General features: G+C 53.1%; 1 protein-coding gene across 2 annotated transcripts; it reads left to right on the forward strand.

Annotated features, from left to right (window-relative positions):
* The first annotated feature begins 14,596 nt into the window (after window positions 1-14,596).
* On the forward strand, window positions 14,597-59,955 carry BICD2 (BICD cargo adaptor 2). Of its 2 annotated transcripts, XM_027616232.2 has the most exons (8): window positions 14,597-14,951; window positions 44,464-44,676; window positions 50,817-50,969; window positions 52,299-52,733; window positions 53,303-54,310; window positions 54,426-54,577; window positions 55,891-56,101; window positions 57,851-59,955. In XM_027616232.2, exons 1-8 carry the CDS (start codon window positions 14,712-14,714, stop codon window positions 57,854-57,856), a joined length of 2,418 nt encoding a protein of 805 aa, XP_027472033.1. In that variant the 5' UTR covers window positions 14,597-14,711; the 3' UTR covers window positions 57,857-59,955. The 2 variants fall into 2 exon arrangements, with proteins under 2 accessions (XP_027472033.1, XP_027472032.1); XM_027616231.2 differs by having other exon boundaries at window positions 55,891-59,955.
* Window positions 59,956-60,948: the final 993 nt, after the last annotated feature.

Genomic DNA, 60,948 nt, shown 5'->3' on the forward strand with positions numbered 1-60,948 from the left:
AGTCTCAGTACATGTAAAATAACTTTAATCATGCAAAGTGTGTTCTCTGACCACAACAGAACTACATTAGAGATAAATATTAGAAAGATATCTGGAAAATCACCAAATACTTGGAAACTAAACAACGCACTTCTAAAAACAACCTGTGGGTCAAGGAAGAAATGATAAAGGAAAGTATAAAATATTGTGTCTTCCCCTACTTGTGCTCTCCCTCTCTCTCTTTCTCTCTCTCATAAATAAAATCTTAAAAAAAGAATCCCAACAGGGGTTTTTGTAGAAATTAACAAGATGATTCTAAAGGTCAAGGAAATACAAGGGACCTAGAATAACCAAAACAACTTTGAAAACTAGTAAGAGAAAGGGAAGAGTTTGACTCAGGTCATGATCCCACAGTCCTGAAATCGAGTCCAACATTGGGCTCCTTGCTCAGCAGGGAGGCTGCTTCTCCCTCTGCCTGCCCCTCCCCCTGCTTGTGTGCTCTCTCTCGCTCTAACGAACAAATAAATAAAATCTTTAAAAAAAAAATAAGTGGCAGTGGGGTGATGATAAGTGGGAGGGCAGACTCCCCTCCTCACCTCACCAACCCATGACTGTAACATTCTAACCCTGTACCTCAGTTTCCTCATCTGAAAAATGGGGATAATAGGTAGCCCATAGGCTTTTGTAAGGATTAAATAAGATAAATGCTAGTAGTTTAAAGATAACCTAGAACAAAGTAGATGCCCAACAAATGATAGCTAATTATAATGAAAACAGTACAAAGGTGTCGGGTGTGTGGCCCATCACATGGAGTCAGGGCATGGGGGAGTTAGGAGCCCATTGTTAAACTTGCAGGAACACTGCAGCCTGTTGTTACACTTAGCCTCCATTAAATGTTCAATTATATCCAGTTACAACCTAATAGATTATATTAAATGCACAAGACTCATCACTTTCTAATTACTTTGTATATTAAGATTTCGTGATTTTTGCACTCTAAATATGACCCCCACAGCCAATTTCAGGCTACTGATGGCAACTATACTAAAGAGCCTTGGAAAGAGATGAGCAGTAGCAACCGTTACACAGCTTCCCCACACAATAAATAAGCACAAATAACCTCGAGAGCACAGTAATACTAAAAAGTAGCAAAGTAATTAGTAGTATTTAGAGTGCAAAAATCACAAAATCCTACAAACCAGGGCTTTCCTTTCTAACAGGAGAGCACGTTGTTAAATATCTACCAGCATACCACCTGCTGTCTAAATTTTTTAATTTTTAAAAAAGTTTTTTGAGGTAAACTTAATATAAAAAAGTTGTACATATTTAATATGTACATTTTGATGAGTTTGGACATAGGCACACACCTGGGATATGATCACTGCAAACAAGGTAATAAACATATCCATCACCTCCAAAAGATTTCTTGTCCTCTTGCTTTTTGGGGGGGATTAGTATTTTTTTTTTAACTTTTTAAAATTTAAATTCAATTAATTAACATATATTATTAGTTTCAGAGGTAGAGTTCAGTGATTTATCAGTCTTATATAACACCCAGTATACATTACACCACGCACCCTCCTTAATGTCCATCACCCGGTTACCCCATGCCGCACCTCTTTCCCCTCCAGCAATCCTCAGTTTGTTTCCTATGATTAAGAGACTCTTGTGGTTTGTTCCGTCTCTGGGTTCGTCTTGTTTTATTTTTCCCTCCCTTCCCCTATGATCCTGTTTTGTTTCTCAAATTCCTCATATCAATGAGATCATATAATTGTCTTTCTCTGATTGACCTATTTCAATTAGCATAATACCCTCTAGTTCCATCCACATCGTTGCAAATGGCAAGATTTAGTTTTTTTGATGGCTGCTTTATATTCCATTGTGTGTGTGTGTGTGTGTGTGTGTATACATACACCACATCTTCTTTATCCATTCATCTGTCGTTGGACACCTGTGCTCTCTCCACAGTTTGGCTATTGTGGACATTGCTGCTATAAACATTGGGTGCAGGTGCCCCTTTGGATCCCTGCATTTGTATCTTTGGGGTAAATACCCAGTAGTGCAATTGCTGGGTCATAGGGTAGCTCTATTTTCAACGTTTTGAGGAACCTCTGCACAGTTTTCCAGAGTGGCGGCACCAGCTTGCATTCGCACCAACAGTGTAGGAGGGTTCCCCTTTCTCCGCATCCTTGCCAACATCTGTCGTTTCCTGACTTGTTAATTTTAGCCATTCTGACGGGTGTGAGGTGGTATCTCATTGAGGTTTTGATTTGGATTTCCCTGATGCCGAGTGATGTTGAGCACTTTTTCATGTGCCTGTTGGCCATTTGGATGTCCTCTTTGCAGAAATGTCTGTTCATGTCTTCTGCCCTTTTCTTGACCGGATTATTGTTCTTTGGGTGTTGAGTTTGATAAATTCTTTATAGATTTTGGATACTAGCCCTTTATCTGATAAGACATTTGCATACATCTTCTCCCATTCTGTCGGTTGTCTTTTGGTTTTGTTGACTGTTTCCTTTGCTGTGCAAAAGCTTTTTATCCTGATGAAATCCCAGTAGTTCATTTTTGCCTTTGTGTCGCTGGCCTTTGGCGATTTGTCTAGCAAGAAGTTGCCGCGGCTGAGGTCGAAGAGGTTGCTGCCTGTGTTCTCCTCTAGGATTTGGATGGATTCCTGTCTCACATTTAGGTCTTTCATCCATTTTGAGTCTATTTTTGTGTGTGGTGTAAGAAAATGGTCCAGTTTCATTCTTCTGCATGTGGCTGTCCAATTTTTCCAACAACATTTGTTGAAGAAACTGTCTTTTTTTCCATTGGATATTCTTTCCTGCTTTGTCGAAGATTAGTTGACCATAGGGCTGAGGGTCCATTTCTGGGCTCTCTATTCTGTTCCATTGATCTATGTGTTTGTTTTTGTGCCAGTACCATACTGTCTTGGTGATCACAGCTTTGTAATGAGTTTGAAGTCAGGAATTGTGATGCCACCAGCTTTGATTTTTCTTTTTCAACATTCCTTTGACTATTCGGGGTCTTTTCTGGTTCCATACAAATTTTAGGATTATTTGTTCCAGCTCTGTGAAAAAAGGTGATGGTATTTTGATAGGGATTGCATTGAATGTATAGATTGTTCTAGGTAGCATAGACATTTTAACAATATTTGTTCCTCCAATCCATGAGCTTGGAGTGTTTTTCCATTTCTTTGTGTCTTCTCAATTTATTCCATGACTGTTCTATAGTTTCCTGAGTACAGATCTTTTGCCTCTTTGGTTGGGTTTATTCCCATCTATCTTATGGTTTTTGGTGGAATTGCAAATGGGATCGACTCCTTAATTTCTCTTTCTTCTGTCTCATTGTTAGTGTACAGAAATGTAACTGATTTCAGCACATTGGTTTTATATCCTGCCACTTTATTGAATTCCTGCATGAGTTCTAGCAATTTTGGGGTGGAGTCTTCTGGGTTTTCCACATAAAAAACCCATCATGTCATCTGCAAAGAGTTTCACTTCTTCTTTGCTGATTCAGATACCTTTTATTTCTTTTTGTTGCCTGATTGCTGAAGCTAAGACTTCTAGTACTATGTGGAAAAACAGTGGTGAGAATGGACATTCCTGCCATGTTCCTGGCCTTAGGGCAAAAGCCCTCAGTTCTTCCCCATTGAGAATATTTGCTGTGGGCTTTTCATAGATGGCTTTTATGATATTGAGGAATGTTCCCTCTATCCCAACACTGTTAAAAGTTTTAATCAAGAAAGGATGCTGTACTTTGTCAAATGCTTTTTCTGCATCTATTGAGAGGATCATATGGTTCTTGTCCTATCTTCTATTAATGTATTGTATCACATTGATTGATTTGTGGTTGTTGAACCAACCTTACAGCTCAGGAATAAATCCCACTTGGTCGTGGTGAATAATCCTTTCAATATACTGTTGGATCCTATTGGCTAGTATCTTGGTGAGAATTTTTGCATCCATGTTCATCAGGGATATTGATCTGTAATTCTTTTTTTGGTGGGGTCTTTGTCTGGTTTTGGGATCAAGGTAATACTGGCCTCATAAAATGGGTTTGGAAGTTTTCCTTCCATTTCCAGTTTTTGAAACAGCTTCAGAAGAATTATTAATGCTTCTTTAAATGTTTGGTAGAATTCTCTTGGGGGGGCCATCCAGCCCTGGACTCTTGTTTGTTGGGAGGTTTTTGATTACTGCTTCAATTTCCTTCCTGGTTATGGGTCTGTTAGTTTTTCTATTTCTTCCTGGTTCAGTTTTGGTTGTTTGTATGTCTCTAGGAATGCATCCATTTCTTCCAGATTGCCTAATTTATTGGCATATAGTTGCTCCTAATATGTTCTTATAATTGTATTTCTTTGGTGTTGGTTGTGATCTTGCCTCTTTCATTCATAATGTTATTTATTTGGGTCATTTCTCTTTTCTATTTGATAAGTCTGGCCAGGGGGCTTATCAATCTTATTAATTCTTTCAAAGAACCGGCTCCTAGTTTCGTTGATCTGTTCTACTGTTCTTTGGGTTTCTATTTCATTGATTTCTGCTCTGATCTTTATTAATTATCTTCTCCTGCTGGGTTTTGGCTTTATTTGCTGTTCTTTCTCCAGGTCCTTTAGGTGTAAGGTTAGGTTGTGTATTTGAGAACTTTCTTGTTTGTAGAGAAAGGCTTGTATTGCAATATACTTCCCTCTTAGGACCACTTTTGCTGCATCCCAAAGGTTTTGAACAGCTGTATTTTCATTTTCATTTGTTTCCATGAATTTTTAAAATTATTCTTTAATTTCCTGGTTGAAATTAAACTAAAAATTAAATTAAAAAATTAAACCCATTCATTCTTTAGTAGGATGCTCATTAGCCTCCATGTACTCGAGTTCTTTCCAAATTTCCTCTTGTGATTGAGTTCAAGTTTCAAAGCAGTATGGTCTGAACATATGCAGGGAATGATCCCAATCTCTTGGTACTGGTGGAGACCTGACTTGTGACCCAGTATGTGATCTATTCTGGAGAATGTTCCATGTGCACTTGAGAAGAATGTATATTCTGTTGCTTTAGGATGGAATGTTCTGAATGTACCTGTGAAGTCCATCTGGTCCAGTGTGTCGTTCAAACCCCGTTTCCTTGTTGATCTTCTGCTTAGATGATCTGTGCACTGCAGTTAGTGGGGTGTTAATGTCTCCTACTATTACTGTATTATTATCAATGTGTTTCTTTAATTTTGTTATTAATTGATTTATATAATTGGCTGCTCCCATGTTGGGGCATAAATATTTACAATTGTTAGATTTTCTTGTTGGATGGACCTTTTAATTATGATATAGTGTCCTTCCTCATCTCTTATTACAGTCTTTGGTTTAAAATATAATTTGTCTGATATAAGGATTGCTACCCCAGCTTTCTTTTGATGTCCATCAGCATGATAAATGGTTCTCCACTCCCTCACTTTCAATCTGGAGGTCTAAATGAGTCTCTTGCAGACAGCATATTGATGGGTCTTGCTTTTTTTTATCCAATCTGATACCTTGTGTCTTTTGATTGGGGCATTTAGCCCATTTACATTCAGAGTAACTATTGAAAGATATGAATTTAGTGCTATTGTATTACCTGTAAAGTCACTGTTTCTGTATATTGTCTCTGTTCCTTTCTGGTCTATGTTACTTTTGGGCTCTCTCTTCACTTAGAGGATCCCTTTTAATATTTCTTGTAGAGCTGGTTTGGTGATCACAAATTCTTTTAGTTTCTGTTTGTCCTGGAAGCTTTTTATCACTCCTTCTATTTTGAATGATATCCTAGCTGGATAAAATATTCTTGGCTGCATATTTTTCTTATTTAGCACCCTGAATATATCATGCTAGTCTCTTCTGGCCTGCCAGGTCTCTGTGGATAGGTCTGCTGCCAATCTAATGTTTCTATCCCTGTAGATTAGAGACCTCTTGTCCTGAACTTTTTCAGGATTTTCTCTTTGTCTCTGAGATTTGCAAGTTTCACTATTACATGTGAGATGTTGACCTATTTTTATCAATTCGAGGGGGTTCTCTGTGACTCCTGGACTTGGATGCCTATTTCTTGCCCCAGATTAGGGAAGTTCTCTGCTATAATTTGCTCCAATATGCCTTCTGCCCCCTCTCTCTTTCCTCTTCTTCTGGAATCCCAGTTAATTCTAATATCGTTTTGCTTTATAGTATCACTTATCTCTTGAATTCTGCCCTCGTGATCCAGTAGTTGTTTATCTATCTTTTCTCAGCTTCTTTATCCCCTATCATTTTGTCTTCTATATCACTAATTCTTTCTTCTGCCTCATTTTTTCTAGCAGTTGGAGCCTCCATTTTTTAATTGCATCTCATTTATAGCCTATTTTATTTCAAATTGATAAGATTTTAGCTCTTTTATTTCTTTATTTGACAGAGAGAGAGACAGTGAGAGAGGGACCACAAGCAGGGGGAGTGGGAGAGGGAGAAGCAGGCTTCCTGCAGAGCAGGGAGCCCGATGCGGGGCTCGATCCCAGGACCCTGGGATCATGGACATGAGCTGAAGGCAGCCACTTAACGACTGAGCCACCCAGGCGCCCCTAGCTCTTTTGTTTCTTCAGAAAGGGATTCTCTAGTGTCTTCTGTGCTTTCTTCAAGCCCATCTAGTATCTTTATAATCACTATTCTGAACTCTAGTTCCGACTTACATAATTATGTCCATACTGATTAGGGCACTGGCAGCCAGTACTGACTCTTGTTCTCCTTTTTGAGGTGGGTTTTTCCATCTTGTCATTCAGTCCAGAGAAGAATACATGAACAAGAGAACAAAATACTAAAATGGCAACAATGACCCCAGATGAGAAAAAGAAATCAGATGAGACCCAAAACCAAAATAAATAAATAAATAAAAATTACAAATTAAAAAAAAGAGAGAGAATATAATCAGACAGGTGAACAGAACAAAGCAATGCACTGGATCCTGTGTAATTTGGTCTGTTTGTTAGGAAACTAGATCTCAAAATTGTAAAGAAAGAAAAATTTATATATGTACAAAAATAAAATTAAATAAAATGAAAGGACAGAATGTAAAAATGAAAATTAAAAGTCAAAAAAAGAAGGAATATAAACAGGTGAAGAGAACAAAGCAATACACTAGATTCTGGACGTATTTTGGTCTGTTTGTTAGAAGAAACTGCATCCCAAAATTGTAAAGAAAGAAAAGCTTATATATAAAAAATAAAATTAAGTACAGTGAAAAGATAGGATGTAACTATAAAAATGAAAATTAAAAAATACTTTAAAAATAGTTGATAAAATAAGAAATTAGTTGAAAAAGGAAAGAGAAAAAAATTAAAATTGGAAGACTAAGGAATCATGGGGCAAAAAAACATGAACTCTATATACTATTTCCCTCTAGCACTGGAGTTTTGCAGTTCTGTGTGATCGGTAAACTTGGTCTTCACTGGATGTTCTTGCTGATCTTCTGGGGGAGGGGCCAGCTGCTTTGATTCTCAAGTTTATTTGCCCGAGGCGGAATTGCACTGCCTTGACCAGGGGGCCAGGCTAAGTAATCTGTTCCAGATTGCTCTATGTGGCTTTTGTTCCCTCAAGGCTTTCTGAGTAGCTTTAGAGGAAGAGAATGAAAATGGTGACCTCCCAGTCTCTAGCCCCAGAGCTGAAAGATCGTGCCCCCTACTCCTCAGTGTGTTCTCAGGGAAAAAGAGTCAATCATTTCTGTCTCTCTGGTCTCTGTCCCCATTCCATTCTCACTCAGCCTGTAACTGAACATTTCTATCTCAGGCATGTGACCCCCTTTCCAGTCCCCAAACCTTGCAGGCTCCTGCGGGGCGCACCCATGCCGCTCCTCCCAGGGGAGGAAGGGGAGTCTCACTGTGGTTCTGCCTCTTGCTGGCCCTCTGTTTGGAGAGCAGTCACCAGACTGTGCCGTGGTTCGCGGTTTATGGCAACCCCAAGCTGAGAGCCCACTCCTGGGCTTGCTGATTGCAGCCGGCTTCCCTGCTCCGATGCGTGGGAGCTCTGCCGCACTCAGGCCCCTCTGGTCTTCCTGTGACCCTGAGGATCCTGAGACCACACTGCCCCGGCGAGGGTTCCACCCCGCTTCACCACCAGAGCAATGTCCCTCACCAGAGCCCACTTCTGAAAGTGCCGATTTTGTGCTCCGCTGCTCTATCACTTTCCAGTAGCCGGCTTACAGAGGCTCCCTCCCCATGCTGTTTATTTTCCCATATATCTCCTCGGATTCACTTCTCCGCGCCTCTTACCTTGCAGAAAGTGGTTGCTTTTCTGTTTGTAGAGTTGCAGCAATTCTTTTCCTAGGTCCCTGGTTGAGTTCGCAGGTGTTCAGAATGACTTGCTAGCTATCTAGCTGAGTTCCTGGGACCTGACGAAACTAAGGTCTCCTACCCCTCCTCCATCTTGGACTCTCTCTATTATTCTTGTTGCTGTGGACTGAACTGTTTCCCCCTAAAGGTCACATGTCCAAACCTAAACCCTTGGTGTGACAGTAGAGAAGAGCCTAGAGGACGTCATACAGGTTCAATGAGGTTACTGGGGTGGGGCCCCAATCCAAAAGGGTCAGTGCCTTTAGAAGAAGAAGAAGAGGAGCCCTCGCCACACAAGGACACAGGGAGAGCTTGCCACCTACAAGCCAGGAAGAGGCCTCGCCGGAACCCAACCGTGCTGGCACCCTGATCTTGGACAGCCTCCTGGACTGTGAGAAGTAAATGTTGTGTGAGCCGCCCAGTCCGTGGTGTGTTGTTCCGGCGGCCCAAGCTGGGGTGGACATTGCTGGTGTTGGGGTCATGCTTATCAGAGTGCAGTGCTCCCGCAGAAAGATTTCCCCTTTCCCTGCGGCTCTCCCTCCTGCCCCCTCCTCCGGCCCTCCTCCTCCTGCCGCCTGAAAACCCTTCCCCTAGGTGGGTCCCCGGCCAGGTCTGCAGGTGCAGAGCTGCGTGCGGTCAGCAGAGGGCGCCGGCCGCCACGGTCCCTAAGGTTGACTTCCAAGTCCACCTACACTCAGGAGTCCAGAGAGACTTTCTCCCTTCTGTTCTTAATATTGTCCTCAGGAGCACAAATTTAAAATTTGATGTAGTCCACTTTATCTATTTTTTCTTTTTGCTTGTGCTTGTGGTGTCACATCTAAGAAACCAAAGTCACCGAGATTTATACTTAGGTTCTCTTCCAACAGTCATGGCTTTTACTCTTCCATTCAGGTATTTAATTTCACATAATAATCCCATTTAATTTCACATTTGGTGTGAGGCGGAGTTCCAACTTCATTCTTTTGTGTGTGGATTTCTTCTTGTCCCTAAAGGATCTGCTGAAAATCAATGTACCATAAAAGTGTGGGTTAATTTCTTGATTTTATTCCATTGATCAGTTTCAGCAAAAAAAAAAAAAAAAAAGCCAGCTGGCATTTTGATAAGCACTGTGTGAAATCTATAGATCAATTTGAGGAGTATATCAGAGCTCCAAAAGGCAAAAGGGGCCCTGTGGAGGAGCAGAGGTTCTTGCAGACAATCTCCACTGTTGGGTGATAATTCCAATTGGATGCCCCCCATCAGAGCTGTCCTGACTCAAGCAAGAGGACCCCCCACCCCTGGTCACCTGAGAGCAGAGGTGAGGTCCTGGCAGGAAAGCCCAAGGGACAGAGGTGTCCACTCATCAGTCAGAAGCCAGACTGAGAAAGGCGCCCAAAGCAGCTCCAATCCCAATAGCTAGATCAACTGAACAGCCATGGTAATATTAACTCAGCAACTTTTACCAACTGTACTGTTCTCCTTCCAGGAACAAGAGAGTTGTGTAAGCCCTAAAGGTGGGGGAGGATATTTATTGCTACACTGATGTATTTGTAAAAGACCAGAATCAACCTAGTGTCCATCAGCAGAGCAGAAGTATGGCTCACCTATACCACAGAGAAGTATGCAGCCATAAAAGTGTTTGCTGAGAGGAACTGGTGAGTATCATACACTATCACTTTGTTTAAATGAGAGGAAATATGTGTCTGTATATCTCCTTGATATACAGGGGGCTTACTTTTCTCTGTGTATTTCATGTACAAATATGTATAATTTTGATGTCATTAGTTTCTTTTATCTCTTGACAGAAATGACCACTTTGGCTTTTTTTTTTTAAGATTTTATTTATTTATTTGAGAGAGAGTGAGAGAGTTCACAGAGGGGAAGGGAGAAGGAGAAGCAGCCTCCCTGCTAAGGCTCGATCCCAGGACCCTGGGATTATGACCTGATTCGAAGGCAGACACTTAACCAACTGAGCCACCCAGGTGTCCCAGAAATGAGCACTTTGGATTAAGACTTTGCTCACTGGGGCGCCTGGGTGGCTCAGTCGTTAAGCGTCTGCCTTCGGCTCAGGTCATGATCCCAGGGTCCTGGGATTGAGCCCCGTATCGGGCTCCCTGCTCCGCGGGAAGCCTGCTTCTCCCTCTCCCACTCCCCCTACTTGTGCTCCCTCTCTCACTGTGTCAAATAAATAAATAAGTAAATAAAGACTTTATTAATCAAATAAAAGCCATACCATATTTTCTGTTTATATTTCTCTGTTATGTTTTTTGCAAGTCTAGTACAATATCATGAAGCGGAGGCGGGTATGGATACCCATCTAATTCAGATCTCACTGGGTTTACGTATAGTCACTGAGTGCGTGTTCTGTGCAATTTTATCATATGTGTATATTCATGACACACAGCAGAGCAAGATACAGAACACGGCCATGACCACAAGGGTCCCTCATGTTGCCCTTTTATATCCTCACACACCCTCTGCAACCCCAACCCTGGCAACCACTAATGTGTTCTCCATTTCCTTAGTTTTGTCATTTCAAGAGTGTCCCATAAATGGAATCATACATTGCATAACCTTTTGGGATTGGCTTTTTTCACTCAGTGTAATTCTCTGGATATTCACCCAGATTGTTGTGTGTTCCATAGCTCATTCCTTTCATTGCTGAGTAGTATTTCATGGTACAGATGCACCACGGTGTTTTTTTGTTTTTTTTTTAACCATTAACCTGATGAAAGATATTTTGGGTTGTTTCTGGTTTGGGATTTTTACAAATAAAGCTGCTGTGAACATCTGTGTACACATTATTTTTTTTTAAGATTTTATTTATTTATTTGACAGAGAGAGACACAGCGAGAGAGGAAACACAAGCAGGGGGAGTGGGAGAGGGAGAAGCAGGCTTCCCACTGAGCAGGGAGCCCGATGTGGGGCTCGATCCCAGAACCCTGGGATCATGACCTGAGCCGAAGGCAGCCGCTCAACGACTGAGCCACCCAGGCGCCCCTGTGTACACATTTTTTATGTGAACACAAGTTCTCATTTCTTTAAGATAAATGTCCCGGAATGGAATTATTGAGTCCTGTGGCAACATCATGTTCAGTTTTATAGGAAAAGGACAAATAGCTTTCTTGAAGGCAGCATGAGGGATTGCTTCTCTGCATCTTTGCCAGCATTTGTTGTCGCCACTGGTTTTTTCCCCCCTATTTTAGCCATTCTGATAGGTGTGTAGTTTATGTTCTTTTATTTTGTATATATTTTTTAGATTAAAAAAAAATTTAAGTAATCTCTACACCCAACATGAGGCTCAAACTCACAACTGCGAGATCAAGAGTGGCGTACTCTACCAACCGAGCCAACCAGGCACCCCTGTAGTTGTATATTCTTTTAAACTGAAATTCTAAACATGTGCATATTACCTAAAAACTATAACAGCATTTATTTATTTATTTATTTATTTATTTATTTATTAAAAAGATTATTTATTTATTTATTTGACAGAGAGAGACACAGTGAGAGAGGGAACACAAGCAGGGGGAGTGGGAGAGGGAGAAGCAGGCTTCCTGCGGAGTGGGGACCCTGACGCGGGCTTGATCCCGGGACCCTGGGACCATGACCTGAGCCGAAGGCAGACATTTAACGACTGAGCCACCCAGAGGCCCTAAATTTACTTTTTAAAAATGCTGTTATGGTGGGGCACCTGGGTGGCTCAATCATTAAGCTGCTTTCGGCTCAGGTCATGATCCCAGGGTCCTGGGATCGAGCCCCACATCGGGCTCCCTGCTCGGTGGGAGGCCTGCTTCTCCCTCTACCACTCTCCCTGCTTGTGTTCCCTCTCTTGCTGTGTCTTTCTCTGTCAAATAAATAAATAAAATCTTAAAAAAAAAGAGGTAGGTCAAAGTATGAGGTCAGAATTCATGTCCACTAGTCATGCATCTATCCCAGTAGGGACAGCCACCTAGAAGTCAAGTGACACTCAGATGGCAGCCTGACACATCAGAGCAGAGACAGGAAAATGATTTTTTTTTTAACGAAGATAATGCCATTCCAACATGGAAACAGGAAAATTTTTATTAAAAGAATTTCAAAATAGATGTAACAGTCTAGCCCATAATGAGCAGTGTGTGCACGCACTCCACTCTAGCTGCCACCAACAACCACTTCTACCATCAACCTCAGTGCCCCTTCTTCTGGAATAAAATAAACTCAAAGCATCCTGTGCTCCACCTGTAAATACTTCGGGATGTATTTATATCCCAAAGGGCATTTTCTTATGTATTAACCACATCTAAAATTAACAATAATTCCTTTTAAAGAGTGTTCAGGGAAAAGTAATTCTCCACACTCCCACCACCATTCAAACCACAGTGATTGCACTTCTCTTCCAGGTCTGCGGGCAGTGTGCAAGGTCCTTGCAAGGCCCAGTTCCAGGGTTGAGTGCACAGGGACACTCTCTTCTGTTTCTTCCCCCACTTAACACTGTATGACGTTCAGTTCTGCTTAGCCTCATCCTCTTAACCAGGAGAGTTTTATAATTTTCATATGCCTTTAGGAATACCTTCTTTACAAACCACTTATTTCTTTTGAATATTAATGCAAAAATCCTCAACAAAATACTAACCAACCAAATTCTGCTGCATGTTAAAAGGATTATACACCAGGACCAGATAGGATTTATTCCCACAATGCAAGGATGGTTCAACATATGAAAATCAACCAATATAAGGGGCACCTCAACCAATATAAGGGTGGCTCAGTTGGTTAAGTGTCTGCCTTTGGCTCAGGTCATAATGGGATCGAGCCCCACATCAGGCTTCCTGCTCAGCGGGGAGTCTGCTTGTCCCTCTCCGTCTGCCCCTCCCTCTGCTCATGCTCTCTCTCAAATAAACAAATAAAATCTTAAAAAAAAAAAGATGGATGGAACCAGAGGGTATTACGCCACATGAAATAAGTCAATCAGAGAAAGACACTTATCATATGATCTCAGTGATATGAGGAATTTGAGAAACAAGACAGGAGATCATAGGGGAAGGGAGGGAAAAATGAAACAAGATGAAACCAGAGAGGGAGACAAACCGTAAGAGACTCTTCATCTCAGGAAACAAACTGAGGGCTGCTGGAGTGGTGGGGGTGGGAGGGATGGGGTGGCTGGGTGATGGACATTGGGGAGGGTATGTGCTACGGTGAGCGCTGTGAGCTGTGTGAGTCTGATGAATCACAGACCTGTACCCCTGAAACAAATAATGTATCATACATTAATAAAAAAGAAAATCAACTAATGTAGTGTCTCTACATTAAAGAATAAAGGGGGAAAAACCCACATAATCATCTCACTGACGCAGAAAACCGTGTGATAAAATCCAATACTCCTTTATGATAAAAACACTCAACAGACTAAGAATAGAAGGGAACTTCCTCCATATGACAAAGGCCATATGTGAAAAACCCAGTGAACATCGTACTCAGTGGTGAAAGACTGAAAGCTTTCTTCCGAAGATTGGGGAGACGGCAAGGCTGCCCGCTATCCCCACTTCAGTTCAACATAGCACTGGAAGTCCTAGGCGCAGCAATCAGACAAGAAAAAGGAATGAAAGGCATCCAAACTGGACAGGGAAAAGTTAAAACTTCAGATGACATGCTATTCCATGGAGCAAGCCCTGGGTTCCACACCAAAACCCAAAGAAGCAAATAGAGCTAATAAGCAAGTTAAGCGACATTGTAGGATAACAAACCAACACACGGAAACTCCAGAGCATTTCTACGCACTGACAGCGAACAAGGTGGTAAGGAAATTAAGAAAACAATGCCATGTACAATAGCATAAAAAACCACTTAAGGATTAAACCAAGGAGGTAAAGGCTCGTAGGCTGAAAATTAAAAAACACTGCTGAAAGAAATGGAAGAAGACACAAATGCGGGGACACAGGTTCTGAGTCGCCCGGCCAGCAGGACGGTGGAATGCCGATCGTGCAGCAGGCACCCTGCAGGGGCGAGGGCGGACTACAGCCCCCACAATACCTCCGGCTGCAGCGACGGAAGCGACGGCGTTGGAGGCCGGCGGCCTAGGCCAGGGCCAATCACCGCCCGGCGGCGGCGCGCGGCACGACGGGTCTTGTAGTGGGCGCGGGGGCGGGACGAAGGCTTTCACAATACCCGCGGAGGCGGCGACGGAGGCAACGCCTTTAGAAGGGGACCGCCTCGGCGGAGGCCGCAGGCCAATCACGGCCGAGCTGACGGCGCGGGGCACGATGGGCCGTGTAGTCAGCGCGGGCGGGACTACGGCCCCCACAGTGCCTCGCGCGGCACGGAGCGCACTGCGGCTGCGCGGCGGCGACCCGGGCGCCGTCGGGCTGGGCGGCGGCGGCGGCGGTGGCGGCGGCGACGGCGGCCACGGCGGAGCACGGGAGCCCGGCCTGAGCCTCGCTGGGAGCAGCGCGAGCCGGCTGCGGGCCACCATGTCGGCGCCGTCGGAGGAGGAGGAGTACGCGCGGCTGGTGATGGAGGCTCAGCCCGAGTGGCTGCGCGCCGAGGTGAAGCGGCTGTCGCACGAGCTGGCCGAGACCACGCGCGAGAAGATCCAGGCGGCCGAGTACGGGCTGGCGGTGCTCGAGGAGAAGCACCAGCTCAAGCTGCAGTTCGAGGAGCTCGAGGTGGACTACGAGGCCATCCGCGGCGAGATGGAACAGCTCAAGGAGGTGAGGGGCAGGGGCGGCGCCGCCGAGCCCCGACCCCGGCAGCCAGGCCGGGCGGACCCCCGAGCGGAGCCCTGACCCCGGGCTGGGCAGATCCCCGGCCAGCCCTCCAGCCGGGCCGGGCCGGGCCGGGCCAGCACTGCGGCGCCCAGGGTCAGGATGTCCGGCCCCCCCGGCGGGGCTGCAGCGGCCCGCAGGTGTGGTGGACGGCGCGCGTGCGAGAGGTCGGGCCTCCGCGGGCAGGGGCTGCGGGTGGGGCCGTGTCGCCAGCCTGTCTGCTTCTGGCTGCAGGCCTCGGGCCCAGTGGGACGGTGTCCTCTGCGGCGTTGGGCGTCCCGGGTTGGGGGATGGGGGCGTGGGAGGGATGCAGGTAGCTGGCTGGGAGAAGCCCGACCTGGGCCCCCATCTACAGGCAGGTGAGTTCTCCTCTTTTCCGTGAGCGCCTTGAGGCTGGGAGAGGGCCGCGACAGGGGCTGGCCTTGAATGTGGTCCGCCACGATAGCTGCCATGCCCCTCGTCTCTCCTGGGCTCAGCTCCGCGACTGCCCCCCTGATTACTTCTCTGGGATGCAGTTCTTCTCCGCCTACTTCCTGTCTTGGCTGCCGTCCCAGGGTCGGGTGGCAGGTCTGTGGGTGTTTGTCACCGAAGGAGCCTTGGGTCTTCTCTGTGATTTTGGCCCCGGGATGAGGTGGGCCCCCCAGGCTGCCTTCGAGCCTCTCCGGAGAGCTGGGCAGGCCTTCCACGAAGCAGTTCTGGGTGACTTAAACGGCAGCTTCTCTCCCAGGTCTCCCTGACTCCTCAGCCCTGTTGTGGGGGGTGGGCAGGAAGAAGTTGCTTTCTGCGTGGAACGTCCAGGTTTGGATCCAGGCCTAGCTCCTTACCGGTGTTGTGACCGTGGGCTGGAGCCCTAGCTTTTCCTTCTGCAACATTGCCCACCCAGAAAAGATTGGTCTGAGAATTGTATTTTTGAAAAGGCCTGGCACGGTCAGGTGTGTGGCCTGTTGGTTTCTCTGACAGCGTGCCCGTTCCCCGCCAGACACTTCCCTTATCCAGGTGGGCTCTTGGCCCTTGGTCTTGGGATCCACCATGCTCGCTGCCTCCCTGACTGCTCACCTCCTGGCTTGTCTGCTCCCAGTGGCCTCAGGCAGGTGCCTGTACTGTTCAGAGCCTCCCTGCCTCACTGGGACACCAGTAAGGTCCCCTTCTGATAGTGACGAGGAGAGAATGTATTAGCCCACACGGGTGCTTAGGTCTGTGCTAGGCAGATCAGGCGTATGGTTACAATCAGTAAACCAACCGACGTTGGGCGTGGGGGGCAGGTGACAACACATGAGACCCGTGGTCCTGTCGTCTGCTGGCGGGCCCCTTCCAGGTGCGTGCGGTGAGGGGATGCACCTGCAGTGGAGGGAGGCAGGGGGCTGTGAGAATACGGAGCAGGAGTGCCTTTGGCCCCCTTCTGGTCTCTGGTCCTCCCCCCTGCCCTAACTTGCTGAGCACCTCCACACCCCCTGACCCAGCAGCAAGCACAGTCCCTTTCTGTGTTGACAAGCTTACATTCATGTCCACGCTAAGAACAGACCAGAACAGACTGCAGCAGAGAGAACCAGTCCCCACTTAGGGGCCTTTCAGTTATCAGCTCTTTACTGTCACAGACACAGATGTTTTGACCATCGTTTTGTGGGGTGTGTCTGGAGGGTGGCTCCCAGAGGGAATCAGGAGGATGGTGTGTCAGTCCCTACACGTGTTCTTCAAGTGCCTGCTTGCTTAGTTTGATGTCACCTACTAGCTCCTGCAGGAACTGGCCCCTTGGTCTTGGACACACAGCTCCACTCTCCTGATCTCTAGCTCCCCGCACTGTGGGTGCGGCGAGCACAGTTGAGCAGAAGCCAGAGAAAGGAGCATCGGAGTCGCAGACACGCTGCGGGAAGGTAGCACCAGGCCACGCACACCCAGGCCGGCACAGCCTCTCCTCAAGCTCATTCATTGTAGTCAGGGTTTTACTTGGATATGTTAACTCTTTTATTTTATTTTTATTTATTTTTTTATCTTTTTAAGATTTTATTTATTTAACAAAGAGAACACAAGTAGGAAGAGCGGCAGGCAGGGAGAAGCAGGCTCCCCGCTGAGGAAGGAGCCTGATGCCGGGCTCCATCTCAGGACCCTGGGGTCATGACCTGAGCCAAAGGCAGACGCTTAATTGACTGAGCCACCCAGGCGCCCCTGTTAACTCTTATTTTAAAAATCAAGATTTAATGAGACATATTTTGTTGGGTCTTTTTTTTCTCTTATAGAGAGGTGAGCCATTTTTGTTCTTTTAACACTTCATTTCTCAAACTAGAGTTGGTTCAGTTGCTGACAAATTGTATTTCAGACAGAGGTGTTTGCGCTCCCATGCCCGGCCTTTATAGATGGTCCTGTTTGTGAGGGAGGGAAGCTGGCTGGCTGGTCACAGGTGAGTGGCTTTGTGCCCAGGCCCAGGACGAGTGGGCCCCTGTGGTGGCCTTGCAGCCTTTGTGACTTGGTACTTGTGTGTCTTGACACCATGGTGTGTGTGTGCATGTGCGTGCGTGTATGGGGCGGTACCCGCTGGCCCTTTTTGCCTAAGCATTTTTGCTAGTGATTGAACCTGGCTTAAGAAGGGCCCAGTGCATCCCAAGCCCCACTGTGCCCCCTCCCCGCTCCGTGGGGAAGAGAATCGGATGGCCTCTGGTCAGCCAGCCGTGTGGTGTTTGCTGTCCTGAGTGGCCATGCCCTCATCCCGCTCCGTACCCTCTGCTGCAGCTTCAAGGGGGGCAGGTGTGCCGGGGTGGTAGCTCCTGCCTGCTGGGCCCAGGCGGGTGCCCTGAGTTGGCTGGTCCTCGCCTCAGGGATGTGGGGGCTGGAGGGCGTGCCTCAGGCCAGGCAGGGGTCCGAGTGTAGGGTCAGCGCCCTCCCTGCCTTGGGTACCACCTCGGGATCTTGTTTGCGCAGTGTACTTAGGGCCCGGGAAGCAGTGGGTGGAATTTGGTGAGCTGTGGTGTGTCATGGGCTGGGCACGGTGCCCGGCACACAGTAAGTGCTTACTTAGTGTGTGCCAGCTAGTGTCGTCAGCTCCTTCCCTCCCCCTCACTCCGGCCTGGCTCCCCTCCCTGCCATCCCCACAGGAGATTGGGCAGCAGAGCCTGCTGCCTGGGGCCCCGGGCCTGGCTCACCCTGCGCTGTGGCCCTGTGTGTGTCTGCCTTCGCTGCTCTCGCCCATCCCGCCTCCCAGCTCCTGGAAGGCCCGCCCGCCAGCCCGCCTGCCCTTCGAGGCCTGGGTGCTTCTCGCAGCCACCTCTGCCTCCCCTCCGGACTTGCCTGAGCCCGGCTCTCAGCGCTGAAGTCCGTCCGGTCCTGCTCAGCGTGAAGGGCCAGGGCAGAGCTGGTGGGGGCTGTTCTGTCTCCTACACTCACTCCTTCCTTCCCTCCCTCCCTCTCCTACCCTCCTCTCCCAGTGGATGGGGAAACTGAGGTATGGATGGGTGGGGGTGACCGTTTAGAACGAGGTCCTCAGGCACCGGGTCCCCTCAAGGTCTTTGCATAGAAGTTAACAGCTGTGAGTCAGTTTAGTCCCACAGAGGAGGGTGCTGTGAAGGCCTCCCCATTCCCCACTGACTCCTGCAGCCCCCACACCTACCCTTGGGGTCACCACCTTGTATGTCCATCCCACAGCTGGGGAAACCAAGGCACAGAGAAGCCGAGTTTTGCTCAAGGCTGTGAGCCTGTCCCTGTTCCTGCCGAGGAGGGAGGGGTGGTTGGAGGCCTCCTCAAGTGTTTTCTTGGGGGTGGGAAGAGCCCCGACTTGGCTAAAGCCTGTGGGGATTCTCCTGGAAGATGGAGCAGAGTCCTTGGGGCTGGAGTCCCCTGGGGGACCCGCGCCTTCCGGGCTGGCTGTGCAGCCGTCTGCGGTGGGCGGGAAGGGGCCTGACTTGGGGTGGAAGGTGGGGTCTGGCGGGCCCTGGAAGCGCAGGGGTGGCCGTGCCTGCGGGTGACAGTCGAGGGAAGCAGCTGCTGGTGAGCAAGGATGGTGACCAGCTGGCTCCCCATGGCTGCACTGCTGGACGCTCCCCACTTTGCTGCCTCGGAACATGTGTTGGGCAGGGGTCACAAAGCAAACATGAGGGTTCTTCCTCCGTTAGAAATACCAGTTTCCTGCGTTGCCTCCATGTCCCCTCCTGTCCTGTCCGTGGTGACTGGCTGTCACGAGATGCTTCCCGAGATGAGCGGCGGGCGGGAGCCTGAGAGGTACAGCCCTGGCAGGGAAGGAGGTGCTGCACGAGCCGTCCGGGGCCACAGTCTCCACGGTGGCTCCGAGGGAGAGAGTGGACCCTGCCTAGCCCTCAGGAGCCGTGTGGCCCTGGACCAGCGGTCTGCCCATCAGGGTCAGGGCGGGTGACTGTGGCTCTGGGCACTGGGGGCCAGTGACCCTGGAGTACACGGGCAGGCGGTGGTCAGAGAGAGCTGTGGCCAGGGCCGCACGGAGTCCTGCTGGGCTTCCCTGTCACCTCAGGGACCCGAGCCCTTTCCCGGGAGGGAGGAGATCAGTTTCCCCTTGTCAGTGAGGGGCAGTCGCCCGCAGTGACACTTCTCCACGGTGGTGCACTGGGTGACGTGCCGCTGCAAACATTGGGGGTAGAGAAAGGTTGACTTCTACTGAGACAGTGAGGTGAAGCTGGCCAGTGGGCAGGGGCTGGCCAGGACCCCGCAGGCTCTGATGGGCAAGGCCCTCCGGGGCCCCGGAGCCCTCCTCCACAGGGTCTGCCCGTGGGAGGAGGACCCAGAGCTGGGGTTGCAGGGTCACAGGGACGCAGGGCCGTCCGGGCTCAGGCAGGTGATAGTATCGAGGAGGTCTGGGGCCCGGCTTCTTTTTTAGAGCTTAATACATTTCAAGAATTGTACGTCTGCTTTGGGAGCATCGGAAGTTAGCTGTGCGCGGTATGTGTGCGGGAACTGGGAAGGTGATCGATGGCAGGTACAGGGAGCAGCGGGCTGCTTCTTCTCGCCGCCTGTTTTCTTCCCGTGGCCATAGGGCAGCCGCACATCAGTACTCCAAAAAGCAGAGAGCAGCAGCTGTGACGGCTTTCGAAGAGATACAGGTTTGTGTTACGCTTTGGGTTGCAGAGAAGCAGGTTTAATTCACGTGAACGGAGTCTGGGTTTCCGTGGGTCTGGAAGACGCGGTGCACTCTGGTCCAGTCGCTGTGTTATGTGAAATCACTGTGTGGTTGAGTTTTACAGGTTTGCTTTTTAAAAGGCAGTTTGTCTGCATGGCGCCCCTGCCAAGGGCTTGCACCTTCTTGAGGGGAAGTTTTGAGCAGAACCCGAGCAGAGGGAGTCGTGTGGTTGGCGTGTGTCTGCGGCTCCAGCTCGCCTCTTCCTGGGCCTTGCTTCTCTGTAAGCACGACTGTGTGTCGGGCTGAGAAAATAAGGACTCTTTTTTATGGAATGTAGGGTAAGTGTTCATTGCGTTCACAGCTGAACTTTCCTTGACGTTGTCACGATCCGGTCAGGTCCCGTCAGCGTTGGGATTTGCCTGTTTGGCTCAGAAACGTGGCTTTACGAGTGCTCTGTCTGCATCAAGAGCCAAGCAGGGTTCGCTGGGTGCCCCTGGCCGAGGGCCTGTCCTGAGGCCTCCCACCCGCCCTGTCCCCCGCTGGGCCTGGGGCTGCCCTCTCCCACAGGCCCCGCTATTGTCCGCGTGTTCCTTTTTCTTAAAAAGTTGGCAGGACTGCTGCCTTCCACTGGTCGGTGGCCTGGCTCCTGGGTCGCCCATCCGGCACATTTGTGAGACCAGCCTTCTTGTACCTCCCCTGCCCCCTGGGGCCCCTCATCAACCATCGGGTGTGTCCTGACTGACGCAGAGTGATGCCAGCTCTCTGTGACCCAGGAGAGAGGGGCTGGCCTTGTCCCCGCTCCACAGGTGGGGACCTGGGTCAGAGTGAGGGCTCATGGCCCATGCTGTGTGCCAGCAAGGCTTGATGTGACCCGCAGCAGCCCCCTCCCTGGGCCTCGGTGTCCTTGGGTTAGGCCAGCGCATCCCGGAAGCCCTGGCAGGGATGGTGTGAGGGTGCCCCGGGACCTGTTCTGCAGGCCTCGGTCATTTACCGCCTGGGGTCCCCTGGGCATGCTCCCCTCTCCACCTCCCTCACACCCCATCCCATATGCACTATAGCGGTCCAGGCTTGTTTGCCAGCCTGAGGGGCTCCCTGGATGCCCTTGGCTGTGACCCGGGGTGCTCAGAGGCCATGTCGGCCCCTGGATGGGGCAGAGCCAGGCAGGCTGTCTGCTGTTACCCTGTCAGCTAGTACAAAGGCTGGGATTGCAGATGCTCACCCGGTTAGGGAGGGCAGATCCCCACAGCAGCCTAGGGGCAAGTTGTCGCCGGCACTGATGTCCCCCGGCTTTGTCGTTGTGGCCAGCCTGGTGAGGCAGTCCCCTCTGCTACAGTATCTGTTCCAGGAACGGTGGGAGCTGGTCTTGGCCCAGGAAAACAGCAGTCCCAGGACCCCATGTGGGAGCCCACAGGACGGACCTCATGTGTCCTCAGGCTCTTCCTGGATGTGACAGTGTCTCAGACTTTCTGTATTTGTTTTGGGGAGCACTGGGCAGGTGTTTTGCCAAATGTCCCTCAGTTGGGATTTGTCTCCTGTGTTTCTTGGGCTTGGGGTGGGGTGATGGGTTTTTGGGAGGAGGGTCTCAGCAGTGAAGTGCTCTTCTCCCCACATCTCTGGCTGGGTGTTTGTCCAGGTCTCCTCTGCCAGGGCGCCCCTTCCCCCTTTCCAGACCCTTCCTGGACGGGAGCTTCTACCTACATGGTTTGGGATTTTTCTGCATGGGAGACCTGTCTCTTCCCCATTTATTTAGTTACCCATCCAGGGGTTTATATTGCCATTGACTCACAGTTTACATTTGTGTTAGGCTCCAGTACTGCTTGATTTTGTTGTTCACTCGTTCCAGCTTTGGCCCCTGGCAGCACTCCATCCGCTCCTGTGGCCCCTTGACATGTGGTAGTCATGGTGGTTCTGTTCCTCCTCCTTCGTTCCCTCCTTCCTTTCTTTCTTAGCAACTTTTTGGTGCTGCAGGGTCCTCCGGGCTCATCCGTGCCCCAGTGCTGGAATCAGCCATTTCTTCAAGGAGCCTGGTTTCCTTTATGGCAGAAGGTGACAGAAGCCAAGAACTGGGGACCCCTGCGTGGCTCAGTCGGTTAAGCGTCTGACTCTTGATTTCGGCTCAGGTCATGATCTCGGGGTCGTGGGATTGAGTGAGTCCTGTGCTCAGCTCTGAGTCCGCTTGAGAGTCTCTTTCCGTCTCCCTCTGCTCCTGCCCCCGGCACGCACACACACTCTCTCTCTCAAATAAATACATAAAATCTTAAAAAAGAAGCAGCAGCAGCCAAGATCTGGGTGCTGGGTGTTTGCTCTATGCCCTCCCAGCCGACTGAGCCAGGAGACAGGTGTGGGTACACTGGCCCATGCACACACACATCTACAGACATTTCTAGATGGAGCCACCTGTGCATGTGTTAAGCTGAACATGGGTTCATACTGATGTCTCCAGCTCTGGCCCGTCGCCGTGTGCGTCATTCCGGCTGTCTCCCCTTGCTTATCTGTAACCTCCCTGCAGCGGTGAGACACCTGGCTCCCCCACCCGCCACCCAGCTGTGTCACCGCTCTGTGGGAGCGCGGGTGCGCAGGAGGGTCAGAACTGCTGACCTGTGCCCGTGTCACCTAGAGCAGAGTGCTTCTCTGCCTTTGGTCTTCTGTGCTTCACCTGGTTGCAGATAAGGTGCTTGAGCAAACACCGTGTTCCCCATCCCCTTCAGTGAGGTCTCTTCATCCATTTGAAATACAGTTAGACTGCTCAGCACATACTGTGTTCCTTCCTAGGATCCCCCAACTTCTTCAATGATTTTTTTAAAATTTGCCTACATTTTTCTGTGGATATACCCACCCTTTGTTTATCTGTCCAGACTGGGCATCTTGGTTGCTTCCAGCTTTGCACGATTATGAATAAAGCTGCTGTAGACACCTGTGTACAGGTGTTTGTGTGGGGTACTTGTACTGGGCATGTGATCACTGGATGGAGTTCGTTTAGTCTTGCAAGAAATCCCCGAACTCTCCCGCAGCGGCTGCGCAGGTCTGTGTCCCTGCAGCCTGACCGTGCGTGCCTGCTGCTTGCTGTGCGCATCAGCATCCAGCGCGGTCGGTGCTCCGGGTTTGGCCTTTCCAGGAAGCGTGAGTGCCATCTTGCTGGCGCCCCCCGATGACGCTCGATGTGGAGCGGCTTGTCATGGGCTCGTTTGCTGCCTGTGTCCTTGGTGACGTGTCGGCTCTCATCTGTGGCTCATTTGGGAAAATTGAGTCGTTTCTTACTGTTTTAGGAGTTCTTGATGTATTTTGGACACAAGTCATAGTTTGCAAGTAATTTCTCCCCAGCTGTGGCTGGTCTCTTCCCTCTCGTAGCAGGGTCTTTCACAGAGCGGTTTTAGCTTTCATGCCATCTTGCTTTTGTGGCTTGTGCTTTTGGTGCTGAGATCTGCATCCCCAAACCCAGGATCGCACTGATTCTTCTGCTGTGTTTCTGTCTGGAAGTTCTGTCATTTTATGTTTAGGCTTGGTCTTGAGTTAGTTTTTGTGAAAGGCATAAAGGTGTGTCTGGACTCACTTTCTCGCATGGGGGTGTCTGGGTGTTGCAGGTTTGTTGAAGAGACTGGACTGGTTTTTGCTCTGTTGTACCCCCCAAGGTCCGTTCACCCGCCAACTGCAGGTGCTCTGTTCTGTCCCATTGTTCTGTGCAGGTACCCTTTGGATCATAACTGTCTTGTGTGTTACTGGTTTTACTGGGTTTCCGTCTTTTCATGTGTCCCCTCAGCCCTGGGGGTTTTGTTTTGTGACCCTGCACCTGACAGGGGCCTGCTCCCCAGGTCTTCACCCCTGCGCTGATGAGGTTGGTTGTGGTCACTGACAACCTGTGATTGTCCTTTTTTTAAATCTTGACAAAAAGTAACAGAATGCACATGGTTAAAAAGAAAAATCACCAGCATGGTTGGTGAGATTCTTTTTTTTTTTTTAAAGATTTTATATATTTATTTGAGAGAGAGAATGAGAGAGAGCACGAGAGGGGTTAGGGTCAGAGGGAGAAGCAGACTCCCCGCCGAGCAGGGAGCCCGATGTGGGACTCGATCCCGGGACTCCAGGATCATGACCTGAGCCGAAGGCAGTCGCTTAACCAACTGAGCCACCAAGGCGCCCGGTTGGTGAGATTCTTGATAAAAGACCCGTGTGGTACGTCTGTGTCCTTGTGCCCTCGTCCCTGAAGGAGGTCCACAGGGCAGCGTCTTCATGTAGTTTTCCTTCCCTTGGGGTTCAGCCCAGTGAGGGTTGACTTTATTCCTGATAAACCAGCCCAGTGATCTGCTAAACTTAAGCAGCCTGTGCATTTGAGTTGTGCATTAAGACCAGCCAGTGGTCGGACCTGAGACCCGGTCCCCATGGGTGTTCCACTGGCTGCCTGCCCCAGGGCCGCTCTGTCTCTCCAGAAGTGTTTGGGTTCAGGTGCCTCTGCTATCATTTCAGGTGCCCACCACCCTCTGGGAACCTCTTTCCAGCCTGTTGGGGCCCTCGGTCTGGCCTCTCCCTGTGGCTGCTCCTCGTCGCCAGCTTTGGGACAGGTCTGCAGGAACCCCCTGGATTTATGGTCGGCCCAGGTGGGGCTCCCACATGCTCTTGCTGCCAAGCACACCTCTCTGCGCTCTCTCAGTGCCTCCCTTTCACTGCGGGATGCCCTTCTGTGCTGGCACCGGCCCCCCTGTTTTCAGGACTGAGGTGTGGCTGTGAAGCTTGGCGAGGCCCAGGGTGCAGGGCGGCAGTTGGCTGCAGTTTACAGGGTGGCCGCTCACATGACACAGTGCTGGTGCTGTTGTCATGGCGGTGAGGTGGCCCCGGCGGTCTCCACAGGAGGGTCCTGGAGTGGAAATGTGGGCCATGTGCACACTGCGAATATGTCAGCACAGGATGGGCCTGACAGCTGCACCCCCCCCGGACAACCTCAGGTGTGCGGAGTGGAGGGCTGGGAGACCAGGCCGTGGGAGCCCCTCACGGCAGGGGACCCTGCACCCGTTCCTGGGGGGCACCTGGCACTAACCCTAGCAGAACAGGATGCCAGATTCGGGGGCTACTCTGAGACCCAGTATCTCGCCCTGGCCACAGCTGCGGACACGTTTGTCCCCAAGTTCGCAGGCTCTGGGTCCTGAGGTAGGGTCTCTGGCCACTTGCTGACCATGTGGCTTGCTGGGTGTCCCTTCCCCGTGCGGCTAGTAACGGAGAGGACGTGCTGAGATTAGAGATGGAGCGAGCCCACGGGGGCTGCTGTCCTGGGGTCTCCAGCCCCGGCCATCCGGGGGGCATGGGGCAGACGGGGGCCAGGCAGCTGTTTGTTTGGCCGTGGCCGCAGGCTGCCCAGTGGGGCTTGTGGTGGCTGGTCGGTGGTGCGGGAACACAGGGGCTTGCCCCTGGCTCTGGGACTGGCCTCTGGGTCCACCCAGGTCCCTGGGGACCGCCCCAGCCCTGAGGCTCAGCTGGCCAGAAGCCTGCCTGCTGACACTGAGGCAATTAGGATGTAATCTTCTCTAAATGCACCGATTCTGGCTAAATCCCTCCCGCCCAGGAGTGGATTCCCAGCTTTCTAAAAGCAGCTTAATGTTTGGACGCTGCCCAGGGCAGCTGGGGTGCGTGGTTGGCGATGGGACTAACGTGGGTGGATGGGACGGGCGGGGGTGACAACCGTCCGTCGGCAGCCGCGTTCTGTTCCCATGTGGGCGTCAGTCCTCAGGTCTGGTTTGTCTGATCCCCACAGCCAGTGTGCAGGTCCCCCAAGGGGAAACTGAGGCCAGAAGCCACGCAGTGGGAAGGGTGGGTCGGCGGAGGACAGATGTCACACCTGGTCCACTTGGGCCTGGGACAGGGTTGGGCCCTTGGCACACTGGTGCGATGGGTGAGGGTTGTCAGCTGGGCAGAGTTTGTGTGCGTGTGCCCACAGCCTCCATCTGCCCCCCATTCCCAGGAGGGTGTCCCCAGTGCCAAGAGGAAGTCCCTCTTCTCTGGAGGAGACTCCCAATTGCCACGAGGGGGCTGCCCCCCTTCCCAGGGTGTAGGTTCCCAATCCAAAGAGGAGGTCTGCTCTCTAGCTGCCTCAGAACCACCCCCCCGGAACCTGTAGCACCTCCAGCCTTCCCAGCACACAACCTAGCCCCGGTGTATTCACTGGACCTGTTGTCCCCACACGCCCACTTGTCATGTGGGCCCATCACCCCCGCAGGGTCCCCATGTCCTCCCTGGCCTCCGGGCCATGCATAGGCATTTACTGAGTATCTGTCACTTGCCAGGCGTCAGCTCGCCTGATCCCACTGAGGAGGTGCACACCTGGTGCTAGGCATGGGGTGCCCCGGGCCCACTGGTGTTTGCATTCCCACAGGCCAGGCCTGCCCCGGCCTACACTGTGTATTTGGGGGTTCGGGCCCTTCCTTCCCCAGCTCGACTCTCTGTCTGTGAACCGAAATGGTAAGAGTACTGGTCTTCGGGTGGTGTTGGACTGAGGGAATTCACAGGCTCCTGCTGGCCGTTCCGTGTCTCCCACTTGTTGGGATTCACTGTGAGGTGGGGCTGAACCCTTCACGTGGTGGGTTGGATCTCGAGGATGGAAGATTCCAGAGCGTCTCTGGCTGCTACCCAGATGATTCTGTCTTGTAAGCAGCCCTCATTTTTGACATGGGTGCGTAACTCACCTATAAGGAGATAAAAGAGTTGCTTGTGCTCCCATGGCTGCCCCATCAGGAGGGTCACCAGCAGGTGCCTTCGCACCGCCTGGCCGCAAGAGCCCTGCTGGCCTCTGCAGCGATCATGTTCTCTTGCAGACCTTTGTGTTAATGGTTGGCTTTCTGTCCGAGTCGGGTGCCAAGTTGGTGCCTGAGTCACCACACCTCCCCCTTGGGAACGTAGGGGTTACCGGTGTGCAAGGCTCTGTGTGCACCTGCACGCTTGCCTTTCCTGGTGATTTCCATGAGTGGAACCCATCTGCCCTTGTCCAGGACAGACACGCACGGATAGCCGCCCTGGCCCCTGGCAAAAAGGCCAGGCCCTCCTCGGGCTCTGCAGCTTCAGTTACCCAGTGCCTGGGGGTGCAGGGCCGTGTGCCAGGAGGGAGATAATCTCCGTAAGTCGTTTGAAGTGGGGCTGAGGACCAGCGTGACCAGCCTCAGCCAGATCTGGGGATTAACAGACACTGCCCCAGTAAACCACAACATTCCAGATTCCAGGCCCGAAACCCCAAGACTGAGAAGGGCCGCCTAGCAGGTGCGCCTGCACCTGTGAACAGATGTTTCTGACTCCCCGGGTGATTTTTGAGGCAAGGCAGCTAAATAGGGCTAGGTGTTGGTTCTGCCCTCCGATCTCTGCCTCTCTCCTGCCTTCTCTCGCGGCTGTACCTGGGAGGTGATAGGGAGTCACTTGCTCTCAGAGTCTGGTTTCTCTGGCCTGTGCAAGGAGAACTTTCCCATGAGAGAGAAGCTAATGGGCTCCCATTGGCACAGACTGTGAAGTGCTCAGGGCTTAGGTTGTTTCCTGAACCTCCCCCCCCAGGGCCTCTCCCATCTGTGGCATCTCCTCTCTGGACCCAGTCAGAGCTGGAAGGGTGCAGAGTCCTGGTGGGGGGCTAGGAGGTTTGGGAGCTGAGCCACTCCTCTGAGCAGGACTGTGGGCTGGGCCTTGGAGCCGCTCTGTTCTGGGTGCTGCGTGAGCACCGCTTGTGCCTCGGGGCCTTCCTCAGGGACGTCTGTCCTGTACGCATCCCTTGGTTGCTGGCTTCAGCCCCCTTATGCCCCCTGCAACCAGTCCTTTGTTGACTGGCCATTTGGAGACACTCCTTTGTGAAGAGCCTGTTCAGGACCATCACCAGCGTTTCTGGAAGGTGTCTGCCTTTTTCTTACTGATGCGTTGGAGTTATCTGGATGTGGATCCTCCCGTCATCTGGTAGTAAGTTCTGACGCTGGTGCAGCAGGATGCGCGGCTGAGGGGTGGGGTGGCCCGGAGCCCCAGTGGTCCTCTCCTGGGGACAGCTGAGGCCTCCGCCTCTCAGAGCCTTACTTTCTTCCTCCAAAAAAACGTGAACGCGAATCCTCCTGAGAACTTTGAGGCTGGCATTAAGTGAAATGATATGGTGAAGGCACTAATGTGAATGGTGGCCAGTATTGTTACTGTTATGGGTCTTTTAACGGGAGGGGACCACACACCCATTGGGACAGCTAATCAAAGACAGCAAGTGTTGATGACGCTTGATGCGGAGAAATCAAAACCCACACTTGGCCGGTGGAAAGTAAGATGGTCAGCTGCCTTGGCAAATGGTTTGGCAGGTCCTTGAAGCGTTAAACACAGAGTCACCATGCGACCTAGCGGTTTGCCCCTGTGTGTATGCCCAGGACACCCAACACAGCGTCCACACAAATGCTCCGTGAGTGTTCAGAGAGGCATCGTTCTGAGCAGCCCCGAAGCGAAGTGAAGCGAAGGTACGTGCCACACGTGGGTGAACCTTGGAACGCGATGCTTCCAAGGGCTTCCAAGAGGCCAGTCACAGTGGTCACATCGTGGGAGGTGCCCCTTCTGTGAAGTGTCCCGAATAGACAGACCTGCAGGCACAAATGTACACTGGTGGTTTTTAGGGTCTGGGGCAGGGGAGCCGGGGAGCGACTGCTGGTAGGGGTGAGGTCTTCTTTTTGGGGTGTTAAGAACGTGGCAGTCGTGATAATGGTTGCACCACACCCCTGTGAATATGCTAAAATCCACTGATTTGTACCCATGGAAAGGGTCCATGTTACGGCATGTGAATTACACCTTTACAGCTTTTTAGGAGGTGAGGGGGAGAGTCTTTCTGCTTGCTAATGGTCAGGATAAATTTCACCGCTGCTCTGCCATGATCCCAGAGGGTCTGGGGCAGCTGTCTCCAGCCGTGTGGTGGTGCTGCCTGCGTGGCATGGGGCCCCCCTCCTGCTCCGGCTCAGTCATCCCACCAGAGTTGCTGTCCTTTCCTATGACTAAGTCTTGGGATTCTAGTTAAGGTAGTATCCAAGGGTTACTGTGTTTTGATGTTGCGATGATAAATTGTTTCTTATTACGTACCCCTACCTAACAAGAGATCTGTCAGCGAGCTTTCTGGAGGTGTTCCTCGTTGCATTTCCTGGGTGAAATCACCACCTCTCATCCTTTCTTCCGTGTCTCCCAGCCTCTGTGATGTGTGGGCACAGATTCCCTTGCCTTGTCCTTTGCAGGGGCGGGACCCCAGGGCTTGTCCGATATTTACTAACGCGCTCACCTTTGGTGAACGCCAGCTCTCATCTGTCTAGATGGACTTACTGGTGCGCAGATGCTCTTGCTATGATGTCAGGAAGAAAGCTCCCACGTCCATTTTGTAGAGCTTTGGCTGAGCAGTGAGGCCGGTCGTAGTGGGTGCATCTTCGTGGGGTCGGGGTTCTTGCCTTTCCGCACCTTACTCTGTCGGTGGCAGGAGTGTGTGTAGTCGCCTTCCGACATGCTGTACGGCCAGCTATACAGGCTTGCTTACGCTGATCCCTGCCAGGCCCCGAGTCAGTATTTTTAGAACTGAACTGTGGTGGTGCTGCTGGTTTGGCGTTCCCGGTGAAGCATAGCTCTGTTTCCTGGGGCCTCCCAAGTCTCTGAGCGCACCTTCGGCGTGGGTACCGTTGGGCCCCCTGTGCAGGGAGGATTGGGGGGCTCCTGGCTGAGCGTGTCCACTGAGCCCAGGGTGCCCGCCCCCTGTCCTGTCTCATGCTGGGACTGGACGTGGTGGTGACCAGCGAGGCTCTGGGGTCCAGCCCCGGCCCTGCCCCAGCGAACACATCATCTTGGGACTGAGGGGCAGGTGCCCCACGCAGACCACCACCCCAGATAAAACCATCGCCAGGTGGAGAAAAGATACCAGCTTAGTTGCTTTTGCTTTTTTATTTTGCTTTTGGGCTTTTGCTGTGACACTTCCCTTTCTGAGACTTGTCTGTTTAGTTTGTTGAGTCTCTGTGTTTCTTTTTATCACTAAAGTGTATTTTAGCGCATCCCCTTCCCCGGCACAGTACTGTTTTGGCAGTGATCCCCAAGTGCTAATAGGAGATGTTTCTGTTTTTTGTTAACTCGGTTTCCTGGTGTTTGTTCTCTGTGGCCTCTTTGGTACAAATATTAGTGAAGAGATCAGTTTTCATGTGTTGGGGTGCATGCTAATATATTTTTAAATAGAACAGTTTAGATTTATAGAAAACTTGAGAAGCAACTATTTTTATTTTGCTCTACCCTGGCACACGACATGCATGTGCGACTTCTTCTGTTGAGATCATTATGAGGTCAGCCCATCCTGTCGTCGTACTGTTTCCTTTGGGAAACTCTCTGATTGGAAAGAAGCTGTGCCTTTCATCCTGCTGTTGCGTCTTTTCTGTGTTGACGCTAATTCTGATTGACTTGCATAGTGCTAAATGTCCCTAGACTCTGGATCTTTGTCCAGTTGATACGGTCTTGCAGTATTGCGTATTTAGTGCCAGGCTGTTTGCGCCGTGAATGCCGTGTGGATAGGATTGATCAGTCTGCGATGGAGACTTTACTTCCTTAGTGCTATAAAATCTTTATGCCGTAACAGCACCACTGGGCTTGTATATGTACCCAGTTCATGGGCCTCAACCCTGCTTGTGTTTAATGAGGCTCCTGTGGGGCTGGTGGGCTTCTGCAGAAGGAGCTGACCATGCAAAAGTGCCTGAGTCACAGTGTCGCCCTGGAGTCCCCAGATCCTCGTGACTTGAGTGAGTGCGGCAGCACCGTGGCCTACGTGTACCAGTTTTGACGGGAGTCTGTCGGTCAATCCATATCTGTTGAGCATAGGCTGCAGCTGGTTGGCATTGGACTTGAGTTGCTGTTTCTTCTTCCTTGTGGCTCCCACGGCTGCTTGCCCTCCCTCGGGGCAGAAGCAGGTGACGAAGCCCTGACCCCTCCACCCCCACGTGCTGCTGGGCCTGCGTGACCCACTGGAAGGCTCTGGGGACACACTTGCTCTGAGAAGCTGCTCTGCAGGACAAGATTCTGGTAGACACCATTTTGAACTGGAAAAGAGGTGAGGGACGCCTTAGGGGCTCCTCACTCTGCTTGAGACCATTGGTGAACTGAGGGAGTGATTCTGGCCATTCTGAGGTTCCCGGGGTGCCAGGCTTTGGGTCCCCAGCTGGGACAGAGTTGTCTGGGGGCCTGGCAGTGTCTGTTGTCTTCCCAGGCACACAGTAAGCATGCCAAAGCTATGGGGAGGGGGGCAGGAAGACAGGTGGCTGGCAGGACTTGGGGGTTCCTGGGACACCGCCATCCTGGTGCAGCTTAGTGGCCCTTCGGGGAAAGGGGGGGTGCACCGTGGGTGGGTGAGTCTGGGTCAGGCCAGGAGTTCCAGCACCGGGGGCGCCGAGAATCCTAGATCCCAGTCTCACTGTGGAAATGGCTTCCTGGACCTACGCCTTCCCTCCTCTGGTTTTCTCTGGCTTGGCGGGTGCTGTGCCCGCTGCCTCAGACGGCCAGACTGGTCTGGGAAGAAAGCTCCTCCAGAGCAGCCCCACCTGGAGGCCTGCTTCCCGCCCTGCTGATGCAGGCCCTTCTCCAGGAAGCCAAGCCCCACCTGGGGTCAGGAGCAGGCTCGTTCTGTCTCTCTGTGCAGACCTGTTTCTGGGCCCCACGCATGTGTGTCAGAAACTAAGGGTCAGCCTCTGTGGGTCAGGGCGGATGACCTGCTGCTGATCGTTCTCTTTGGGGGGCAGACGGCGAGGCCACTGCAGAGCAGATGAACAGCCCTCTGGGGCCACATGGGTGGGGGCAGTCCCTTGGGGGTTGCTCTTCTAGCTCGACGAGTCCTGTTTCTCCTGGGCCTGGTCCCACCAGCTGCCTCAGCACTGGGCCGGGCATGTCGTGCACAGCCCAGTGTGCCATGGGCACCGCCCCGCTCGTGCCCGTGCTCCTGCCGGCCGGGTGCTGGGCTCTGCCACAGCCGAGGAGGAAGGGGCTTCTTGTCCAGGGCTCCTCCCAGGCCTGACCGGACTCGGGGACAGGCCCTTCCAGCATCCACTTAGAGTTCTTGTATAACAAGCACAGAAAGTGGATGCCAGATGATGAGGAGGTGCTGGCTCAGACTGGGGGTCCGCAGACGGCTGCCGTAGGGCCACGTGTGGCCACCGGCCGGGGCTCGTAAACAGAGTTTCACTCCTTTGTGTTGTTGTGGCTGCTTGCACCCCACAGGACGAAGTAGGGAGTTGTTGCCACAGACCTCACGCCAGTGTGATGGTGAATTTTGTGTCAGTTTGGCTGGGCTAAGGGACACCCAGTTGTTGGGAAACAGGACTCTTGGGTGTGTCTTTCTGGAAGGGATTAGCTTGTGATTCTGTGTGGGCGGGCCTCATCCAGTCCCTCTGGCCCCGTGGAGCAAAAATGGGAAGGGTGAATTCTCTTTCTCCCTGGGCTGGGACATCATCTTCTGTCCTCGGGCCTTCAGACACCACCTCCAGCTCTCCTGGGTCTGTCTCTGGCTTGCAGACAGCCGACTGTAGGACTTCCCCACTTCTGTAACCGCCCGAGCCAAGTCCTGTAATAAATCTCTTGTGTCCCTACTGATGTGTTTTCTGGGGAACCCTGACTGGTACAGATTTGGTGCCAAGTGTGGAGCTGCTTGGGGTCTTTTCCTGTTTCCCCCCCATCCCCACTCTCCCATCTTTGTCCCTGCACTGGATGACCCACTCAGAGGGGCTGCCTGGCCTCTCCCTCCGGGTGGGGCAGGATCCGAGATTGGGGCCTCTGTAGGGACCTCATCTCCTTGAGGGGCCTGTGCCCTGAGCTGGGCCGCTTAGGGACAGGCTGACGGAGCCTTTTGCCTGGAAGGTGCACATACTCCCTACAGGCAGCAGGCTCTCCGTCCCCAGCTGGTTGCTGACCTGTGTGTGGACCTGGGACCCAGGGACCCTCTCTGAGCCCTACCTCTCGTGCCCATGGCCTCAGGACAGTGGCCCCAGCACCCTCCCAGCTGCTTCAGCTTCCCCATTCAGGTATGTTCCAGTACAACTTCACCTGCGGAACCAGGCCTGGGCAGATGTTGGGCAGATGTGGCTGGCTGGGCTGCAGCGTGCTGACTCTGGGCCAGGGGTGCTATTCAGGGGGTCAGCAAAGCTCTTATCCCACATGGTCTCTGCTTCTCTGCCCTTCTTTTGTCTCTGGATCTCAGCCTCATTGGGGTATTGGGGGCCCGGTGATGGCCGGGTATCTGGGGCCCCCATGTACCAGTGGGGACTGTTGGGGGTCTCGGCATGTTGGTGCTGGCCGGAAATGCTGTGTGTGTGTGTGTGTGTGTGAGAGAGAGAGAGAGAGAGAGAGAGAGAGAGAGACCATGCTCAGAGCTGCATGCATCGCATCGTCACCTCATGGCCAGCCTAGGAGGAGGAGGCTGCAGCACACTGGGACTGGTGTGATTGCAGCCAGGCAAGTGAGGAAGGTCTGGCCAGGGACCAGCCCGGAGCTGTCCCCCACCTCCTGTCGCCTTGGCTCCTCTGGGGAGACAGGAGAGTGGGGACACCCTGCGGGCACCCTGAGCTCCTGCCCAGCCCCCCTGGGGGAAGCCCCGGGCCAGATTCCCCCTGCTCCCTGCTGCAGCCGTCTGCCTCAGCTGGGCCTTCCTGCCCAGGCCCTCCCTGCTGGAAAAGCACCATGGCTCCTGAAGCTTTGGGAAGAGCTTGACACCTCCTGCCCAGGCTGTGCTCACACGCTGCTTCCTCCACTCCCCACGGCCCAGCCCGGGGACCCTCCACACTGGGCAAACCCAGCCCCCCCGGTCCCCGCCAAGTCTGGCCCTGAGTGCAGGTGTCTGTGGTGTCCACAAGGGCAGGGATGAACTTGAGGTAGGACTGGTTGTGACCTCATGCCTGGGCTTGCGGGGCCATGTTGGGGCTCGCCAGGCTGGGTGTGCCCCGGAACCCGTGTCAGGAACAGTGTTGCCCCACCCGTGGCCAGGGCAGCCTCTGTGGGAACCTCACAGCGCTGCTGCTGGTAGCTCCAGGGCCACTAGCTCAGAGCCCGGATGTGCGTCTTGGGGTTCAGGAGGGTGCCACCTTTCTTCCTCAGAGCAGCCAGGGACATTTGGGGACCCTCCAGTGGACACTGGCCTGGGAGGCGCACGGCAAGGCAGGGGATGCTTTGAGGATGCCCGTGGCCACCGCTGGATACCGCCGTCCGATGGTGGACGCTGCTGCTCTGTGCGCTTCCTGGGACGGGGAGGCAGGTTTCGAGGTGCTGCACGAAGCGGGTGAGGATGCTTTGGTCAGAAGAAATCCAGGACTGAATGACCGGGGGCACGGCCTTCACATCTCAGACCCGCAGCCTCCCAGCCTGTGAGCTGGGGCAGCGAGCACACTTCCCACTGGGGCAGGAGGCCTGTGGGAGGACAGCTGCCGGGAGGTGTCGCTGAGTGAGCTCCAGGATCTGAAGCTAGGGCGTAGGAGCTCCCCCTGCCGGCCTCCCCGCGCCCTCTCAGCGCGGTGTCGCCGCTGCCGCAGGTGCTCCCGCCGACTCTGTGACGACCTAGGAGTGGACGGTGTGCCTTCTCTCAGGTGCGTCTGCTCTGCTCTTCGTCAGGAAGCCGCCCGAATGCTCGCTCAGCGGCCACACCGCTGTCCACGCCCGTGGCTGGCAGTGCGGGCCGGCCCACGCGTTCTCCTGCGTGTGCGCTGGCATCTCCCAGTCCCCGATTCTTGCCGTGCGCGTCTTCTTGGGGAGGTGTCTGTTCAGTTCCTCGGCTCATGTTTTATGGGGTTGTTTCTCTCACTGAGTTTTGAGAGCTCTTATATATATTTTAAAGATTTTATTTATTTACTTGGCAGAGAGAGACACAAACACAAGCAGGGGGAGTGGGAGAGGGAGAAGCAGCCTCCCCGCCGAGCAGGGAGCCCGATGAGGGGCTCGACCCCAGGACCCCGGGACCGTGACCTGAGCCGAAGGCAGATGCCCAACGACGGGGCCACCCAGGCGCCCCGAGAGCTCTTATATTTTGGATGGAAGTCCTTTATCAGATGTGTGATTTGCCTAGATTTTTGTTCAGTCTGTGCCTGGTCTTTGCATTGTCTTTTTTTTTTAATGAAAAGAGTTCTGGAGATTTGGTTGCACAACAGTGTGAATGTCATCAACGCTACTAAACTGTCCACTTAAAAATGGTGAAGACAGTGAATTTTATGTTGTGTATTTTACCTCAATTTAAAAAAAAGTTTCCTGATTTTAAACAAAACTTGCTGGTGAATTACTTGTTTTATCATTGTTGTTTGACTTTCTTCCTGGCAGTGCTTTTTGTCTAGGAGGCTCATTTTGTCTGCTGTTGACATAACCGTGTCAGCTTTCTTACTGTTACTTGGTGTGTCTCTGTTTCTTTACTTTCAGCTTTCTTTATCCTTATTTTTATTCTGTATATGTATCAGAGTAGCATATAGCTGGAATTCGTCTGGGAATAGTGTCTTGTATCCAGCTTGAGAATCTTTTTTTAGATTTATTTATTTATTTTAGGGAGAGAGTGGGGGAAGGGCAGAGGGAGAGAATCTCAAGCCGACTTTGTGCTGAGCGCGGAGCCCCACACAGGGCTAGAACTCATGACCCTGAGATCATGACCTGAGCTGAATCCAAGAGTCGATGCTTAACTGACTGCACCACCCAGGCGACCCTGTTTGTTTTTTTTAATCTGATCACTGTAACATGGGTTCCCAGTGTCTTCAAAAATCATGTGTATTTATTTATGTTTCTCACCAAAGTATATGAAAATAAAGAATTTAGATTGCCAAAACTGCTATTATTAATTTTATAAATTAATAAAACTCAATAGAATTAAAATTTTAAAATTAAAATTAAAAACTCAATAGAATTACCTTTTTAAATTGCTTTTTTTTTTTTTTAACCCCCTTTACCTATTTCTGGCTCTTTGCGTAACCACTAATAACCACTAATCCATTCTCTGTATCTGTGAGCATGGCTTTTGGTTTTTCTTAGATTCTACATATAAGAGAGATTGTGCAGTATTTCTTTCTGATTTATTTCACTGTGTCTAATGCCCTCGAGGTCTACCCTTCTCTTGTCTTTCAAGCAGCAGAAATTCTTAGTTTTGAAGTCCAAATTACCAGTTTTTTAAATAGTTCATGTCCAAGGTCACAAACATTTTCTCTTGTTTTCCCCTGGAAGTCTTATACTTTGAATGTTTAAGCTTATGACCCATTTTATTTATTTATTTATTTATTTTAAAGATTTTATTTATTTATTTGACAGAGACACAGCGAGAGAGGGAACACAAGCAGGGGGAGTGGGAGAGGGAGAAGCAGGCTTCCCACGGAGCAGGGAGCCCAATGCGGGGCTCGATCCCAGGACCCTAGGATCATGACCTGAGCTGAAGGCAGACACTTAACCAACTGAGCCACTCGGGTGCCCCAATAAATATATCTTTTAAAAAAAAGGAAAGAAAGTTCAAAAGAATGTACAGAGTTCTCTAGTGAGAGTGAGTTTAGCCAGGTACAAGATCAGTGTACCAAAATCAAACACTTCTACGTACAGGGAATGAACAATCAGAAAGTGAAAATTTTAAAAATGCTACTTACAATAGCATCAAAAATATGAAACGCTTATGTTTAAATCTGACAGAAGATGTATAAGACATATACACCAAAGCCATAGGTATTGCTGAGAGAAATTAAATAAAGAGATAAACATTCATGGGCCAGAAGACTTAATATTGTTAATATTAACAATTTTTTGGGCACCTGGGTGGCTCAGTCAATTGTCTGCCTTCAGCTCAGGTCATGGTCCCAGGGTCCTGGGATCGAGCCCCGCATCGGGCTCCCTGCTCAGCGGGGAGTCTGCTTGTCCCTTTCTTTCTCCCCCTGCTTGTGTTCTCTCTCTCAAATAAATAAAATTTTTTTTAAAAAAAAGGAATTTGTCCATTTCATCTAAGTTGTCAAATTTATTGATGTAAAGCTGTTAATATTCCCCTATTATTATTTTTAGTATATGTAGTGCTATCACTGTTCATTCCTGATCCTGGTAATGTCTGTCTGTCGTCTGTCCCCCAATCCCCATTAGTCTGGCTAGAGGTTTATCAATTTGACCTTTTCAAAGAACTTGCTTCCGATTTAATTGATTTTTCTTTATGTTTTTTTTCTATTTCACTGATTTCTACTCTGATCATTATTTCCTTTTTTTCTTTGGGGGATTTCATCTGGTGTTATTCTATTTTTTTGTTTTTATTTTTACTTTTTATTGGGGGGAAACAGAGCACAGGTCGTCAGTGTGAACTTGCATAAGCTGAACACACCCACACCCACGTAAGGAGCACCCAGATCAAGAATCGGAAAACCTGGGCGCCTGGGTGGCTCAGTTGGTTAAGCGACTGCTTTCGGCTCAGGTCATGATCCTGGAGTCCTGGGATCGAGTCCCGCATCGGGCTCCCTGCTCAGCAGGGAGTCTGCTTCTCCCTCTGACCCTCTTCCCTCTCATGCTCTCTCTCATTCTCTCTCTCTCAAATAAATAAATAAAAATCTTTAAAAAAAAAAAAAGAATCGGAAAACCTCTAGCCTCACGAGCCTTCCTCGAGGGCCCGTCCCAGCCAAAGGCCACCACTGCACAGACGTCTACCAGCATTGATTCATTTCACTTATTCTTGGAGCTGTACATGTAGATGGAATCACACGGTGTATACTTTTTTGTGTTTGGCTTCTTCCAACATTATGTGAGATTCATCTCTGTTGTCTGTATAACAGTGATCTACTCATTTTCGTTTCTGTGTAGTATTCTATCATGTGACTGACTAGATGGCAGATTTTCCTCTTGTTGACAGACTGCTGGGAGCTGTTTGGTCTGGGGCTTTTGTAAATTTTGCTCCTATAAATGTGTCTTTTCATACACATATGTAAGTATTTCTCTCCCGTAGGAGTGGGAATTGAGGGTCATAGAACAGGCATGTGCTTAGCATTAGCATCTACTGTTTTCCTGAGTTAGTTGGCTTATGAATCCCACCCCCACCACCAGAGGGTGAGTGCTCACGAGGATTTGGGGCAAGGTGTGATGGTTCTTTTTCATTCCCCCACTCATGCTGTCCAGTGTTTGTCGGTTGAATGTCTGAGTAAATACATAAGCGCATGGCTGAGAAGAGAGACCGATGTGACTGGCTAAATGCTTTCAGACAGCACATGGGCCCAGAGACCCACCGTAAATGAGAAACAGCCCTCTCCTAAGGAATGCACAGCCTATGTAGAGGGTGCAGACCATGCTCCAGTGGGGTTATTGGGTCTGTGTTCAGTACAAGGGATCCCAAACTACCTAGGATGTGGAGGTAGGACCGTGGCGGCCTTCATCCCTTGGCCCGGGGAGGCCCTGGGACCATTTGGGCAAAGCCCTGGGAGAAGCAAGCACAGTGAGCTGGCGTAAGCCCTGGGCTCTTACCAGCTCAGCACTGCCAGGCTGTTTGCTGCCCCTTCAGTTTCATACACACAACACAGTACCTGGTCTGGGTTTTAGGATGGAAGCTAAGGTTATTGATTGGATTGTTCTTGTTTTCTAAATAGTCATTTCGTCCTATAAATAGCCTCCTAAGTACTTGCTTTAGTGGTACCCACAAATTCTCATATTCGTTTCATTCTTATTCAGTTAAAAATACTTAGTATTTTCCTTCTGATTTCATCTTTGATCCATACATTATTCAGAAGTGTGTTATTTAGTTGCCAAATATTTAGGGATTTTTTTTTTTAAGATTTTATTTATTTGCGAGAGAGAGCGAGCGAGAGAGCACACGCACAAGTGGGAGGGGCGGAGGGAGAGGGAGAAGCGGACTCCCCACTGAGCAAGGAGCCCGATGTGGGACTCAATCCCATGACCCTGGGATCATGACCTGAGCTAAAGGTAGACGCTTAATCCACTGAGCCACCCAGGTGCCCCAAATAAATAAATCTTAAAAAAGAAAGTATTTTTTTCTATTGCATAGCTTGTCTTTTTACTTGATAGTGTCGTTTGATACACAAATGTTTTAATTATGCTGAAGTCCAGTTTATCTATTTTTGTTGTTTTTGCTTATGCTTATGGTGTCAATGTTAAGAACCCATTGCCAATAAGGTCACGAAAATTAATCCCTATTTTTTTTTCCTGAGAGTTTTAGTTGTAGTTCTTGCATTTAGGTCTCTGATCCATTTTGAGTTCATTTGTGTATGGGATGTGAGGTAGGGATTTGACTTCATTCTTTTGCATGTGGATATCCATTTGTCCCAGCTCCATTTGTTGAAAAACTATCCTTTCTTTTTTTTTTTTCTCCATTCAATACGTGCCCTCTTTAATACCCATCACCAGGCTAACCCATCCCCCTCCCCCCAGAACCCTCAGTTTGTTTCTCAGAGTCCATAGTCTCTCATGGTTTGTCTCCCCCACCGATTTCTCCCCCTTCATTTCTCTCTTCCTACTATTTTCTTTTTTTTTTTAATATATAATGTATTATTTGTTTCAGAGGTACAGGTCTGTGATTCAACAGTCTCACACACTTCACAGCGCTCACCATAGCACATACCCTCCCCAATGTCTATCACCCAGCCACCCCATCCCTCCCAGCCCCCACCACTCCAGCAATTCTCAGTTTGTTTCCTGAGATTAAGAATTCCTCATATCAGTGAGGTCATATGATCCATGTCTTTCTCTGACTTATTTTACTCAGCGTAATACCCTCCAGTTGCATCCACGTCATTGCACATGGCAAGCTTTCATTCCTTTTGATGGCTGCATAATATTCCATTGTGTATATATACCACATTTTCTTTATCCATTCATCTCTCGATGGATATTTGACTCTTTCCACAGTTTGGCTATTGTGGACATTGCTGCTGTAAACATCGGGGTGCACGTATCCCTTTGGATCACTACATTTGTATCTTTGGGGTAAATACCCGGTAGCGCAGTCGCTGGGTCATATGGTAGCTCTGTTTTCAACTTTTTGAGGAACCTCCATACTGTTTTCCAGAGTGGTTGCACCGGCTTGCATTCCCACCAACAGTGTGAAAAACTATTCTTTCATCACTGAATTATCTTTGTGCTCTTGTCAAAAATCAATTGACCACATATGCAAGGGTTTATTTCTGGACTCTTTTTTTTTTTTTTTTAAGATTTTATTTATTTATTTGACAGAGAGAGACACAGTGAGAGAGGGAACACAAGCAGGGGGAATGGGAGAGGGAGAAGCAGGCTTCCCGCGGAGCAGAGAGCCCGATGTGGGGCTTGATCCCAGGACCCCGGGATCATGACCTGAGCTGAAGGCAGATGCCCAGCGACTGAGCCTCCCAGGTGCCCCTGTTCTGGAATTCTGTTCCCTTGGTCTGTACCATCTTACACTGTCTTGGTCACTGTAGCATTATATTAAGTTTTGAAATAAAGAATTTGAGTATTCCTGCTTTGTTTTCAATACTGTTTTAGCTATTTTGGGCCCCTTGCAATTCCATATGATTTTCCATTTCTGCAAAAAAGGCCATTGGAATTTTGATAGGGATTGCATCGAGTCTCTAGTTAATTATCTTTAAAAGGACTTAAATAAGGAGAGCAAGTCTTTTATATTTATTCCATAATTACAAGTTTGGTGCTTTCACTCCTCCTAAATCTGGATTTCCATCTGGTATTGTTTTTCTTCTGCCTGAAGGATTTTATTTAATGTCTGTAATGCAGGTCTGTAGGGGATAAGTTCTTTCAGCTCTTGTCTGAACTCCGTTTGTGGAGTTTTCACTGGGTGTAGCCCTCTCGTTAATAGGTTTGTTTTTACAAAGTGGTTCCACTGTTTCCTGACTCGTCGGAGAAATCTGCTGTCATCTCGTACTTGCTTCTTTTCTCTGGGTGATTTTAGTGTGTCCTTTGCTTCGCTGGTTTTAGGCAATTTTGTGATACGCCTTGGTGTAGTTTCTCTCATCGCGCTAGTGCTCAGGGGTGGACGAGCTGCTACCATCTGTAGATTTATAGTTTCTATCAAATTTGGAAAATTTTGAGCCATTATAGTGTTCAAGTACTTAGTTTACCCTCACCCTACCTCTTCCCTGGGACTCTAGTTACCCATGTTGGACCCCAGCTCACTCTGCTCTCTCTGGTTTTTCAGTCTTTCTTTCTCTGTGTTTTGTTTTGGGTAGTGTTGGTGCTGTTTCTTCAAGCTTACTAGTCTTCTGTGGGTAGTGTTGGTGCTGTTTCTTCAAGCTTACTAGTCTTCTGTGGGTAGTCTTGGTGCTGTTTCTTCAAGCTTACTAGTCTTCTGTGGGTAGTGTTGGTGCTGTTTCTTCAAGCTTACTAGTCTTCTGTGGGTAGTCTTGGTGCTGTTTCTTCAAGCTTACTAGTCTTCTGTGGGTAGTCTTGGTGCTGTTTCTTCAAGCTTACTAGTCTTCTGTGGGTAGTGTTGGTGCTGTTTCTTCAAGCTTACTAGTCTTCTGTGGGTAGTGTTGGTGCTGTTTCTTCAAGCTTACTAGTCTTCTGTGGGTAGTGTTGGTGCTGTTTCTTCAAGCTTACTAGTCTTCTGTGGGTAGTGTTGGTGCTGTTTCTTCAAGCTTACTAGTCTTCTGTGGGTAGTGTTGGTGCTGTTTCTTCAAGCTTACTAGTCTTCTGTGGGTAGTGTTGGTGCTGTTTCTTCAAGCTTACTAGTCTTCTGTGGGTAGTCTTGGTGCTGTTTCTTCAAGCTTACTAGTCTTCTGTGGGTAGTCTTGGTGCTGTTTCTTCAAGCTTACTAGTCTTCTGTGGGTAGTCTTGGTGCTGTTTCTTCAAGCTTACTAGTCTTCTGTGGGTAGTGTTGGTGCTGTTTCTTCAAGCTTACTAGTCTTCTGTGGGTAGTGTTGGTGCTGTTTCTTCAAGCTTACTAGTCTTCTGTGGGTAGTGTTGGTGCTGTTTCTTCAAGCTTACTAGTCTTCTGTGGGTAGTGTTGGTGCTGTTTCTTCAAGCTTACTAGTCTTCTGTGGGTAGTGTTGGTGCTGTTTCTTCAAGCTTACTAGTCTTCTGTGGGTAGTCTTGGTGCTGTTTCTTCAAGCTTACTAGTCTTCTGTGGGTAGTCTTGGTGCTGTTTCTTCAAGCTTACTAGTCTTCTGTGTTGTGCAACTGCCTGGCGATCCCATCCGTCGCCCCTCGCGTCACTCCCTGTCCTTCATGCTGCGTGTCTTCTGGGTCACTGCTCCGCACGGGCCGTGTGTTCTCTGTGTCCTGAGTCTGCTCGTCTCCTGGCTCTGCCACGGTGATGGTGAGCTCTCCCCATTGTGGTGGACCAGTTTCCCTTCCCTGTTGCCACCAGTTTCACGGAGTTGGGAGCTGGTGCCTTTATTCCTGTGTCTTCCCGGGCTTTGTTCTGGGACAGAGTTTGATGCCATCAGGTTGTGCCTGTCAGCTTTGTTGGTCAGGACCAGAGAGCGCTGACCGGCTCCACGTCCCCACTTGCTGCTGGCAGCTCTCTCCCGGGTTTGCACTGATTGTGCCCTCTGTCCGCGGTCGGTCCCTTCTGCTGCCCTGTCCAGCATCTTGCAGCACCGCCTCCTTCCCAAAGGTCTGCTGGCCTGCCCACCATCGTCTCTCTCTCTCTCTCTCTCTCTCTCTCTCTCTCTCTCTCTCTCTCTCTCTCAGCACCAGGGCGGGAGATCTTTCGGGGGGGGGGGCGGGGGCTGTCACGAAGCTCACCTGCGCTGCCCCTCACTCTCTGGTGCTTAGTCACACAGAGTCCCCTGTTAATGGTAGCTTTTGCACACAGGAGCCAGACCCAGTCCCTGTGACTGTCTTATTAGCTCAGCAGGAGGGTCACGTCTCAGTGCTTGTGGGTTGGGCTGGAGACTGGACGGAGGTGAAGATTCGGGCTGAGGCTGGCGGGCCTGGACGTGTGTGTGCATATGCCTGCGTGTGTCGCAGTGTTTAGCTGTCGGGCCTTGGGACAGCCTCTTATGGTTGACCCAATGCCTGGTGAGATGTCCACACTGCAGCCTGGGGTTCAGGAGTGTGTTGTGCAGCTGGGGGTCAGGGCTGCCACCCAGGTTGGGCCAGGTCTTGTGTAGATGTGAATCTGTGCTTTGTTTGGTCTTTTATTTGGGACCGGGATGGAGGAGGACAGCATCAGGAATCAGAGCTAAGCTTACTTGGTTTGAAAGGAAACGCATTTTCATGGAACGGGCCGTGGGGGCAGCTGGGGTCAGATGAGCAAGACCTGTCCTTGGGAAGTAGAGACCCCACTTCATTACCAGTCCCCTGCTGGCTTTCTACATTTTGATTCATTATATCAGAAATGGTCCTGCTCAGTAACACCCTTATCTTTATGCATATTTTCCTAATTGTTTTCTTGGACAGAATTCCTAGACTTCATATCAAATAGCAAATAAGCAAAAATGTGCTTGTTTCTCTCAAGACAAAGACATCAACTACTTTCTTCTTTGGTAGCCCTCCCTGGATTTTGTTTTTCTTCCGTGAGCCGGGAGCCCTGTAGAGAGTCTGCATGGGGTGGCCATTGGGAAGGGGGCCGCTGGGGTGGACACACACAGGCCCATGGGGGTTGCATCCTGGTGACTGGGGCTGTGCCAGGTGGTCGGATGGAGGCACTGGATGGGGGCCACAACCAGCACAGGACTTAGTCCATGGACTGGGTTGGCTGCACCTGCCACGTTGTGCTCACCCATGGGGGCTCCTCCCTGAGCCTGGGCACAGTGCCCCCTTCCCTGTTGCAGCCCAGAGCCCTCCCTGGGTCTGAGGGTGGGGATCGCAGCATCCTCTCCCCTCTGTCTGGTACTTTCAGCTCTCTGCCCAGGCCCTGGTCTGTCGACTGGTTCTGAGTGTCCTGGTTCACGCTCCTGTCCCATCACTTGGCCCAGGCCTGGGCTCACACCCTCAGAGGCCTCCCTGGTCTCAGTGGCCTCCCAGGATGGGTGAGCAGAGGGGTCAAGATCAGGCCGTTGAAGGGTGCCTCCCTGAGCCTCAGTTTCTCCATCTGGAGTGGGGCAGAGGGGTGCTGTGTGGGTCTCAGACCTGTCCTGGTGGTAGGGTAGGATTTCCCTGCCTGGCCCCTAGGTCAGCAGCCTGACTTCGGAAAGGGGCTGTGCTGCTGGGGGTCCCATGCCCACCTCATCTCTCTGGGCCCCTAGCCAGTACTTCATCTGGGCCCAGGTCCTTCCCTGCCTGTCCCTGCTGGGCCATCAGCCCCACATAGCTCCTCCCTGCCCCCACCCCCACCTGACCATTGGCCCTGCAGCCCTGTGTAGCCCTTAGGTGTCCAGTACCCCTCCAGTGGCCAGTGGCTCCCGTCCAGCTCCCCCCGTGTCCAATCATGTCCTTCCCCAATGTCCAGCTCCTGTGCACTTGCACGAGCAGCGTCCCCAGAGGGAGTCCTGCCACAGGGCTTGCCAGCGTCGGCCTCCCTCTTACAAGCATCTGGTCTCTACACAGGCGTTTGGACAGGCGCACACGAACCACAAGAAGGTGGCCGCGGACGGTGAGAGCCGAGAGGAGAGTCTGATCCAGGAGTCGGCCTCCAAGGAGCAGTACTATGTGCGCAAGGTGCTAGAGCTGCAGACGGAGCTGAAGCAGCTACGGAACGTGCTCACCAACACACAGTCGGAGAATGAGCGCCTGGCCTCTGTGGCGCAGGAGCTGAAGGAGGTAATGGGTGCGCCCAGTGGGGAGGGGAGGGCGAGTGTCTAGTGCCCTGTGGGGAGGTGGGAGGCTGCGCTGCTGCCCTCGAGGTGGGGTGGGTGAGCGGCAGGGACAGCGGGTGCAGCCCGGAGCCCGTGTGAGCGAGTCCTGGCCATGGCCTCGGGACCCCTGCGTTGTCATCAAGAAGGGCAGGGGGCCCTACTCTCTGCCCTCTGTTTACTTGGGCGGCAGAGATAGGTGACCAGAGGGACAGATGGTTCTGAGTGCCTCACTTCCGATGGGAGGGTACGGAGCCGTCAGGATCCCATAAGGCTGGTTTGGGACAGAGCCCAGGGGCTGGCAGCAGTGGGGAGCAGTCACCCCCCTAGTTGGGGGTCAGAGATCATCAAGGCCTGTGGGTCTGGGAGGAGCTTGGCTTGGAAGGGATCACTGTGCGGAGCCAGAGTGCATGATTTCACTTCCTCCCACGAGATCTCACCGGGTTGGGATGGGGGGAGGGGCCGCCGGGGAGGTGGGTTTGAGCTCACCGAGGCGGTCTCAGCCCTGCTGCTTCCAGGCTCATTCCACGCTCCTCCTCCAGAAGGGCTTGTCTGGGCTGTCGGGAAAGCCCCGGTGACCTGCTGACTCCTGGGTTTGGGCGCCAGGAAATGAGCTCAGCCAGTCCCGCGTGAGAGCGGGTTTGGCGGGGCCGGGATTCCTGCTGTTGGTGCTTCAGGAGGAGGCCTGCCGCTCCCCACCCCACGCACCGTCAGCCGTCTCTTTCTCTTAGGGCCCTGCTTCTTGCCCCACAGGTCCCAACCCCCCTGCTCAGACCAGGGGCCCGGCCAACGTCCCCGCCCCCAGTCAGCCCCATCTGTACCCTGTTCCTGAACTCTTCTGCCGGTCCGGCCTCGGATGTGGCCGTCCCCTCTTCTTCTTGAGGCTGGCACCTGGGGCTCAGGCCTGGCTGAGGAGCCTGAACCCCAAGAACACAACGCAAAGCACTGTCCCCAAGAAGTGCGGCCCTATGCCTGCCTCCGTGTGACACGCACTGCAGGGTCACCCCAGGGGACACACCCCTTCCGTGAGGATAGCTGTACCTCCCAGTGCCTGGTCCGGCGGCCGTCCGTGTCCAGTGGTGTGCTGGCTGCACTGTGTCCTCTGACCAGACCCCCCTGTGACAGTCGGCTTACGTGTGTACCCCCCACGCAAACTTTCCAGGGGCATCGATGGCCTGTCATGTGACCCGTGTAACAGATGTACTCAGCATACGGGACAGCTTCAGCTGCCCCAGAGCTCATCCTTTTGGTGACTCTGTGGGCACCTCACAGGTGGGGAAACGCAAGGAGCATGCCTAGGGTCAGGCTGGCAGCTCTAGGTCCTGATGTCTGACGTCGGCACTGTAGTGTGATGGGCCCAGGTAGCGTCTGTTCTGGGACATGGCCTGGAGCCTCATTTTGCGGATGGAGAAGCAGAGGCCCTGAGAGCTGGGCATGGCCACAGTTGGCTAGAGACAGTCAGGTCTTGTGCACACACCGAGGCCTTCCAGAGATTCGCTCTGGGAAGCAGGGTGGGGGCTGCCCTGGAGAGGCGGGACTGGGTTGGTGAGGAGGCAGCCTCATCTGCACAGTGGGGCCCTGCCTGGTGATCTTTTTGTCCTGGTGGACCCCATGTGTCTTGGGACCTAGAGTCCCAGCAGAATTCTGTACCCCACCACCTAGGGCAGAAGCCAGGACAGGCTTGATTGCCGCAGTGGTGGTGTCTGGGCTGCCTGGAGCCGGCTAAAGGAAGCCAAGCATCTGGTCACGAGCTCAGGTGGGTGATGGGTCAGGAGCAGCCTTGCCAGGGGCCAGCAGGGCTCTTCAGTGTGGGGTGGCTCCCAAGCCAGGGGATGGAAGACTGTCTCATGGGCAGACAGCCTGGAGGCAAGAGAAGGGGACATGGGTATGTGGATGAGGCCGCAGGGGTGGAGCCCCACACGGGAGGAGGAACTGGGAGGCCTGAGTGGGTCTTGAGGGAATGGACCCCGTGAGGAGGTGCACATCCCTCCTGGGGAACAGGGCGGGACCTGAGTTGCCTAGGGTGTGACATGCAGCCTCCCAGGAGATCAGGGGAGTCGGGGAAGGTGTGTCCACAGAGGGGCAGGTGTTCCCTCGACAGCCTGCGATGGCGGCGAGGGGCGCGGGGGGCGGGCTCACTCCATCCATCCTTGGCCTCTGCGGTTACACACGGAAAACACCTGCCCGGGCACTTTGGGGGTCCCTGGACATCCAGGAGAAGGTGCCTCCGGGTCCCAGGCAGGCCCACCTGCCGCCCCATCCTACCCCCTTTCAGAGCTGGCCCTTCTCCCGGTGACAGCAGCTGTAGGCACGGGCTTCCTAGGGACTCCAGTACAGGAGATCCGACCTGCAGGCTTCTCAGCTGCCATGTGTCCAGCACAGCTTGGCACCTTCCATGTCCCTGCAGAAGCCACGGAGCTTGGCCCATCCCAGGACGCTGGTCAGGCCAGCTGCAGTGTCTCCCTTGAGACAGTGGGTCCAGCCTGGGGCGTCGCTTATCACCTCCCTAGAACCCCCTGGGAGAAAGGCAGTGGGAAGTACAGCTGGGGGCCTGGAGGGGAGAACCCCCACCTGAGAGACCCCTTTGTGTCCCTCTGGCTGGCTTGTGTGGTTATCACAGGCCCCTCAGTGAGGCTGATCCCTGGGCGCCCTCTCCTGACACCCCTGCCGGGCTCCTCCTTCCCCCACCAGCCAGAGCTCCTGTGGCCATGGCCCAGGCCGCAGGACCCAGGGCCCAGGGCATCACTACTGCTCTGGAACCTTCCAGGCAGAGAGTCTCCCAGCCACGACTGCTCTTATTTCCTCCCACCCCACCCCCCACACACCTGGGGTGCCTCAGTCCTTCTTGGGGTGGACAGGGAGGGTGGGCAGAGCCCTGGCTGGAAGGACAGACGCCTGGCTCAGCCCTGACCTGCCAGTGCCCCCTGCCTTGACGGCATTTCTCTGTCTGTGTGAGGACAGCCATCTGGTCCGGAGTGAGTCCCATCTGCGGTTCCTCCGTGGCCTCTGCAGGGCTTCCTCACTGAAGGGGGGTGTCTGTGGGGGCTGAGGCGTGAGTGTGCTGGCTGGCTGGGTTGGGGGCTCTGAGGGGCATGGAGAGGGTTTGCCAGCAAGGAACCTGAGGTCTGGGGTCCCCGGGCGTCCACCTTCTCCACCTGGCCTGCACCCTGTTGGGGCAGGAGGTCATGTGCTTGCTGCCTGTGCCCATCATCAGGGCTGCCATCGATGGGCTGCCTGGGAGAAGATGCTTACTTTGGGGAAAACCAAGCCACATGGTGGCCCGTTGGAGCTTGTTTAAGCCCTCAGAGTTGGGTGAGTGCTAGGCGAAGGGGACAGATCTGCTATGGGACCGAAATGCAGGCATTTGGATCCGATAGCATCAGCAGACAGCACCCTCACCTGGCGTCCTGGGCGCACTTGTGAGCTTGGTGCCCCTAACCTTGCCTCCCATGGGACCCCGTGCCCTTTGTCAGCCCGGGTGCTTATGATTGGAGGCTGTGTTGGCATTTCTGGCAACGGAGCAAGGCGAGATGTGACTCCTGGGGACCCACACGGGTCTTCCCATGGGCCTGTTGCCCTGAGTTGGGAAGGTTGAGTCTGTCCCAGCCGCCCCACGGGTCTCTTTCTGCAGTCTGGAGGGTGGGTAGCTGCGGGCTTCAGGCCTTGGCTTCCACCCTGCCCGGTGGCCATGTCAGGTCATGCCACGCATGTGTGGGCACCTCCTGCACCCCAAGTGAGAGAGGGCAGAGTTGGCAGGGTGTTTCTGGCAGAGGGACGAGCAAGCACTTGCTTGGTGTTCATGGGAAGTGAGGAAGTGTTCTGGGTCTGGGTAACAGTGCACGCTCGGAGCAAGCTGAAGCCAGTAGTGTGTGCGCTCTCCGTGGATGGTCTTACAGGATGTGTTGTATTTCAGTCCAGGACACGGACTGTGTGTGGCTTCAGCTCAGCAGGGGTCCCACGTGCAGCCCGGTGCTCAGGTTCTGGGGTGCAGGGCGTGTGGGAGGCCCAGGGCAGGCAGGCAGGCTGGCCTCCACTCCTCTGCCACCTCCTTTCTGTCCACCTCCGGGGACTTGTTGAGCTTTAAATAAAGCCCATTTGGAAGGACAGGGATGTGTTTTGCTCACGGCCATGCTCTCCGTGTCGCTTCCTGTGCCCTCCCATGCTGAGGGGGGCAGTTGCTCCGAGCAGGGGCGTCAGGCCAGGGTGGACTGAGCCACGGGCTGGGGAGGAGCACCCAGCCTGCCGGAGCCACGTGGACGTCACGGTTCTTGTGAGTCAGTGACCGTGCTGGTAGTGAGGGCTCTCTGGAGCTGCACACCCGGGGAGGGGGAGAGAGTGGCTTAGGGTAAGGAATTGGCTCATGTGACCGTGAGGGCGGTGGGCCAGTGGCCGGAGACCCAGGGAAGAGCTGATGTTGCAACTGGAGTCTGAAGGGGTCTGGAGGCAGAATTCCTGTTTCCGGAGAATTCTAGTCTTTTCTTTAGGACTTTGAACCGATTGGAGGAGGCCCATTATGGAGGGTGCTCTGCTTCACTCAGAGTGTGCTGAATTAAACGTCACTCTCGCCTTTACCCAGCATGGTGACATCTAGGCTGGCGTTTGCCCAAATACCTGGATGTGGGGGCCTCGCCACGTTGACGCTGACGTTAACCGTGACAGTTGGGCGGTAAACAAGGGTGGTGGCCAGCCCTGAGGTTGTGTGTGGAGCTTTGTCAGGGATTTCCAGCTGCCGCTCTGGATCCACAGAAGTGAGTGACTCTGTTTCCTCACGTCGCCACTCGGACTGTGTCATTTTGCTTATTTTTGCCTGTTCAGCAGGAGTTTTGCCTTCCTGGTGAGCCTTGCTTTTTCTCCAGCTGTGTGTTTCTTCTGGTGTCGCTCTCGGCCACCGCCTCGGGTCACTTTGCCGGAGACTCGTGTAGTGAGCAATTGTGAGGAGTGCTTGCTACGGAAGGACTCCCCCTTACTGTTGCTTTCATGTTTTCCTTCTTTCTCTGTGGTCCTGTTTCACTTACCAATCCAGCGTTGCCGCCGTGTGCATACCTGCACGGAGTCTTGGGGTCTTGTCTGGGAAGCTCCGGCACAGTGGAGAGGCCACTGTGGGCCTGGGGGCACCCGATGCCGCCTGGAGTGTGGAAACTGGGGAACAGGGGGGCCGTAGGCTGTGCAGGGCTCATTTCTGCCCCCCCCCCCCCAGGGCCGTTGGCCATGCCTGGAGACCGTTCCAGTTGTCACAGTGTGAGAGGCAGCTGCCAAACGTCCTGGAACATACAGGATGGCCCAGAATGTCACAGGGACTGAGGTCGAGGCACCCAGCCAGGTCCTGGCTCAGGGCGCCGGGTGGCAGCGCACACGGGGTCTGCCTGACGCCTGCGTCCTCGGGTAGCAGCTTCACTCAGATAACCCACATCCCCTACAGCTCAGTCACTTCACGGGGACATAGGGTTATGCACCGTCCCCAGTCCACTTCTGAATACTCCCATCACACTCCAGAAAGAAACCGTGCCAGGTGCTCGTTCCCCCCCACCCCACATTCCGCCCCCTCTGTGTGTGGATTGGCCTGTTGTGAACATTTCCTGTGTGTGGAATCATATGGTGCGTGGCCATGCGTCTGGTTTCTTTCCCTCACGGTAGTGGGTTCAAGGTTCCTTTGCGTTACGGCACGTGGTGGCCTGTCATGTCAATTCTTATGGCTGAACAACACCCATTGTGTGAATGTATCACATGTCATTTATGTGTGTGCCGGTCAGTGGGCTTTGGGTTGTTCCCACATTTGGCTACTGTGACTAGTGCCGTTGCTTCTCGGGGTGCCTGCCGAGGAGGGGCACTGCTGGGTCAGATGGCACTGAGCTGTTCCAGCAGCTGCGGCATGTGCGGGAGGGACTGCTTTTAGCCCATTTTACAGATGAAGGAGCCAGGGGTCAGAGCAGGCTAAGACCCTGCACTTAAGCCTCTCTGCCCAGAGAGCACTCTGCCCGGGCTGTGGCTCCCTCTGGGTGGCCACACCAGGCTCCATGCAGGCCTGGGCTTGGAGTCCCAGCTGCGTGGCCGCCAGCGCTGGTGGGACCAGCTGTGACCAGCTGCCCACACCCACCTTCCTCTCTGCAGATCAACCAGAATGTGGAGACGCAGCGTGGCCGCCTGCGGGATGACATCAAGGAGTATAAGTTCCGAGAGGCCCGCCTGCTGCAGGACTACTCAGAGCTGGAGGAGGAGAACATCAGCCTGCAGAAGCAGGTGTCTGTGCTCAGGCAGAACCAGGCAAGTGTCCAGGCTGCGGCCCCTGCCCCTCACTTCGCAGTCTCTGTGGTCCACGGGTGTTTCGCCGCCTCCTTCCCCACAGCCGTGCCCAGGGCCGCACAGCACACTGCTGTGGACTGGGGGGTGGGGTGATAGGGCCCGGCCTCTCCTGGACCACAAGAACGAGGTCTCTGCCTGTAGGATTGGCTGACCGCTGGCCTGGCCAAGGTGTCCCAGTCAGCAAAAGTGGAAAAAAATACAGGTGATGCAGAGGAGACACCCAAACCGCAAGAGGCAGGATGTCCAGCTCCATCCCTCCCACTCCCTCAGTTTGCCCACTCCCTTGTCTGTGTGTGGTCCCGGGCCTTGGTGGCCCCCCCCCCGCCCCCCGGGTAGAGCCGATGGGTATTGAAGAGCAGTAGGGAGATGTCCGAGCTCTTATCTCCTGCTCTCAGATAACCCCAACAACAGGCGGGGTGAGAAGGGTCACCTCTGCTGGTGACAGGACGCCCACGTGATACCCCTGGAGGTCTGCACTTGCCGCCTACCTCTCCAGGGGTCACAGCTCTGCAGGCTGGGGACTGGGGGACCTTTTCCCAGGAACCCTAAAGCTCAGCACCCTGGATGTTTAAATCTTGTGTGGGGAGGCCTGGGCCTGTCTGTGTATGTCGACAGCAGGACACGGGCTGCACAGCAGGCCACACAGGGAAACAGGTGGTGGAGTCCAGGCCCCTCCCCGGCCTCCCCTCCCCTGGGCCGTGACTCCTAAAGATCCACTCAGTCCTGCACCGAAGTGGTTTGTTCCTTACTTCTTGCACCAATATAACAGAATGATAAGTATCTTTAGAAATTTCCCATAGGCCCTGAGCCCCCACTGCAGGCGCCTCCCTCGTCCGTCCGCAGACACGGTTTCAACCCCTGTGACTCTGGATTATCTTCCCTTCCCGCTGGGGTGCCTCGGGGTCTGGGTGCTGGGAGCGCTGCGACATGTCCCTCCTCCGCGGGAGCAGTTGTGCTTTTGTTTGGAAATAGGATTAGAAGTGATGGGTATCACATACGTGTCGATATGGGTTTTATGTTTCTTAAAATATTTAACTGACTCTTCATGTTCGTTAAATAGCTTTGTAGAATTTACAGCCAGTGTGCGTGTGGTGATGTTTTGAGTGACCCGACCCAGGTGCAGCAGGGGTGTCGTGTCTCTGGCTCTGCTGACAGCAGGTGCACAGGTCCCAGATGTGGGTGTGCACCTCGTGCCCAGAACCCTCGAGCGTCGGTCAACCCCTGCTGTGGCATCCACATGCTGGTGTTTCCCCCTCGCACGGGCACAGCACAGTGTCGCTCTCTTTCCAGGTGGAGTTTGAGGGCCTCAAGCACGAGATCAAGCGTCTGGAGGAGGAGACTGAGTACCTCAACAGCCAGCTGGAGGATGCCATCAGGCTCAAGGAGATCTCTGAGCGGCAGCTGGAGGAGGCGCTGGAGACCCTGAAGACGGAGCGGGAGCAGAAGCTCAGCCTGCGCAAGGAGCTGTCCCACTACATGAGCATCAACGACTCCCTCTACACCAGCCACCTGCACGTCTCCCTGGAGGGTCTCAAGCTCAGCGATGACCCCGAGGCCCTGGCCAACGGCTTCGAGCACGGCGGCCTGGCCAAGCTGCCACTGGACAACAGGACCTCCACACCCTCCAAGGACGGCCTCGCCCCACCCTCCCCCAGCCTGGTGTCCGACCTCCTCAGTGAGCTCAACATCTCCGAGATCCAGAAGCTGAAGCAGCAGCTGATGCAGGTGCGGGCGGCCAGGGTCGTCACAGCCCAGGGGCCTTAGGGCTGTGCGCACTGTCCCCGCCTCCAGCCCCGCCCCCCACAGGGTTGACCAGATGCCGGGCCTTTGTCGATGTTGTGCACCCCCTCTAGAGTACTAGTGTTTATTGTAAAGTCTACGTTGTTACCCAGAGCGGAGCTGTAGAGCTGCAGGGGAGGTGCCCAGAGAAGGAGGTTCCTGATGATGAGGTGGCAGTTTGGGCTCGCCCCAGGGTTCCCCAGGTTTGCTCGTGCCCTTTCATGGGGTCCACGTGCAGCCTCCCGCGCTGCATCCTGCGGATGCCTCACGTCAGAGTTTCCTGCCCTGGACAGAACAGAGTCCTGGGGTCTGCACCATGTCCCATCTCCAAGGAGGGGCCCGCCCAGCTCCGCAAGCCTCCAGGCAGGGAGGGCCCATCGAGGCCCTACACCGGCACCCCCATTGCACACATCACAGACCTGCAGCACGTGACAGCTGGGGCACAGGCAGGGTCACCACTGGGTCTGTCCCGGGGGTCCTGCAGGCTGCTGATGGGTCCCCCTGTGCTTTTGCAGATGGAGCGGGAGAAGGTGGGCCTGCTGACAACACTGCAGGACACACAGAAACAGCTGGAGCAGGCGCGGGGAGCCCTGTCGGAGCAGCATGAGGAGGTGAGCCGCCTCACAGAGAACCTCAGCGCTCTGCGGCGCCTGCAAGCCAGCAAGGAACGGCGGACGGCCCTGGACAGTGAGAAGGAGCGTGACAGCCATGAGGACGGTGACTACTACGAGGTGGACATCAATGGGCCTGAGATCTTGGCTTGCAAGTACCGTGTGGCCCTGGCAGAGGCAGGTGAGCTTCGCGAGCAGCTAAAAGCCCTGCGCAGTGAGCATGAGGCTGGCGAGGCCCGGCATGCAGAGGAGAAGGGCCAGCATGAGGCCGAGAGCCAGGCGCTCGCTGAGAAGGTCTCCCTGCTGGAGAAGGCCAGCTGCCAGGACCGCGAGCTGCTGGCCCGGCTGCAGGCAGAGCTGAAGAAGGTGAGTGACGTCGCTGGTGAGACGCAGGGCAGCCTGAGCGTGGCCCAGGATGAGCTGGTGACCTTCAGCGAGGAGCTGGCCAACCTCTACCACCACGTGTGCATGTGCAACAACGAGACGCCCACCCGCGTCGTGCTGGACTACTACCGAGAGGGCCCGGCCGGCACCGGCCACTGCAGCCCTGAGGCCCGTGGGCACCGCTCGCCCGTCCTGCCCAAAGGGCCGCCAGCCACAGAGGGCGGGGCGGGGGAGAGCAACCCCTCACCCAGCCCCTCTCTGCCCTCGCCCCTGAGCGACCCGCGTCGGGAGCCCATGAACATCTATAACCTGATCGCCATCATCCGCGACCAGATCAGGCACCTGCAGGCGGCCGTGGACCGCACCACAGAGCTGTCCCGGCAGCGCCTGGCCTCTCAGGAGCTGGGCCCTGCTGCGGATAAGGACCGGGAGGCGCTCATGGAGGAGATCCTCAAACTGAAGTCACTGCTGAGCACCAAGCGGGAGCAGATCACCACCCTGCGCACGGTGCTCAAGGCCAACAAGCAGGTGTGTGGCCGGGAGGGACTCCTCCCTCCCTGGGCCTCGGATGGGGACCCGCGGAGGCAGGCAGACCCCTCCCTGTGTTTCTCAAGCCCCTGCCCTTTGTGTGTCTGATCCCCAGACAGCCGAGGTGGCCCTGGCCAATCTGAAGAGCAAGTACGAGAATGAGAAGGCCATGGTGACCGAGACCATGATGAAGCTGCGCAACGAGCTGAAGGCCCTCAAGGAGGACGCCGCCACCTTCTCCTCCCTGCGCGCCATGTTCGCCACCAGGTACCGCCCGTGGCTCCTGCCAGTGCAGGCCAGGGGGGTCAGGCCGTGCGGGGGGCTCCATCCCTGCCAGTGGTGAAGGCCCACAGGCTGTTGCGTGCAGTGTCGGCCGCATGCTGCAGGAGGGAGGGGCCTGGCAGCAGAGGCTGAGAGGCCAGGGCCCAGAGGCCAACTGCAGGCACCAGGTTTGAAGGGGGTGCGGGCTGAGGCCAACACCCGGCAGACAGGGAGTTAGCCCCCCAGAACTCAGAAGGAAGTTTGTAGATTCACAAGGAAGGTTGCCTGCCCAGCAGTGGCGGGGTCCTGGGGTGCCCCGTCTGACCTGCCCATCGGGGATTAAGCTGGGGAGGGCAGCCAGCTGTGGACAGGGGCATTCAGATGCCTCCACCAGGAAGGCAGAGCAGGAGGCTGCTTGGAGGGCCTGGTTTCAGGTGTTTGCACTACCCAGAGAGGCTGGTGTTGGGCAGGCACCAGGGACGGGACCTCGGTGGTCCAGGCGGGTTCTTCTTGAGGGCAGGGAGGCAGAGGCTGTGGGTTAGATGGGGCTGGAACCCGGATCAGGGTCTGCTACTTCTCATGCTGTCGGAGAGGGGCAAAGACAAGGAAAGAAAGTTCCAGCCTTCCCTGAAGGCTCCCTGGCCTCCTGGCGAAGAGTTTGGGAAAGACCCCACAATCACTCCATCACCACGTGGGTGGCGTGGTGACCCTCACTCCCGCAACCTGTTCCACTTAAGAACTTGGCTTCTCAAATGCAGCTGAGAGCACAAACTTGTGGTTGGGCCCTTGGCCCCCAGAGAGGGAGGCCCGTGGTGGGTGGAGGGGAGGGACAGGCGTGCCCACCGCTGCCTCCCTCAGGGACACACCTGGAGGGGGTGTTTCTCTCCCAGCTCCACAGACAGAGGGGGCATAGGGCACAGTTAAGCAGAGGACTGAGGGGGCACGTCCACACGTGCCTTTCCCAGACTCTGGTTGGCCATTTGGTGACTTACTAAGCATCTACTATGTGCACACACCACTCCGGAAACAAGCCAAGTCCTGCCTGTGGGTTTACCCGTGAGGGCCAGGTGCCCCTTGGCCATCTGGAGGCCCGCACGGCCGCTGCCACCTCCCTTAGTGGAAACCAGCTGGGGAGCCCTTCCCAGAGGAAGCTGAACCGCCGAGGGGCAGCCGCCACCTTCCAGCCCAGCGAGCAGGACGCTGCTGAGTCCTCTTGGCCTCTGCCCGCCGGCCAGGCCCTGCAGGCGGGTCCTCAGCCACGGGTGCCGTGTGCTGTGCCGGCTGCTTCAGCCGCACTCTCGCCTCTGATGTCCCCGCAGGTGTGACGAGTACATCACGCAGCTGGACGAGATGCAGCGGCAGCTGGCCGCCGCGGAGGACGAGAAGAAGACGCTCAACTCCCTGCTGCGCATGGCCATCCAACAGAAGCTAGCACTCACCCAGCGGCTGGAGCTGCTCGAGCTGGACCACGAGCAGACCCGGCGGGGCCGCGCCAAGGCCGCCTCCAAGGCCAAGCCGGGCACCCCGAGCGTAAGTCACACCTGCGCCTGTGCCGGCGACAGGGCCGAGGGCGCCGGGCTCACCACCCAGGTGCTCTGCGGCGAGAAGTATAACATCTACTGCGATTAGGGCCACGGGGCCTCAGCTGCAGCGGCCCTGCGGCACGCCACCTGCCCGCTTCACCTGCACTAACCCAGCAGCAGTGGGACCGCGGTGCTAGGCTGCTCTTAACCGTGACTAATGCACAGAGGGAAGGATTTGGCCGAGGCGGCGTGCTGTTCCACCTGGACCCTGTGAGCTCTGTGTCTGTTCTCACCCCTCGGGACCGCCCCTCACAGCAGCTACTCTGGGGGGGGGGGGGGGCGTGTCAAGGTGGGTCAGAGCCACATGTCCTTGCACACACGTGGTTCCCAGTGTGCCGTTGGCTCCTGCAGAGGGTGGGGGATGGGGCAGAACCCGAGCTGAACTTGCATGTCCCTGCATGTGTCTGATGAGGTGGCGCCGCCCCAGCACCAGAAACAGTGTTAGAGGTTCTGGCCCGAGCGCCAGGCACAGCGTCAGAGGCCGTGCAGAGCTTGGCATGGTTTACAGAGGATTCCTTTGTGGTTTATGTGGCATCTCACTGCACGTCACATTTGGGACACAGTCCCCTCCCCCACGCCCAGAAGAATAGTAGCCCCAAGCCCTGCGTCCTCCGGCCTGGGCACAGGGCACTGCTCGTGGGGCACAGAGCTTAGCAGGCTCAGCCTCTCTTTCTGAGGCTGCACACCTGTCTGCTGACCTGTGAGGTGACACGTTGGCAGGCCCAAGGCCTGGGTTTTTTTCGTGAGAAAAACTTAAGTGCCTGGCCAGACCTTTTCCTCACAGGAAGCCCATCCTTTTGTACTTAGGGTGTCCCAGCCTTCAGGGCAGGTTTCTTCACTCTGTGCTCATCATCAGACCCCCCCAGAACAGGGCTCTGGAAACCCGCAGCAGATGAGCTGAAACGAGGGACTCCCACATCTGCAGCCAGAGCCCAGCCTAGGGTGGGGAGGGAGCCCCGCACGGCCTTGGGCCTGTTCCAGGACACGCGCAGGAGGCGGATGGTTCCCCCTCGTCGGTGTGGTTCCAGATGTGGGACGGGCAGCAAAGGGAGCTGTAGGACTTCCCGTTCCCAGAGCTGGCAGCCACAGGCCACTTGAGGCCCCATGTTCAGAAGCAGGACTTTGCAGTATTTCTCTCCCTGTTGCCCGTGGGGGCTGCCAGACACGAGGCTTCTGTCTTTTCCCTGAAGGGCTCCTTGCCTGATCTCTCCGAGGCCCAGAGGGGGTTTGCGTTGCCCCTCATACAGCTCTCACCTTGGTTCCCAAGCGCGTCTCAGTCCCCACCAGACTCCAGGCACTGCACAGACTGCCTTGGGTTTGGCAGACAACTGGAGTGGGGAGAGGTGGGCCAGGCCGCACCAGCCCTCAGCTCCAGGCTGCTTTGCTGATGGGCTGTCGGGTCTCGGATCCCCCTCCCCTCCTGAGGAGGGGTCAGGCCATCCCCTCTGCAAGCAGGTCTTCCAGGGGCATGGCTGCCCGCCAGCCCCGCACGCCGCTTCCGCCCGCCACCGAGCCTGGCACGCAGCTTCTCTCCATACTTGCAGGGGTCTTCCTGAGGCACTGGGGCTGGTGGCCCCCCCTAACACATGCAGGTCTTCTCTGCCGCCGACTAACGCACCACGTCCTCACCCAGCCAGAGCTTCGGTTGTCTGAGTGGTGCCGGTTCTAACGCTGTCTTGTTTTCTCCCGTTTTCAGCTGTAGAGTAGCTGCCGGGAGGACTCGGCCGTGGCCCTGTCACACTGCAGCCCCTCCCCCTCCCGTGGGCCCACGCAGAGGAAGGAAGGGCAGCCTAAAAGTCCACTTAGAAACGTGTTTGGATATGCCACTGCATTTCTTTCCAAGTTAGCATTCCCTGAGTGTTTAGTGGCAGAGGCAAGAAAGCTTTAATGTTGAGAATGCCACCAGCTGCTGCCTGGAAGGCCCTTTGCACAGCGCCGAAGAACCTGCCTGGACAGCGGCCACCAGGCTCGCTCAGAAACCCGCTAGAAACGCTCGACACCGGGCCTCCCTGCTACAGATGCCCTTTCTTATCCGATCAACCTGTGCACTTTTGATATTTTGATATTATATTTGCTTCCTTAATCCCTCCCATAGAGACGGTCTCAGATGCTGTGGTCTGTCTCGTGGTCCTGTAGCTCTGTCTTAGCTCCCGCCGTGTTGATCTGACGTCGGCACGTGGCACGGATGTGTTTTCCTAGCGTGTAGCTCTAGACTGTTTAGATGAAGGCCTCGACCCGGCAAGGAGCTCAGCGAGACGTATCCACGCTGTGGTTCAGCAGCCTTCTAGGTCATACGGCATTACGGTTCATGTTTGAAATTACAGATTTTAAATGCCATGTTCATTAAGAAATCCAGGGTATTTCCGATTCTGGGGTTTTTCATATCGTATTATTATTATTCTTAGGAATAGTTCAATGTAACAAGAAGAAAACTTGACCTTTGCTCTGGTTAAACAGTAATAGGCACTTGAAAACAAAAAGATAAATTATTGAGTGAGTAGTATTACCTACAAATTCCAGAATCTTCTGGGTTTTAGGACATTGTGAAGCATGACTGATTAACAGAATTTTATACAACTGTACCAGTGAAATTCCAAATTGGAATTGTTTTGTTACTCTGGTTGTTGTGCCAAATTGTGGTACACTTAGAAAATCCTACAGTCGTCGATTTTTAGGGTGTTCTATTTCAACGCCTTCTTGTTAGTAATCATTACCAGTAGTGCCTTCATCAGTTAAGGGAGGTGTCCCAGCGTAGTTGATGCTCTAAAATGGACGGTGAAGAGCTAGTTGGGAATGCTGAAGGCCAGGGTAGACCAATAGGTGTGAACGGGCGCACACCTTCATACCTGAACCTGGGCATCTTCATTGAGGGAAAGAAAACAGCAATTGTGCAAAATTCTGTTAGTCAGTGATTCTTTACCATGCAGATCCTTGCAAATTCAGGGGCTGAGAAAAGGAAAGTGAACACACACACGTTGAGTGTGCTTTGGGAACCAAATGGACCTGAGGGACAAGCTAAGCAAGCGGTGCGAACAACATGCCACGTTTGTGAAGAGCGGGAGGCAGGGTGCCGGCGCAGTCGGCCTCGTGCGGTGGGGTGAGGGCTAGCCATAGTATTCTTTGCAAATGTGAGGAAGAGACGTTCTATATTCTCTTGCTTGGTGTAACTAATCACTGTTAATTTCAGGAAACAGAACTCGACAAAGCCCCTCAGCAATCCAGGGCTGTGTCTTGTCGGGTTTGCTGAGGGAGGCTGTGCTTATGGTAAAATTGGTACTCACAGAGGAAGAAAGTGTCCTCTCTCCTCCAAAATAAAGGACAAATTACAATAATGTATAAGTAGCAAGAATAAAAGAATTCTGTTTCCTGGAATAAGCATTTCTTATTCCTAGTTGTAGGGACCCCTATTTTTACGTTATATTACAGTGTTGATTCATAAGAAATGTTACATTTACGATAACTTCATCTGTATGGGGTATTTATTTGCAATGATGTCTGAGTACTGTATTTTTTTTCTGTGCATTACCTTAGTGTCAGAATGTTGTCTTTATTTTAAGATCATATGCATGTTCTCCTGCCAAGAAACCTTTACACAGACCCAAACAGACAAACAAAAAATGCCTTCCGATTCTGAGAAAATGAGGCAGAGCGTGGAAAAGAAGTAGGAAGGAGCAATCAGTCTCAACTTGGGACATGGGCGTATGGCACGAATGTCTGCAAAGCCAGTGCACATAGGAACAGTGGGCCTGGTAAAGGTCATGTTGGTAGGACCAATAAATAAAGAATAATACAAAAGCACAAGACTTGTCCTCTGTGGCTGCTCTGACCCCTGCTCCAGGTGACCGTGGGTCCAGGAGTGTATCATAATTCCAGTTCCTAAAACAACAAAACCAGCCTGGCAGTAACTCTGGTGGTAGGAACTGGAAGCAGCCTGGGGCCCATTTCAGGAGGTGCAGACGGGAGGGGAGGTGTGGGCTGCCTCTGGCAATGGGCCTCAGGTGTCGTGAGCACCCAGTAGTGTGACAGTGAGAGCATGTTGCCTTCATACTGTCCTCTCTCAAGAAGCAGAGATTTGGCTAATGTGGGGGTCCTTTGCTCTTCAGACTCTTGCTCTGTGAACTCAGGGATGAATAGATTCAGGTAACAAGAGTTACCTGTTTTGTCAGTGCAAAGCCACATTCACCTGTAGGAATGTCTGTGAGACATGCTGAGCTTGTCCTGGTGTGAGCTTAGGGGCAAATCCTGGCCTAGGGGACAGGAGGTCCTGAGGACACTCTGGCACTGTTCCTTCTGACAGCCTCAGGCCGGAGGGACTGCCTAAACCTCAGGGCAGCTGTCTGAGGCCAGGGTCTCACTGCCCTGGCCTCTTCCCAGGACACCTCCCTCCACCCAAGGTCTCCCCTTGCCTTGTGGTCGCTGCAGGGCTCCTTCCTCTCATGATGCCTGTCTGGCTTGAGTAGCGGTTGCTGGAGCCCATGTTCAGCTTGAAACCTCTTTGAAAGAGACTCATTTTTCTAACTCAGTAGCTAAAAGGAATCTTCCTCCCCTGCTGGCCTGTGCCACCACACCAGGCCCCTGGAAGAGGTGGGAAAGACAGCCCGTGACAGATCCGGAGGAGGAGGGGATGCTGTCAGTGGGCTGGGCAGGGCAGGTGCCATCCAGCCCTTGGCTGCCACCATGTGAGTGGCGCATTGTGGCTTTGGCCCAGTGTCATCATTTGGGGTGTTTGACTCACAAGCACAGATGCTGAGGCCTTCTCTACCCGCCAGCATGCTCTGGGTTCTTGCATACATG

Source organism: Zalophus californianus, chromosome 13, assembly GCF_009762305.2.
Source record: "Zalophus californianus isolate mZalCal1 chromosome 13, mZalCal1.pri.v2, whole genome shotgun sequence".
Classification (NCBI taxonomy): Eukaryota; Metazoa; Chordata; class Mammalia; order Carnivora; family Otariidae; genus Zalophus; species Zalophus californianus.

Excerpts from the sequence above, each read along its gene's own strand:
- BICD2 (XM_027616231.2), top strand. The coding sequence starts at position 14,712 with ATGTCGGCGCCGTCGGAGGAGGAGGAGTACGCGCGGCTGGTGATGGAG. Across the intron at positions 44,677-50,816 it reads TGGCGCAGGAGCTGAAGGAG|ATCAACCAGAATGTGGAGAC; the intron begins GTAATGGGTGCG and ends TCCTCTCTGCAG. Across the intron at positions 50,970-52,298 it reads CTGTGCTCAGGCAGAACCAG|GTGGAGTTTGAGGGCCTCAA; the intron begins GCAAGTGTCCAG and ends CTCTCTTTCCAG.